The 72089-nt window shown below is 42.0% G+C and overlaps 3 protein-coding genes across 3 annotated transcripts in view; 1 reads left to right on the plus strand and 2 right to left on the minus strand.

The window, feature by feature from the left end:
- Positions 1-255: 255 nt before the first annotated feature.
- SLC7A9 (solute carrier family 7 member 9) lies at positions 256-32439 on the minus strand (the record flags this gene model as incomplete). The annotated part of the gene is made up of 12 exons (XM_079722991.1): positions 256-320; positions 2182-2356; positions 10445-10594; positions 11589-11685; positions 26935-27038; positions 27857-27980; positions 28467-28511; positions 29283-29382; positions 29618-29743; positions 30183-30425; positions 30705-30852; positions 32353-32439. 12 exons carry the CDS (start codon positions 32437-32439, stop codon positions 256-258), a joined length of 1464 nt encoding a protein of 487 aa, XP_079579117.1.
- Positions 20043-22642, plus strand: LOC307066201 (NF-kappa-B-repressing factor-like; the record flags this gene model as incomplete). Its single annotated transcript, XM_079723301.1, is given in 4 exon segments — positions 20043-21254; positions 21505-21726; positions 21728-21925; positions 21929-22642. Coding segments are annotated over 4 exon segments (2346 nt in total).
- A 15647-nt stretch (positions 32440-48086) lies between the features above and the next one.
- CEP89 (centrosomal protein 89) overlaps positions 48087-72089 on the minus strand; it is a gene marked incomplete at both ends in the record, with an annotated part of 74288 nt that continues 50285 nt past the window's right edge. Inside the window, 5 exons of the mRNA XM_079723519.1 lie at positions 48087-48189; positions 53084-53253; positions 58040-58129; positions 61595-61736; positions 62315-62482. Coding sequence (XP_079579645.1) covers positions 48087-48189; positions 53084-53253; positions 58040-58129; positions 61595-61736; positions 62315-62482 — 673 coding nt within the window. The remainder of the gene's footprint in view (positions 48190-53083; positions 53254-58039; positions 58130-61594; positions 61737-62314; positions 62483-72089) is intronic.

Genomic DNA, 72089 nt, shown 5'->3' on the forward strand with positions numbered 1-72089 from the left:
AAAAGTCACCGTGTGGTGGGGGCCGTTCTGACTCAGCCCTTCCCTGGCCACCAGCCTTCTGCTGGGTTACATCCTCACCTGCTAACTTCAGCAAACACCCACCCAGAGAACTAAGGATAGCTAAAAATAACAGTATTATACACATGTGAATACATTTTTTTCTTAAGAAAAACATCAGGAAGAAACAACCACAAATATTGCTTACAAAAATAAATTCTTCACAGCTTAGACTTGGCCACAGGAGGCTGAGCTTTGTTACTCTGGAGCCTCCTCTGGGGGGACGACTTCCATCAGCATCTGAAGGTGCATGGTGAGAGGCTCTGGAGGGAAAAAGTGCAGTCAGAAAACCGTCATTTAAAACCAGCTTCGCCTTGCTTACCAATGAGCAGTGGTACTATTACTACTCCTTGGTGATGTGTCATATCAGAGCCTGTGCTCAGGGGACACAGGTGGGTAGAGGCGGGCAGGCCCATCCTGGGAGCTACGGTGGTTCTTTGGAGATAAGTTATTTCCCATTAAAGCATTAGGAACCTACTAAATATTTTACTGCCACCAAAACATTTACAGGAAAAATATGAATGACTCAGTTATATGTGTATATTTAACTACCCCTGACCAAAGATTGAATGTTTGGTCTGAAGTCACACTAAGTCTGCATCTTGTTTAAAATACAGGTTGTTAATTCTTTTTACCTCCTTAATTTTAACTTCTTATTGGTTTCTGTAGGGAACAGCTTGGCTAAATATTCTAAAGCTGAGAAATAAGACATATTTTCAGGCCTTTAGGTTGTAAGTCATCCTAGCTAGATTCTCTGTCAGTATGATCAAATGCAAGTCCATTTTCAGAGGCATGGGAAAAAGTGGCTGTTTTTCAGGTAGTAATATACCTTTTCTTTCGTTTCTATAGTAGTGTCCCTGCAACCCCTCTCAGCTTCGGGCTTAGATCAGTGTAAAGAGGTTAGGGGTAGGGGGAGCTATTTCAAGAAAGGGGAAAAGTCCTTGGGAAATAATATAGCCATATTTTGGTTTTGCTATCCCTTTGTTAACGAACGTGAAACAGATTCTCTGTCTCTTAGAACACCCCTGTCAGGTGAGAGGTGGTACCAGTTTCACAGGTGGGGACACAGGCAGAGGGAGTGGAGGCAGGCATCCCCGTCACTGGCGGCTCAGTCTAAATGGAGTCTCAGGGCCAGCTTCCCCCACTTCCAGTTGGGTTTTGCTCTTTGCTACCTTGTACGTCTCCCTAAGTTGTATGCATCTAAATAAAAAACCACATAGGGGTGCCTGAGGAATGACTGTACTTCCCTGGTGAGAACGAGCTGAAGGAGAAAGAAGGCAGATTTTTCATCACGTTTACTCAAATACTAAGTGGCTGCTGTATAGATCCAGGATTAAATTGTACACAGCCCAATTCCTGCCTCCGGGGAACTCATGTTTAGGGTGAGGGAGACCAGGCAAGGCTGTGGATCACTGTTGGTCTGGTGAGGGGCTCGGGAGCCTAGCAGGCTTTTGTGAATGGAGTTCCTTGCAGCTGGCTGTGCCATGTAGAATATAACATACCCTTGGGTGTACTTCAGGGTCCTCTGATGTACTCTGCCATCACTGCTTTCTTTTTCAAAATGAAAATGGCTGATATAGCTAAACTTTTAAACAACTTTCCTAAAATACACAAGGAATCGGTACTGCTGAGTGAAAAGCAAGAGCCGTGGCCTTGGTGTTGGAAGGCTCTGGCCCTCGTCCCAGCTGTCGCATTTTGGACGTCTCTGGGATGCTGCTGAGACCCCCAGATGATGTCCGGGGATCAGGCACAAGGCGGCAGTGCTTTGGGTATAGGATGCACAACAATGTGAACATGTATTGTCACTACTGACCCGTACACTTAAAAATGGTCAAGATTTATGTTATGGGTATGTTACATTTGAGAAAAAGAAAAAACCGGTGCTTCCTTTTCCTGCTTGTTCCAGGAATTGATGGGAACAAAGGAAGAGGCCACAGGTGGACCCCAGAGGTGTCACACTGAGGAGAACAGGTCACGCCTCCTCCCACAGAGGAGATGAAATCTGTTAGCTGCGCAAGACCCTGTGATAAGAAGGTCCTGGTAGAATCGGGACAGATGAGGCTACAGGATGTCGGGCCTGTCTCACTTTACTAACAGCAAAGCAGTCCCTCAGGTGATACTTACTTGAGATTTTCTGAGCCCATCCAAACTTATAGTGGACAAAAAGGAAATAAAATATAAGGCCGCTCAGCATAAATAACACACAGTAGAGATACTCCCATGCAGGTTGGCTGATGATTGGGGCCAAAACCAAAAACACAGATAAGAGAGTCACCAAGATGGGGATGACAATGGGCACCTGTAGGCCAAACAGAGTGGTGTCATGATTTGGCCATGTGCATTCATTTCTTTTTTGAAAATTTTCATTCAAAACAAAACACTTGACAGAAAGAGGAATATAATGAACTCCGTGTACCCCTCCTCCAGTTTCAATCATTTGTAAGTAAAATTGCCAACCTTATTTCATCTTTTTCTTTTCCCTAGACTGTAAAGAAAATGCCATCATGTCATTTTACCTGTAAAATACGCATTATACGTCTCTAACTGATGATGACTTTATTTTTAACGTTTGTTCCCTCCTCTCTTTATCTTGTCATTAATTCGTAGGAATTGGATGGTTTATCCTATACAATGTCTTCATTTCTAGCTTTGCCTGATAACTTGCTCCTATGTCCCTCTTGTTTCCTGTAAACCAGTAGTTAGCTGTGGAGGCAAGAATACGTTGTAGCTGGAGCAGTGCACTTCCTCTTGTAACACATCACGAGGCACTTAAGGTCCGATGAATCCCTTGTGAATCCCTAAAGTCAATCAGTGGATTCAGGGGCTGGAGAGGAATCCAGTCCCAGCAGATCTGGATTCACCCATTTCTCCAGGGTGTTTGGTAGGAAATGGTATTTAGAAACCGTAATCTGGGTGGTTGGGAGTACTCAGTGTTCTTTTACAAGGACAGAGAAAAAAAATTTTTTTTCAAGAAGGGAAAAAAATTCATAAATTTCTACTGAGTTTCTGTTCAAATGTAAGATTGCACTTTTTTCCTTACTTTCTCTAGACTTACACCTTCTTTCCTTATGCTTCTGAAAATGTTCTCAATGGCTTTCACATAATTACTTATTTTATTTATCCTACAATGTGCCTATAATAAACTTCAAAATAACTGTACCAATACTACCACTGTAAGTAGTAGTATGAAGTTTAAGATTTTTTTGCAGTTCTTTTTAACTGCACAGTATAAACCACAAAGGAGATGCATTCAAAGTCCTGCACTTTAATATCAGTTCTAGTGATTACGTTTTCTGTGTGGTTATGTCATCTGCTTGTTACAGAGTAAGGCTTCTTTATCTCCATTTGTTTCTAGTTTTTAGGGATTTGCTTTTTCCCTTTTTTATTTGATTTTTTTAATATTATAAATTTTTTCTCGATTTTGCTTTATTCTTCCATTATTTCTCTTTCAGAATAAACACATGTGTATGCACAAATGTACATACGCATGTTCATCTTCCACTCCTCTTACATAAAAGGCAGCAAATGCATAACACACAGTTCTGCACCTTGCTTTTTTCCATTCATATATTCCAGAGAGTCACTACTGTGTACAATTACTCATCCATTGTTTTACTGCTGCACGCCACTCTACTTTGCGGATGTACCAAAACTTATTCAACCAGTCTCCCATTAATTGACATTTGGGTTGTGTTGAACCTTTTGCTATTACCAATTAATGCAACAAGTAAGCTTATGTATATTTCATATTTTTGTCGACTTCACTTAGGGATAGATTACCTCAAAACAGGATGGCTGGGTCTAAAGGTAAATGCATATGTAATATTGCTGGATATTGCCAGGTTTCCCTTTGTAGTGGCCATAACCATTTGTATTCCACCAGCAGTGTTTGAGAAGGCTGTTTCCCCATAGCCTCTCCAATGGAGTGTGGCCAAGCTTTGGGATTTTTGCCCATCTGATAGGCAAGAAATGGTATCTCGTTAGAATTTTGGTGTGCGTTCTCTTATAAGAAACAAAATTGAGTTTGCTTGGGTTCATTTGTTTCATGTTTAAGTGTCGTTGCATTTTTTTCATTGAACTGTCGTTTTATTTTCTTGTGTCCATTTATATCTTTTGTCCATTTCAATTGTTAGTAACCCCCATCTCAATTTTAGTAACTCTTTAACTTAGGGATATTTATCCTTTTTTGTGATATTATTGCAAATATTTCCCCCAATATTTTATGTATATGTGTTTTCAACTTCTCTTTTTTTGAATGCATTCATTTTTATTTTGGGGTGGTTATGGTTGCCCCTTTTTTAAAAATTACTCCTTGATTTTGAGTCATGGGAGAGGTTTTCTTCATTCTTGAATTACAAAGCAATTTATATTTTCTTCGTGCATCAGCACCATGATATTTAAATTTTAGAATCTATATTTTTTTTGAATTTTTGAATTTTATTTTTTATACAGCAGGTTCTCATTAGTTATCCATTTTATACATATTAGTGTACACATGTCAATCCCAATCTCCCAGTTCATCCCACCACCACCAGCCACCACCCTTCACCCGCCCCCCCCCCAACTCACTTTCCCCCCTTGGTTGGTTCTCTACATCTGTGTCTCAATTTTAGAGTCTATATTTTAATATTTTTCTTATTTTTAGATTTTCCCTGGCTATTTTTGCTAGTTTGTTCTTCAATATGAACTTCATAATCAACTTGTCTAACTCCAGGGAAAAAAATTAGATGGTGTTTTTTATTGCGATCTCATTAAACATCTAAATTAATGATGCTGAGTTTCCCTATCCAAGAATATGATGGATTTCCATTTGTTCAAGTTACCTTTTCGGTCTTTCAGGAGAATTTTACTTTTCTACTGTGATGTCTAACCTCTTGTTAAGTTTATGGCTAGGTGTTTTTTGGTTTGGGGATGAGTTGTTCTCTTTCATTATCTTTTAATTGGATATCATTTTTATAAATGAAGGCTATTGATTACAGTGTGTTAGTTTTATGTCATATTACTTCACTATATTTTCTTATAGTTTTTTCTTTGATCCTTTTGGGTTTTCCAGATGCAGAGTTTTATTTTCTTTGAAAGGAGAAAGTTAGACTTTTGAAAGTCTTTTCTAATTCTTATGCTCCACATTGCTTTCTCTTGTTTAATTGCCTTGCTGATATCTTCAGAACAGTGTTAGCTGATAGCAGAAATAGAAGGAAGGCATTTTTGTCTTCACCTTGGCAGAGATCTCTCTAGTGTTACCTTATCAATTAAAATTGCTTTTTTGCCATAGGGCGTGTTTGTGTGTGCGATCATGCCAAGGAAAAGGTTATAAATTCCTATTTGTGTTTTTATCACTAATGTATGTTGAATTTTATCTGGTTTTTGGCAACTGTGGGAGGTGATCATAGGGGGTTTTACCATAGGTATATTAATATGATGAATTATATCTCCATGAATTAAATCCAGTTCATTCTAATCTTCAGCCACCCTTGCACAAACTTGACTTAGTCATGATATGTTTTTAATATAATTGGATTATATTTGTTAAAATATTTTATTTAAGATTTTTATATCAATATTCAAAAGTGAGATTGGTCCGTGATTTTCTCTTCTCCCCTTTTTTGTGCTATCTTTGCAAGGTTTGGTATCAGTGTTATAGTCCATAAAAATAATTTGAAAAATCAATAAAACATCCTGTAGCTTACCTTAAAAAAGAGAGAGAAAGCATAAACACACAAATAAGAAACAAAAATGGAGAAATAATCTCCAGAACACAGGAAGTTTTTTTAAAAATCATAAACTATTTTGTACAACTCTATACAAATAAATTCAAACACCTAGATGAAATGGACAGTTTTCTAGGAAAATATAGTTTACTAAAACTAACCCCAGCAGAATCTGAATTCATGGTGAAATTCTAAAAATCAGATAATCCAGTTAAGTGCTTTCTTTATGTTTATTAATTCCTTCTATATCCTTTTGGTTTTCTTTGTTCTTTCTCGTGCCCGTTGAGTTGCCTATTTAATTTGTTTTCGTTTTTGTTGATGTAAGTAATGTAGTGGAACTTCCTTAAAGTGCCGATCATAGATTATATGTCTTGTTTTCATTATTGTTATTTTTAGGAATTTATGTACTTTCATTTCCTATTTCCTTTTGGACCAAAAGTTTTAATTTTTAAAATTAATTTCCTGTTTTATTGCATTATAGTCAGAGAATGTGATCTGTATCATTTCTGATTTTTTAAAAAACAAATGTACTTATTTTTTATTATTTATTGTTTTTGGCTGCATTGGGTCTTCGTGGCTGCGCGTGGGCTTTCTCTGGTTGTGGTGAGCAGGGCCTGCTCTTTGTTGCGGTGCGCGGGCTTCTCATTGCGGTGGCTTCTCTTGTTGCAGAGCACGGGCTCTAGGCGCGTAGGCCTTAGTAGCTGTGGCACGTGGGCTCAGTATTGTGGCTCATGGGCTCTAGAGCACAGGCTCAGTAGTTGGGGCGCATGGGCTTAGTTGCTCCGCGGCATGTGGGATCTTCCCGGACCAGGGCTTGAACCCGTGTCCCCTGCATTGGCAGGCAGATTCCCAACCACTGTGCCACCAGGGAAGCCCCATTTCTGATTTTTTAATCAGGGTTTTTCTTTGTGGTATTAAAGATTGTCAGTGGTCAGACCTGTTCCATATGCACTGTTTGCTATTTGGGGGATTCAGAATTTGAAATGAATCTGTAAGATACACCTTGTTACGTTTTTATAGATCTGCAGTCACTTTTACTAGTGCTGTGCCTGGATCTGTCTTGTTCTGAGAGAGATGTTTTAAAGTCTCCTATTAGTGTGTGTGTCTGTTTCTCCTTGTATTTCCTATAGTTTGTTTCATAAAAGTAATTACTGTGTGGCGTGGTGAACAGGTTTTCATAACTATTATCTCTTTATTGTGAATTTTAGCCTTTTGCATTACTAAATGGTCTTTGTCTTGTGTTTTGGGCCTGAGTGCTTGTCTGATAAGATCACAACCCCTGTTTTCTGTGTATTTTCATTTGCTTGATTTTTCTTTGCCTATCCTTTTACTTTGCATTTTTCACAGCTCTGTAAACCTGCCTGAAAAATTTTTTCTTTTAATGGCTGATTTAAACCCATTTAAACTGAATAAGCTGGTTTATTCATACAACTGATAAGTTTGGTCTCCATATTGCTTCATATTTCTATATAAAGTATCTTCGACTTACTGTCAGTTTTCTGCCCATAATGAGTGACATTCTATGGGAAAACTCTTACTGGGGCCTACTTCCTTTAAGTGGGAAAATTACCATGTATCATATGAAACCCCAGACTTCTAACCAGTGTTTTCAGATATAACAAAAAACAGTAAATGCATAAATATATCCAACATGTGTTATACCTGGAAGTAAACTGCTTTAAAAATGACTTCCTGGTGACCAATTAGTATGATTGTTAGTAAATGGTTACCTTTAACGCAATAACATGTTTCCCAACATCTGAGACACACATGCCTCACACTTTCCAATATGCCTCCATACGACTGTGACTTGTGTTGGATTTGGAATGCCATTTGAAACTTTCCTCACACATGTATTAAAAACATTGTATTGCATTTGGGGAATTTAAATATTCATTTTTTCCCATATAACTATCAACTAGAAATAAGAGTATTAAGAGATTCATAGGTTCTATAAAGTTTGGGGATGTTAAAAATCAATAAGCAAAAAACAGTAACAACAAAAAACCCTAATAAGCATTCTACTGAGAAAATGTCAACCAGGAAGATATTCTCATTTGTTTCCCTATTCGAGTCTTTATATATAGGTTCTTTTATGATATGGTTTCGTGGATGTGTTTGTGTGTGGGTATGTGTGTTGGATATATCTATCTATAAACACTGTTTTTGTTCTGAGAGTTACCATTATAAATAGTAGGTATTAATACCTTTATCTCTTCTTTTTTAGATATTATCTATAATAAGCAGTAATGAAATAAGCTAGGATTTCTTCTCTTTCCCCCCAGCATCTAATTTTAAATTGTATCCAAAGGCAGTTTTCCTGAGATACTTTCCTTAAGTGGCATACTTTCATATGCTTTCTCTCCCATTTTTGTTGTATTATGTTGTCAGTGCTTAATATTTATATACTGTTTTGCTATCTTTATCTCCCATCATTTAGTCTTAGTTCTTTAATTAAATATATTCACCTTATGCCAATGACTTTTTGGTTTCTAAAGCTCATTCTCTAGTGATTCCTTAGGTCTCATGTAACAATATATGCTTTGAGTTATTTCGTTGGTAACTTTATTCTTCAAGGTCAATTTGACTGGATATAAAATACTTGACTTACATTTTTTTCCTTGACTATCTTAAATAAGTTGCCCACAGTCTTACAGCATGGAGTGTAGCTGATGAGAAGTTTGATGCCTGTATTATTTCCTTTCCTTTATAAGCAAATTGGGGTGAAGGAGGACAGGAAAGGGGAAGTGGATATACCCAAAGCATTTTTTTTAAAGAAACTCCATAGTTTTATCAGAATATATTTCCTTGTTGCCCAGTCTAGTTCGGAAGTATGTTGGTTCATGTCCCCCCTCCTTCTGTGGTCTCCCCTCCCACCTTCCCTCCCACTTCAGGAAATGTTTCTTGAATCATAGCTTTTAAGCTGTTGGTGGGAATGTAAACTGATACAGCCACTATGGAGAACGGTATGGAGGTTCCTTAAAAAACTAAAAATAGAATTACCACGTGACCCAGCAATCCCACTACTGGGCATATACCCAGAGAAAACCACAATTCAAAAAGACACATGCACCCCAATGTTCATTGCAGCAGTATTTACAATAGCCAGGTCATGGAAGCAACCTAAATGCCCATCAACAGACGAATGGATAAGGAAGATGTGGTACATATGTACAATGGAATATTACTCTGCCATAAAAAGGAATGAAATTGGGTCATTTGTTGAGACGTGGATGGATCTAGAGACTGTCATACAGAGTGAAGTAAGTCAGAAAGAGAAAAACCAATATCGTATATTAACGCATATATGTGGAACCTAGAAAAATGGTACAGGTGAACCGGTTTGCAGGGCAGAAGTTGAGACACAGATGTAGAGAACAAATGCATGGACACCAAGGGGGGGAAGCGGCAGGGAGGTGGTGGTGGTGGTGTGATGAATTGGGCGATTGGGATTGACATGTATACACTGATGTGTATAAAATTGATGACTAATAAGAACCTGCTGTATAAAAAAATAAATATAGGGCTTCCCTGGTGGCGCAGTGGTTGAGAGTCCGCCTGCCGATGCAGGGGACACGGGTTTGTGCCCCGGTCCGGGAGGATCCCACATGCCACGGAGCGGCTGGGCCTGTGAGCCATGGCCGCTGAGCCTGCGCGTCCGGAGCCTGTGCTCCGCAAGGGGAGCGGCCACAACAGTGAGAGGCCCCGCGTACCGCAAAAAAAAAAAAAAAAGAAAAAGAAAAAAAAATATATAAAAATTTAAAAAAAAAGAATTCTGTTACTTGCATTTTCTTCTTCAAGGACTCCAGTTATACATATGTTAATCTCTTTCTTTTTTCCTGTCTCCTTACCTCATTATTTTCTCTCAAATCCTTTTTATTTCTGTTTGAGAGATTTTGCGCACATTAAAAATCTGTGCTACCATAATGATTTTGCCTGCTTGATGCCCTGATTGAGGTGGAACTGCCTGATTCCAGCAGGCTGCTCCATGCCTTCTCTGACTTCAGCAACTTGGTGACAGTCAAGCTACTGTGCCAGAAAGACTTTTAACCAGATTTGTGAAACAACATTCTGAAGCTAAAGACATTATCTTTATTCTTGCTCTAGTTACTGAAGCCCTCTTCTTGCCTACCTTTTTCTTACATCTTCACTTGTTATCATAAGAATAAATAGCACAGGTTTTTTTAAAAAACAAAAAACAAACCAAAAAAATCCTGTAACATAAGCAAAATAAAATACATTCTTCTTCCTCGTTGGTATATGGACCCAAACCAGCCATGGAGGGAGGTGGGAAGGAGCCCAGAACAGACTGCAAACACGGACCGTTCGTGGTTGCATGCATAGGAATAACGGGTCTGGGCCAGAATCAGAACTCCCCATCGGTTGACAGAAAGTGTATTCATGAGGGGTCCTGGAACTATCAGACCTGGACATCTCACTTTGGTTAGAGAGACAGGTCACAGGTATTGTTGATAACTTTAATAAATTATGAGATGCTGACTGGATCATAATCTATACTATGAAATGAATTGAAGAGCAAACTCCACTCTAAAGTTTGATGTTCAAGAGAAGAGTCAGGTTGAAAATAGAAAGCATGCTCCTAGAAGTTAAAATAGTTACTTCTACCTAGTTCATTTCAGGAAATCAAAGCCACTTGTGACATTTGGGGAACAACCTACCTTGATAGGCCTTTTCAGTTCTTTCCTCGTAAACCTCATCACAACTAGTCCAAAGACCGTCAAGCCATAAAACAGCCATGCAGCAAAACTGAAGTAATTGACTAATGAGTTTATGTCACCAGGGATGATATAAATGATCGCTATGATACCCTAGAAGAAAGAAGAAGGAAGTCTTAGGTCATTAGTACATGAAAACATGAACCTTATCACTTCACAAAAGATGGAAGAAGCCTTTTTCTGTGGATAAACACTTTAATGTGAAAGAAAACTCCTATGTATCCCATTATATTTGGGGTTAAACCAGACTGGTGCTGTGACAGCTCTTTGAGGTGTGATGAAAGGACTTGGAAAGTTTGTAGCTCTTTTAAGCAGGGGAGAAACAAAATGTGTATGTATGTTGCACCAGCTTCCTAATTATGAATTTTCCTTCCAGAGAGTTTTCATTGGGGGAAAGGGCCCTGCACCATAAAACCCAGGCTGTCTAGGTCTGGTCTTGACTGTGTTAGCTGCACGGTCCTGGACTTGTAATTCCAAGGGCCTTGTAATTCTGGGTCCTTTTTCTCATCTTCAAAGGGAGTAGATTGACAGAGAATAGGGGCTCCCTCTGGGGGTGGGAGGAAGAATCTGGCCCTGAGGCTGGGGTGTGGATGGTCCAGAGGTGCCCAAAACAGTTGCATACAGCCGAGGACTATCCCTCACTGAGAAATTCCAATCAGAAGATGTCAAACACCTATAATTCACAAGGGTCCCATGACTTCTGAATTATTGGACCGTAATGAGAAGCTGTTGTCATTAGCCACCTTGTAAAATGCCTTATTCTCCTTCCTCATAAGCTAGCGGGTTTTTGTCCAGTTTGTTACCAGGGACTCAGAACATACAAATGTACACGTAAGAAGTGTAGAGGGTACAAGCTCAGAAGATTCAAACAGTGTCCTTCATGGATAAATTCAGAACAAGGAGCAGAAGTTGGGTAAATTATTTGAATTGTTTTGAACTTTTTTATATAGCTATTTATATAACTGAGGGCTGGGGGAACCTGGGTCACTTGAAAATCACTGAGCTTAGTGATCAGGTTTACTTCATCATCCAAACTGAGGGACCCTCTGCCTTAAGGGGGTGTTTTTGTGGCAGAATTCATACTTACATAAAAGATGATGGCAGGGGCTGGAGTGAGACGCTTGACGCTAACGTAAGAGAGCACTTTAAGCATGTGGCCTTCCCGGCCTGCAACGTAAACAAGTCTGAAAGGGCAGTAATAAGGAAGTCAGTCGATGAGGGCAAAGGCTGCTGTATGATCACCGAGCAAGTGTGTCCTGAGCATCACTACCCAGGCCACAGAGAAGGGGACTGAGTTATGACCCTGGTGTCTTCAGGTAGGAGTCTAGCCTCTTGAGATGACTGCGTTTTGCAGAAGTAAGTGAGGTGATTAAATGCATCTTAGAGGAATGCATCCTGGTGCAGTGGGGTCACCTGTGGGGGGTGGGGTGGAGTGGGAGGTTGAGGAGCCCCTTTCAAGGAGGAGCTGCCTGATCTGAGTCCTGAAATCTATGCAAGAAACAAATGTAAAAACTAGTCCAGGGCCTATGGACCTCAGTGCTTGGTGCACCTGACAGAAACCAACACAGACATGCCTTGCACTTCCTAAATCCAAAGTCTGTATTTTAAAAAAATGAGAAAATCAAGGGTGAGTCAGCAGATGCAAACAAATGGCTGAGCCACCCCGTCCACCCCCAAGAACTTCTGATGATTCAGGAATCTGAAAAGCTATCTTTAAAATGGTAAAGGAAAAGGAAAGGAGAGCTAAACAGAATTCCTAAGGAAACAAAAAGTTACTCTAATTAAAAATTTAATCAACAACAGACAAATACAAGTGAAAAAAGTAAAAGCTAGACTGCATATGAAGCATAGAGAAGTGGAAAATGTAGACATGAAATTAAGAAGAAACCTAGGAAGAAGCTCAAGTATATTGAATGGAGTAAGAAATTCAAAGAAGAGCAGAGAGCCTTTACACAATCAAAAAAACACTGAGCCTTCAAACTGAATCCTGTTCTAGACAAAAACATACCCAGATATAAACATTAGAGTGGAAGGGAAAAAAATTTAAGCTACTGAATTTAAAAGATAGCAACAAAATTAGGACAATCAGAACAACAGCCATTGCCTGAGAAACACTTTCAAAGTGATGAGGGAAAATTGATTTGACTTTCAGATTAGAATACTACACAGCTAAACTATCATTCAAGACTACTGGCAAAATACATTTGTAGATAATAACTGTGAGACATTTACAGTTCTTCAGTCCTTGTTGGAAACTATTAAAAAATCTACGACCAAAGAGGACACTGAACTGAGAAGGAATTGATTGAAGAAGCAACATTAAGGAAATAGCAGTAAAGCACATTTGTACATGTAAGTATTGGATTTTTTATTTCTGTCATGATGGACTTTTTTTGGAGGGTTGGTTGGGATTATAAACAAGGTGTAGCTGATACACTAGATGATATGAAAGGGAGAGCCCTTGCAAGAGAGGGAAGAGAACTGAGATACTGATAGTCTCTACTAGGTATTCATATTCAATTTTAAAGGTAATTTCTAAAAGAATAGAAATATAACTTCCATCCACATCAGCAGAAGAAAAAAAGGAATAAAGGACATTTGATGGTTCATAAATCAGGGTAAGATTTTTTTAAGCCAAGAAAACACAAAGGAATACGTTAGAAATTAATCTAGCAGTAATCACATCCAGTGTGATCAGATTCCACTTGCCCAGCTGGAGACTCTCAGGCTGGATTTGTTGAAAGAGACACAAGCCACAGCCCATAACACTGAGAAGTAGACAATAAAAGGGATGGGACATGTTACCAAAAGTAGCAGCCTGAAAGACAGCTGATTCAGCAATATCAGTATCAGAATTTAAGGCAAAAGAGGGAGCATTCCTACTGAAAAAGACAACAGTCAGAAGATATAAAAAACAGAAGCCCTTGCAAATATACAGTAAAGGTAGAAAATCAACCATGTACAAAGCTAATAGGAAGGTTAAAAGACAAAAGTAGTAAAACCATCTATATCCACAATAAGCAGTTAAAGAATACACAAAACAATTAGATGTAAAACGTCAAAAACAGTAATAAGGGGAGGAATGTACAAATGCAGGTTGTTAAATGCATTTGAAATTAAGAGATCAGCAACTTAAAACAATCATATATATATATAGTTTGCTATATATAAACTTCACATAAATACAAACCGAAAATCAATACTAGATACACACATAAAAAAGAAAAAGGAATTAAAACATAACATTAAAGATAGTTATCTAATCACAAGAGATGAGAACAAAAGGAGGAACAAAAAAGACCTACAAAAGCAACCCCAAAATGAATACCAAAATAGCAATAAGAACATACATATCAATAATTGCTTTAAATGTATATGGACTAAATGCTCCAATGAAAAGACATAGAATGGCTGAATGGATACAAAAACAAGACCCATATATATGCTGCCTACAAGAGACTCACTTCAGATCTAAATATACAGATTGAAAGTGAGTGGATGGAAGAAGGTATTCCATGCAAATATAAATCAAAACAAAAGCTGTGTAGCAATACTTATATCAGACAAAATAGACTTTAAAATAAAGACTGTTACAAGAGACAAGGACATTACATAACAAGGGATCAATCCAAGAAGATATAACAATTGTAAATAATTGTGCACTCAACATAGGAGCACCTAGATATATAAAGCAAATATTAACATACATAAAAGGAGAAAATGACAGTAACACAATAATAGTAGGGGACTTAAACACCCCACTTACATCAATGGACGGATCATCCAGACAGAAAATCAATAAGGAAACGCTGGCCTTAAATGACACATTAGACCAGATGGACAATATATATAGAATATTCCATCCCGAAACAGCACAATACACATTATTTTCAGGTGCACATGCAGTGTTCTCCAGGAGCGATCACATGCTAGGCCACAAAACAAGCCTTGGTAAATTTAAGAAAATTGAAATCATAGTGAGCATCTTTTCTGACCACAATGCTATGAGACAAATCAACTACAAGAGAAAAACAAAAAAACACAAACACGTGGAGGCTAAACAATATGCTACTAAACAACCAATGGATCACTAAAGAAATCAAAGAGGAAATCGAAAAATACCTGGAGACAAATGAAAATGAAAACACAATGATCCAAAATCTATGGGATGCAGCAAAAGCAGTTCTAAGAGGGAAGTTTATACTGCCTACCTCAGGAAATGAAAAGACTCTCAGACAACTTAATTTTACACCTAAAAGGACTAGAGAAAGAACAAATCAAACCCAAAGTTAGTAGAAGGAAAGAAATCATAAATATCAGAGCAGAAATAAATGAAATAGAGATTAAAAAAGAAAAATAGAAAAGATCAATGAGGGACTTCCCTGGTGGCACAGTGGTTAAGAATCCGCCTGCCAATGCAGGGGCCATGGGTTCAAGCCTTGGTCTGGGAAGATCCCACATGCTGTGAAGCAACTAAGCCCGCGTGCCACAGCTACTGAAGCCCACATGCCTAGAGCCCATGCTTTGCAACAAGAGGAGCCACTGCAATGAGAAGCATGTGCACCTCAACGAAGAGTAGCAACTAGAGAAAGCCCATGCACAGCAATGAAGACCCAATGCAGCCAAAAATAAATAAATTTTAAAAAAGGAAAAGATCAGTGAAACTAAGAGACATTTCTTTAAAAAGATAAACTCAATAAACCTTTAGCCAGATTCATCAAGAAAAAAAGAGGGCCCAAATCAATATCATCATAATTGAAAAAGGAAAAGTTATCAGCGACACCACAGAAATACAAAGGATCATAAGAGATTACTATGAACAAGTATATGCCAATAAAATGGACAACCAAGTACAAATTGACAAATTCCTAGAACTGTACAATCTCCCAAGACTGAATCAGGAAGAAATAGAAAATATGAACAGACCAATTACCAATAATGAAATTGAATCAGTAATTTAGAAAAGTCCAGGACCAAGTGCCTTCACAAGTGAATTCTACCAAACATTTAGAGAAGAGCTAACACCTATCATTCTCAAACAATTCCAAAAAATACAGAGGAATGCTTCTGAATTCATTCTATGAGGCTAGCATCACCCTGATACCAAAGCCAGACAAAGATATCACAAAAAAAGAAAATTACAAGGCCAATATCACTGATGAACATAGACGCAAAAATCCTCAAAATATAAGCAAACTGAATTCAGCAACACTTTAGAAAGATCATATACCATGATCAAGTGGGATTTATCCCAGGGATGCAAGGATGGTTCAGCAACTGTAAATCAATCAGTGTGATACATCACATTAACAAATTGATGAATAAAAACTATATTATTATCTCAATAGATGTAGAAAAAGCTTTTGACAAAATTCAACAACCACTTATGACAAGAACTCCAGAAAGTGAGTAGAGAGAAAACACACCTCAACATAATAAAGGCCATATATGATAAGCCCACAGCTAACATCATACTCAATGGTGAAAAGCTGAAAACATTTCCTCTAAGATCAGGAACAAGACAAGGATGCCTACTCTTGCCACTTTTATTCAACATGTTATTGGAAGTCTGAGCGACAGCAGTCAGACAGAAAGAAAGAAAGAAAGAGAATGAAAGAAAGGGAATCCAAATTGGAAAGGAAGAAGTAAAACAGTGACTGTCTGCAGACAACATGATACTATACATAGAAAATCCTAAATACACTACAAAATAAAAATAAAAATAAATACTACTAGAGTTTATCAGTGAATTTGGTAAAGTTACAAGATACAAAGTCAATATACAGAAATCTGTTGCATTTCTATACACTAACAACAAACTATCAGAAAGAGAAATTAAGGAAACAACAGCATTTACAATTGCATTTAAAAAAAAAGAATAACACACCTAGAAATAAACTTACCTAAGGAGGTAAAAGACCTATACTCAGAAAACTATGAGACATAGATGAAAGAAATTGAATACAACACTAACAGATGGAAAGATACACCATGTTCATGGATTGGAATAATTAATATTGTTAAAATGACCATACTACCCAAGGCAATCTACAGATACAATGCAATCCCTATCAAAATACCAATGGCGTTTTTCACAGAACTAGAACAAATAATTTTAAATTTGTATGGAAACACAAAAGACCCCAAATAGCCAAAACGATCTTGAGAAAGAAGAACAGAGCTGGAGATACCACACTCCCTAGAAGAAAACATAGGCAGAACACTCTTTGACATAAATTGTAGCAATATCTTTTTGGATCTGTCCCCTAAGGAAAAGGAAACAAAAGCAAAAATAAACAAATGGGAACTAAATTTAAAAGCTTTTGCACAGCAATGAAACCACTGACAAAACAAAAAGACAACCCACTGAATGGGAGAATATATTTGCAAATGATATGATCAATAAGGGGTTAATATCCAAAATATATAAATAGCTCATACAACTCAACATCATAAAAACAATCTGATTAAAAAATGGGCAGAAGGGCTTCCCTGGTGGCGCAGTGGTTGAGAGTCCGCCTGCCGATGCAGGGGACACGGGTTCGTGCCCCAGTCCGGGAAGATCCCACATGCCACGGAGCGGCTGGGCCCATGAGCCATGGCCGCTGAGCCTGCGCGTCCGGAGCCTGTGCTCCGCAACGGGAGAGGCCACAACAGTGAGAGGCCCGCGTATCGCCAAAAAAAAAAAAAAAAAATTGGGCAGAAGAACTGAATAGATATTTTTATAAAGAAGACATACAGATGGCCAACAGACATGAAAAGATGTTCAACATCACTAATCATTAGAGAAATGCAAATCAAAACCACAATGAGATATCTATCACCTCGCACCTGTCAGAATGGCTATCATCAAAAAGACCACAACACATGTTGGCAAGGATGTGGAGAAAAGGGAGCCCTAGTACATTGTTGATGGGAATGTAAACTGGTGCAGCCACTGTGGAAAACAGTATGAAGGTTCCTCAAAAAACTAAAAATAGAGGGACTTCCCTGGTGGCGCAGTGGTTAAGACTCTGTGCTCCCAGTGCAGGGGGCCTGGGTTTGATCCCACATGCACGCTGCAACTAAGGGTTCACGTGCCACAACTAAGGAGCCAGAAAGTCGCAACTAAGGAGCCCATGAGCCGCAACTAAGGAGCCCGCTGGCTGCAACTAAGGAGCCCACTGGCCGCAACTAAGGAGCCCACATGCTGCAACTGAGACCTGGTGCAACCAAATAAACAAATAAATTAATTAAATATTTTTTAAAAACTAAAAATAGAATTATCATATGACCCAGCAATTCCACTCCTGGGTATATATCTGAAGAAAACAAAAACACTGAAGAAAACAAAAACACTTAATTCAAAAAGATACATGGATTTCAATGTTCATAGCAGCACTATTTACAATAGCCAAGCTATGGAAGCTACCTAAGTATCCATACACAGATAAAGAAAGTATGATATATATATACACACACACACACTTACACACATATATACACAATGGAATACTACTCAGCCATAATAAAGAATGAAATTTTTCTATTTGCAACAATGTGGCTATAGCTGGAGGGTAGGTATTATGCTTAGTGAAATAAGTCATACAGAGAAAGACAAATACTGCACGTTGTCACTTATATGTGGAATCTAAAAAATAAAACAAACTAGTGAATTTAACAAAAAAGAAACAGACTCACAAATATAGAGAACAAATTAGTGGTTACCAATGGGGAGAGGAAAGTGGGGAGAGGTTTAAGAGGTACAGACTACAATGTATAAAATAAGCTACAAGGATATACTTACTGTACAGCACAGGGAATATAGCCAATATTTTATAATAACTATAAATAGAGTATAATCTTTAAATATTGTGAATTACTATGTTGTACATCTGGGACTTTTACCCGTGGGACATATAATATTATAAATCAACTATACCTCAATAAATTAAAAAAAAAACAGGAGCCCATGAAACATAGGAGGCAAAGCTTGACAAAACCACTGTGAGTGCATAAGATTTGAACAGTCAAGGTACAAGCTTAATGATAACATAAAAACCTAGAAGTTAGTAGAATACACATTATTTTCAAGACCATGGGAACACTTATAAAAATGGCAGTAAGCCACAAGGGAAGTCTTAAAACTTCTGAAGAAGTAATATTGTAAAGATCACACTTTCTGAGTACAATACAATAACATCAGAAGTCAGGAATACACAGGCCAAAAAGACTCATTTTTAAAAACTACTTTTTGAACTTTGAAAAGATATAAACATAGTATTAATTCCCGGAACAAGTCAGTGAAACTGGGAGGAAAGGGATTGCTAGATGGAGGGGAGGCTTAGACTCAAGATGATGCTGTGAATTCACTCTTTAAATTCCGTCAGTTCTCCACAAATCAATATATAAATTCCATGCACTGAAGACGCAAGCACGACTTTTCGGAACTGGTCAAAATTACTGTAAGTGCATCTGGAATGCTAAACAGGCAAGGAGAAGTCTGATGTGGGAGCATCAGTCCTACCAGATTTTACATTACTGAAGCTGTGAAACATGTAATAAGTAAGATAATAACACAGGAAAATATTTAGCAGTGAAACAAAGTGAATCAAGTACATTGGAATGATAATGCTGGATTTCAAACCAGTAGGAGAAAGGGTGAACAGGTAAATGTTTGGGGAAAAAAGTGAGATTTATGCCTCACGTCAAGACGCTTTCTAGATTGATCAAAGAGCTAAAGTAAAATGCCAGAAGAAAACATAGGTGGGCATTCTTGAAAGGAGAGAGGACGGTCTGTTTATGTGAGATAGAAAACTCAAAAATCAGTAAGCAAAAATCTTAGATTTGACCTCATAAAAATGATATCCAACATAATTCAATATAGCACAAGTCCCTGGCCAACCCCCAAGCTGCATAGGTACATAACTATACAAAATTAACTCAAAATGGATCATATACCTAAATGTAAGAGCTAAACCTAATAAACATTTAAGATAAAACAGAAGAGAAAATCTTTGTGACCTTGCGTTGGGCAAAGGTTCTTAGATATGACAACAACGAAAGCATGACACATGAAAAAAAAAAAAACCTGATAAACTGCTCTTTGTCAAACTTAAAAGCTTTGGTGTTCAAAAATACCACTAAGAAAATGAGAATAGCTCACAACCTCGGGGCTGCACGCGGATAGGTAGACTAGAGGAAGGGGAGCAAAGCGTGCTGGTGTCTTTTTTTTTTTTTTTTCCTTCCCAGTGCAGTGCGTGAGTCTGCGGGTAGCCGCAGGTGCGGAGCGCGGGGCCTGGCTCGGCCTCCCCGGCGCGCGTGTGACTGCGGCGGGTGCCCTCCTCCTGCTCCTCCACGAGTTGGAGGAGTGCAACGGGCGTGCTCCCGGAGGGACGCGAGCTCGTGCTCGCCTTTTCAGCGGTCGCCCGTCACGCACACACTCCAGCCCCCTGGGAGTTGGTCTTCGCGCCTCGGCTTGCCCCTCCTCACCCGGCCCCTCCCACCGACCCCCGTAGCGAGTCGGCTTCAGCCCTGGGGTCCCTGCTTGGGGGCGGAGAAGATGGCTGGCGGACGTCTGCTGTTGGGGGGAGACTTCCTGTCGCCGCCGCCGCTGCCGCCCCTCCCGCCACCCCCGCCCGAGCCAGTGCTGGAGCAGTGGCGCTGTAGCTACGAAAGTGACCGGCAGTGGGCCCTGCGGCGCAGCTTCATCTGTCGGCACCTGCACAGCTATCCCGGGGCTGCCCTAGACCAGCTCCTCGCGCTCTCCGCTGCCTGGACCAACCACGTTTTCCTGGGCTGCAGGTACAGCCCACGCTTGATGGAAAAAATTCTCCAAATGGCTGAAGGTATTGATATTGGGGAGATGCCTTCATATGATCTGATGCTGTCCAAACCTTCCAAAGGTCAAAAACGTCACCTCTCAACATGGGATGGTCAAAATCCTCCTAAAAAGCAAGCCGGTTCCAAATTCCATGTGAGACCTCGTTTTGAGCCTGTACATGTTGTAGCTAGTAGTTCAAAAGATGAAAGACAGGAAGATCCTTATGGCCCTCAAACAAAAGAGGTAAATGAACAAACACATTTTGCCAGCATGCCAAGAGACATCTACCAAGATTATACTCAAGACTCTTTCAGTATACAAGATGGAAATTCTCAGTATTCTGATTCATCAGTATTTATTTTCACAAAAGAACAGCCTGTAACAGCCAACATGTATTTTGACAGTGGGAACCCTGCCCCCAGCAGCACATCACAGCAGGCAAACTGCCAGTCAGCTCCTGAGCCTTCACCATCACAGATATTTCCTGAGTCAGTGGTAGCTGAGAAGCAGTATTTTATTGAAAAATTAACAGCAACTACCTGGAAGAACCTTTCTAATCCAGAGATGACTTCTGGATCTGATAAAATTAATTACACATATATGTTAACTCATTGTATTCAGGCATGTAAGACAAATCCTGAATATATATACGCTCCTTTAAAAGAAACCCCTCCTGCTGACATCCCCAAAAATGAAAAACTTCTAACAGATGGTTATGCTTGTGAAGTTAGATGCCAAAATACCTACTTAACTACAGGTTATGCCGGCAGCAAGAATGGTTCCAGGGATCAAGCTACTGAGCTAGCTGTAAAACTCTTGCAGAAACGTATTGAAGTTAGGGTTGTCCGACGGAAATTCAAGCACACGATTGGAGAGGACCTTGTGGTGTGTCAGATTGGCATGCCTTCATGTGAATTTCCTCCAGCTCTGAAACGACCAGGAGAGCTGGTGGTGCTGGCTAAAGATGCTTCTGGGCAGCCGATTTTTTTTTTTTTTTTTTTTTTTTTTTTTTTGCGGTACGCGGGCCTCTCACTGTTGTGGCCTCTCCCGTTGCGGAGCACAGGCTCCGGACGCGCAGGCTCAGCGGCCATGGCTCACGGGCCCAGCCGCTCCGCGCGCGGCATGTGGGATCTTCCCGGACCGGGGCACGAACCCGTGTCCCCTGCATCAGCAGGCAGACTCTCAACCACTGCGCCACCAGGGAAGCCCTGGGCAGCCGATTTTTAATGCTTCTGCCAAACACTGGACCAATTTTATCCTTACAGAAAATGCAAATGATGCAATTGGTATCCTTAACAATTCTGCCTCATACAACAAAATGTCTGCTGAATACAAATATGAGATTACACCAAATTGTACATGGTGTTGTCGAGTGTTTTTGCAAGATCGCTGCTTAGCTGAAGGTTATGGAACCAAAAAAACCAAGTAAACACGCAGCTGCTGATGAGGCTTTGAAAATCCTTCAAAAAACACAACCCACTTACCCATCTGTCAGAAGTTCACAATGTCAAACAGACTCTTCACCCAGGGGATGTGGGAAGAAGAAAGATATAAAGGATCTCATAGTTTATGAGAATTCTTCAAATCCTGTGTGCACACTGAACGACACAGCTCAGTTTAATTGAATGACAGTTGAATATGTGTATGAAAGAATGACAGGACTCCGATGGAAATGCAAGGTGATTCTAGAGAGTGAAGTAATTGCAGAAGCAGTTGAAGTGAAGAAAACCGTCAAATATGAAGCTGCTGGGGAAGCTGTGAAAACCCTCAAAAAGACCCAGCCGACTGTCATTAACAACTTGAAGAAAGGAGTTATTGAAGATGTGATTTCAAGAAATGAAATTCAGGGTCGCTCAGCAGAGGAGGCTTACAAACAACAGATCAAAGAAGATAACATTGGAAATCAGCTGCTGAGAAAGATGGGTTGGACGGATGGTGGTTTAGGTAAATCTGGTGAGGGCATTCGGGAGCCAATCTCTGTCAAAGAGCAGCATAAGCGGGCAGGGCTTGGTCTTGATGTAGAGAGGGTAAATAAAATTGCCAAGAGAGATACTGAACAGATCATCAGAAACTACGCCCTCTCGGAGAGCCACACGGATTTAACTTTCTCTACAGAGCTGACTAATGATGAGCGGAAGCAAATACATCAGGCTGCCCAGAAGTATGGTCTTAAGAGTAAATCTCATGGGGTGGGCCACGATAGGTACCTGGTGGTAGGTAGAAAAAGACAGAAGGAGGATTTACTAGACCAGCTCAAACAGGAAGGCCAAGTGGGGCATTACGAGCGTGTGATGCTCAAGCAAATTGAGATCTTACTAATTTATTTTGTAAATGCCTAATGAGGCAGATTTGTGAACTAAAGAAATGCTACATGTTCTGGTTGCAGAGTATATTCATTCTTAAGATGTTTCACCTCGTTCATTTCATATAGTGCTTTATTAGCTATTGGAACTTGAAGAATTCTGTCCACTTGTATTAGCTTAATCCAGCAGATAATATTGGGCAGTTACTGTTTGTGTCTTTGATATTGCTGTGTCCCTCAGATTTTAGTAGTTTGTACAAAGCAAGAACACATATCCAAATGGAATTTCACCCCGAGGAAGAAATTCCCATTTTAAAGGGCATAGCACAGCAACTGGCAACAATATGTAAAGTTGATATTGACTACAGTAAAACTACAGTCTTAATTCCAGACTTAACTGAAAATGTCAGGTCATTTTGTATTATTTTCATCTTTATGTGAAGCCAGTTATAGAATGTTCAATAGTAAATTGTGTTGTACGTGTAAATGTCCTTACCAACTAAATGATGTAAAACTTTCTTAAAGTAATTTTAGTGTTCATTTATTTATAACTTCTATCATGTGGTTTCCAGAATATTGGAAGTGATATACTGTATCTTGTGATATATGAGTGTTAACAAATTCTAGTCCTCATGCTGAGAGAGCACTACTTGAGAGAGCAATTGAAAAGTTCCTAAACTTTGACTCAGTCTGAAGAAAGGAAGCTGGAACTGTCCTTGGTGCCTTGCAGAGAGACTCGCAGCAACTCTCCGTTATAGCTTTCACATGATTGGGGTATATAGCACATGCAAGGTGGCCACACCTGTGGTGGAGCTTGGCAAAAGACTGAAGATACATTGGTGCTTTGATGAAAAGGTTAGTTGGCTGATCCCTCTCTCAAAAAGCTTATTTAGCCCCCAAAGCCAACTTTGTCACATATTTTAAACTGCTATTTTCGCTTATTTCTGGAATGTAAAAAAAACTGTATAAAAAGGATTAGTGTACGCTTCCTGAATAAAAAGAAGCCAAAGCTGATCAAAAAAAAAAAAAAAATGAGAATATAAGGCACAGACTGGGAGAAAACACGTGCAAATCAGATACCTGGTAAAGGATGTATCTAGAATATATGATGAACATGTACAACTCAATAAGAAGATAAAAGGAAGCCCAATTTTTAAAATGGACAAAAGATTTGCATAGATATTTCACCAGAAGGTATACGAATAGCTAATAAGCACACAAAACGATGCTCAGTATCATTTGTCATTAGGGAAATGCAAACTAAAACCACAATGACGGGGTTCCCTGGTGGCGCAGTGGTTAAGAATCTGCCTGCCAATGCAGGGGACATGGGTTTGAGCCCTGGTCCAGGAAGATCCCACATGCCACGGAGCAACTAAGCTCGTGAGCCACGACTACTGAGCCTGCGCTCTAGAGCTCATGCTCCACAACAAGAGAAGCCACCGGGGTGAGAAGCCCGCGCACTGCAACGATGAGTAGCCCCCACTCACTGCGACTAGAGAAAAGCCCGCACGCAGCAACAAAGACCCAACGCAGCCAAAAATTAATTAATTAAAACAAAGAAACACAGTGACATACTAATACCCAGTGGAATAACTTTAAGCAAAAGACAAATACAAGTGTTGGTGAGCATGTGGAGAAACTGGAACTCTCATGCATTGTTTACAGAAATTAAAATGGAGCAACCACTTAGAAAACAGTTAAGCAGTTTCTTTAAAAGTTAATCACAAAGTTACTATATGACCCAGCAATTCTATTCCTAGGAACCTACCCCAGAGAAATGAAAACATTTATGCCCACACAAAGACATATATGGACAGGCTCTTTGGTGGGGCTAATGGCAGACTCTGGGAGGGCTCGTGCCAAGGAGCAATTCCCAGAACCTCTGCTGCCAGTGCCCTTGTCCCTGTGGTGAGCCACAGCCACTCCCCGCCTCTGCAGGAGACCCTCCATCACTAGCAGCAGAGCCAAATGAGATACAAGTAGGAATGCCATCCCTCAGAGTTCCCAGAGACACCCTGGAGCTTCATCCAGACTAATTTCCTTCCGCAGATAGGCCATAGAACTCGCAAAGAAAGAGCGTCCTCCAGGTCTGCACTCAAGGCAACTCTGTTTCTGTAGCATTAAAAGTGTTCTGTTACTGAGAAAATACCCCCAAGCAGAAGATACTTACACGTGGCCATGCATGGCACTTGGGGTAGGTCCACTGTGAAGGTACCCGGGTTTTCGGGCATGGATTTGTACTAGAAAAGCCTTTTCAGAGATCTCTAACATAAGTTATGGGCCCTTCTGCAATGAGCAGACAAATGAGAGGGAACCAGGGACTCACCGGAATTCAACTCTTTCACGAGAGAGGACATGGTGTTAGTGACAGAATCCGCTGCTACTAGAGAAAATGCCCTGTAACGGATCTTCCTTTTTCCCTCAGAACAGAGAGTACATCATTCTCTCCCTTCAAAATGTAAGCTTTTATCCCCTATAAACAGCAGATGAGAGCATCTTTTTCCTCAGTCTCCCTGGATATTACTGATGTTAAACAACTTTTTTTGAATCTGCTAGGCAAAAGATCTACATGTGAGGACCTGGAAGGATGTTCATGATATATCGCTAATTCGAGGAAGACGCAAATCGCAGACCAAAATGCAATGCATGATAGAATTTGTGTGAAAAGAGTATATGTCCATAAAAGCACACTTAAACATTAAAAAAAAGAGAGAGAGACATATATGTACATGAATGCTCACAGCAGCATTACTCACAATAGCCCAAACTGGAAACAATCCAAATGTCCATCAGCTGGTGAATGGGTAAATGAAATATACATCTATAAAATGGAGTACTATTCAGCAATTAAAATGCATGAACTGATACCTGCTAGGACATAGAGGAACCTCAAAAATAATATGCTGAGTGAAAGAAGCCAGATGCAAATGTCATACTGTATCATTCCATTTACATGAAATGTCTAGAAAAAGCAGTCATAGAAACAGAAGCAGATCAGTAGTTGCCTAGACCTGGAGGTGGGAAGGGGATTAACTATACCAGGCATGAGGGAACTTTCTGGAACGATGAAAATGTTCTAGAATTGGACGGTGATGATGTTTGCACAGCTTTGTAAATTTACTAAAATCACTGAATTGTCGAATTACAAAGTGAGTTTTATGGTATTTATTCCTCAGTAGAGCTGTTTAAAATGTGTTTCTATATACCTACAACAAACTATCAGAAACTGAAAATGTTTACATTTTTGAAAATACCATTTACAATAGCATGAAGAAATATGAAATATTTCAGAGTAAATCTGACAAAATATGCGCAAGAGTTTGTATACTGTATACTGAAAGCTGCTAATCAAAACAATTTTTTTTGAAAAAAAGAAAACCTAAATAAATTTTAAAAAAAAGAAGACCTAAATAAATGGGGAGATAGTCCATGCCCGTAGATTGGAAGAATCAATACTTTGAAATGGCAGTCCTCTCCGAATTGATCTATACATTAGGTGAAGTTCTATTCAAAATCCCTGAAGGTTCTTTTGTAGAAATCGATAAGCTGATTCTAAAATTCAGATAGAAGTGCAAAGAATCTAGAATAGCCAAAACACTTTTGAAGGACTGAAAGGACTAGCACTAAGGAATGATTTTGTGGCATGTATTTCTCTCTTTTTTTAAGCGTATACGTGCTTAACGTTTGGCAATTTCACTCTCAGAACTCTATCCACTCAGAACGCTGGACAGCTGGGCAAAGACGTGTTCACGAATGTCCCCTGTCGCAGTGTTTATAAAAACCATCCCCAACTAGCTCGTGAGTGGAGGTGATGTGAAACTATGCTTCATCGTAAAGGGGATTCCAAAGCAACCGTCTCTACACCGGATAGGGTCCAGAGGCTCGGCAGGGGCTGGAAAACTGCCTGTTTATGTAAATAAAGTTTTAGTGGACGGTAACCACAGCTGTTGGCCTTTCTACTGCAAAGACAGAACATGACAGGTTTACACGGGCTGCAAGCCTAAAACCTGCACTATCTGCCCTTTAAGTTTACCAATCCCTGATCTAGACTGTGTATCTATTAACCTGAGAAGACGTTCAAGAAAGCTCATTCGGTGAAAAGTCCCACGGGTCAACCTCGCTCACCCGGGTCGCGAAGCCCCGCCTTGCGGTGGGGCGAGCGGCACTGTCCCCGCTCGTTCGCTCGCTCGCTCGCTCGCTCCCTCGCTCGGGGACCGCGGGCCCGCGCCACGCGCCGGTCCGCGCACGCTTTCGGCTCCATCACCGCAACTCAGGCCTGGCGCTGCCCTGTGCGCGCTGCGCCCCGGGGTGGGGGCCCGGCCCTACCTGCCCGCCGTAAAGCACGTCCCGTTAGCGGCGCCGATGGTTGAAAACGCCACGAAGAGTGGAACGACCCACGAGGCGGGGTAGAGGACGCGGTCGCCAAACGTCTGCGAGAGAAGTGGGTGCGTCCTGAGACCGTGCGCGCCCCCAGGAGCCACCGGCCCCGCAAGCTGCTGTGCCCTCCCAGCGGCCCCGCTGAGCTGGGCTCCCGGACACCTCCGGAGCGCCCGTCGGGAGGAAATGACCTCCTCTGCGGATGGTGATGGAAATCTCTTCCCCACCTCTTTCTGGCATAATTCGCAGTGTTTCAGCAACCTCTGCCGCCCCTGCCTCTCCCTCCCTCGGAATGACCTGGTCTCCCTCCCACCTGAGCCGCCTATTCTCCGGTCAGTGGCCCGTCACCAGGCTGCATCTCTCCACGCCCCCCATCCTTGTCACCTCATTGCCTGTTTTTATTTCCTGTCCCGCTCCAGCTCCGCCGGCCTCCTCCGGCACGTGGACCCCACCCACCTTTCCACCTGTCCCTCACACCCATCCCGCTGTCCTCTTCCCTCCTCCCCCAGCTTGAATTCCACAATCCATGATTATAACTCCCTCTTTTAATGACTCCTTTGCTCTTTCTCTCCCCTACACTTGCTTGTCAAAGCCCCAACCCTGGTGAAGTCCAGCCCTGCTGCAGCTACACTCTGTGCCTTCCCCGGGCGGGTGGGGTGTGCTGGGAAAGCAGGACCTGCCACCTGCTGGCAGCCTGGAACCTCAGCTGGGTCGCTGGTACTGCCCTAACCTGCTCACCCTCTCCGTGTCTGGTCTCCTAGACAATTATTTCCCTCCCCCGCGGTGAGGGCCTTTCAACGTGAGCACGTATCCCTTGCCTGTCCCCTTCCCACAGACCAGGCACCCTTCCGCAGAGACCCTGGGCACTCACCACGGCCACAGCCTGGGACTGCAGGAGCTCGGTGGCTGTCATCACAGTGAAGTAGGACACGTTCATGAGGATGTAGCACCCTGTCACCAGCGGGATCCCGATGATGATGGCCAGGGGCAGGTTTCTGGGAGGGGCAGGGACCCAGGGACCCAGTCAGACCAGAGCATCCTGTTAGACTCACAAGACTGTTGTCCTGGTCTAGTCCTTTCTTCCACCCACCCCGGCCAGCCCTCCACCTGCTCCCTGGGGTGGGCTGGGGTCACAGCTGCCCTTCCTGAGGCCCACCCAGAAGCAGGGGGCTTGTGGGACAGCAGAGTCCCAGTGGGGACATGTGACATTTTCAAATGAGAAAGAACTCTCCCTCTCTCAGACTCCAGGGCAGTAAAATTGAATTGGTTATAAAGCAAAATAAGCTAGAGTTCTTCCTTCCCCTTAGCAACCATTCTACTACCCCAAACAAAACCAAGCTCTAACGAGTGTAAACGAGGAAACCATCCACTGCGTGGAAGGGGGTGGTGGGTGATGATGGGGGAGCAGCTCCACTTTATGGTTGGGGGAGAGAAATACCCTCACCTGTCCACTGTCTCCTGCCCTGACTCAGCTTTCTTACCTGAAAGGGTTTCGAAGTTCTTCTGTAATATAGTTGAGTTGATTCCTAGAGGGGAAAAAAAGTAACGTGAGTAACATAACTTTGACTTTCTTGGCTAAGATTATGAAACACAAAATAATAAATGTAGGTCTCATTTAAGCTACTCCAGCACAGAGAAAATGCCCCTTGTAGGAATTTCGGGGCAATGTCTTTCGGAGAGAGACCTGGTGGTGGTGGGACTACTGAGATCTGCACATCTTTCAGTTGGTAGGTCTTTGCCCTCCATGGGAATCGTGTGAATTTTCAACAAGTATCGGGAGTAATGAGTCCCCAGTGTGCTTGAAAAAAATGGAAGATTCTTTGTCTGAAAAGGGAATGAAGCCTGCGGATGCTTTGCATGAGGGAAAGACCAGTGTCCCGGATGGCCACTGGACATAAACAGAATCTCATCGACTAAACCTAGTGTTTGCAAGGTGGAAATAGAAGTGCTACTGAATATGTGCCTTGTCCAGTGCCTGGCAGCCCTCACTGCCTCCAAGCCAGCTGAGCCTGTGTGTGTCTGGTGAAGCTTCTGGCACAGGGTCCCACCACTGCGGGCCCACGGGACACTGTGTCAAGGGCTGCTGGCACATGAGCAAATGGGAAAGGGGCAGGTGCCTCAGTGTCTCTGGGGTCCGAGGAGAACAGAAGCGTGAAGGGCGGGGTGCTTAACAAAAGGGAGATGCGAAGGTAAATGTCAGGCTCCCACCAAACCCCCAAAAGGAGAAGTCATTGCTTTCCACACGGTTTCAGTAAAATAGCCTAAAGAAACCCACAGCCAGACGTGTGCCATCTTACCATCCATCATACGCCCAGAGTCCATTATAAAACGCCAGACCGATGGCTCCCAAAGACAGTTTTGTGCCCTCGAAAGAATTTTCAAAATTCCTTGTACTTCCTGTAATTAAGCCAGACCGTGAAAAGTGGGTGTCAGCTGACCAGACTGGGACTTGGCATCATCTGCCTGTGAAGGCAGGGTTATCAAATGACCTCAGGTTATCAAACACACTCTGAAAAACTGGGAAACTAAAGATTGTTTCTGTTAAATTCCTGCCTTAAAGATACGCTTAGGAGCAAGACTTCCAAATGGTCTGTTCTGTGTGGCACCACACTCCCCTCCAGCCAAAGGTCACCTTGGGCCAGGAGGACAAGTCCGCTGATGATGATGACGACCACGATCACCATCTTGGCCGCTGTGAACACGTTCTGGACGTAGCTCCCCAGCCGCACGCTCAGCGCGTTCACCGTGGTTATGAGCACTGGGGAAGTCGGAGGTGGGCGACATGCTGTGTCTGTGGGCTCGACATCTCCCTCCTTTCTTAAGGCCCTGGAAAGAGTCTCCTTTCCACTCCCAGGCCCACCCCTCCAGCCTCCCCTCTCCACCGCCACATCCATCCAAATGCACCTTTGAAAGCCAGCCTGGCTGCCTCCCCCCCCCCAAGAGCAGTGGAGAAGCAGCCGGGCCCCTGTGGGACAGCCTACTGCCAGCCATCCCTGACAGCTCCGATGGCCCCGCAGAGCAGGGACTGGACGGCCAAGGGCATCAGGCTTGGGCCCAAGACTAGACCTGGCCTGGCTCCTCACCAGCGCCTCCAGGCCCACTCGGCCTCTTGCTGGCTGTGCAGGAGCCGAGTCTCCCCACACCGTCTGTGCCAGGTCTCTTCTGACCCCTGCCCAGTGTTTCACACACGTACTCACAGATGGCCGCGGCAGCCAGGAGTTTAATGACCACTTGAGGAGGGCTGCAGCCTGAGTAGAAGGGCGCAGAAACGTACTCAGAGAAGCTGAGACAGATGATGGCAAAGGACGAGGGCTTTATGACGAACAGGCTGGTCCAGGAAAAGAGATAGGCAGGGATGGGGCCAAAGGCTTCCATCAGGTAAGGGTACTCGCCCCCCGACTTGGTGATCATCGTGCCAAGCTCCGCAAAGCACAGAGCGCCTGGAATACAGAGAGGAAGGGGGCCCCGGGCCCCTCGTGAGGCATTGCCCTGGTCGAGGGAACCCCCCTCCCCCGTGGGGGACATGCTCCCGGAGCCCATCACGGTGACTCTCATCCTGAACTCTGGCCATTGGACGTTCTGTGAAGCCCGATTTACACCTATCTGTGCACAAGCATTGAAGGGGATGCAGGCAGCAGCAAGACCAGGCACAGACAGAGCTCCAATAGCAGCCCCACACTCAACAGAAGGTGTTCGCCAGGGTGGGGCATCTTTGTTACCCAGTGTCGCAAGAATCCCACAAGCCGCCCATATGATGAGACAGGGTCCCACGGCTTCCATGTTGCTGAGCACAGACTTGGGGGAAATGAAAATCCCGGAGCCGATGATGGTGCCCACGATGATGCAGATGCCGCTGAACAGGCCCAGCTCGGGTGTGGAGAAGGGGAGAGGAGAGTTAGTGCTGCCACCCGGTGGGGCTTAAGAGGCCCAGACGCAGCCCTCTTCCTCCCTCCCTCCCTCCCACTCTGGGTGAGGCCAGGGCGGCCCCAAGTGTCCCAGGCACCTTCACCCTGTGCTGTTGCAGGGAGAGCACCAGGGAGCTGCTCCTGGGGCTTCGCTTGTATAGATTAAGTCAATTAATCCTCACAACAGCCTCATGAGTCAGGTACGCCATTATCATACCCATTTTACAGAGGAAAAAATAGAGGCACAGAAAGATCCCGTTACTGCCCAGGGTTCACATCCAGTATGGTTCCTAGGCCCGGCTGAGGTTCCATGCACCAACCCTTACCACCCTTGACAAAGGTGCCCAGATGGTAAATAAAGGCTGATTTGACAATCAATCACCAACAGGAAAGGCCCCTGGGACTCGCCTCTTAGGTGGGCAGAGCAGAACGGAGCTTCTCCCCCCAGACAAAGAGTGAAGTCAGGGTTTGGGGCTTCTGGCCAGGGGAGTGGGGGTGAGCAAGGCCTCCAGGGACAGAAACACTCGGGGGCTGTGAGCGTTCTCTCGTGCCATTCTGTAGAATATGAGCTTCCTACCAACGAGACCCTGCTCAGACACACCCTGTATGATTCCGTCCTGTGAAATTCCACAACAGGGAAAATGACTCTGCAGAGATAGAACTCGGGGGGTGGGGCCCTCCTGGAAAGGGGCAAGAGGGAACTTTCCGGGGCGACCAGTTTGTCAAACACTTCAAACTGAACACTGAAGAGATGTGCATTTCACTCTATGTAAATCATACGTGAATCAAGAAAAAAATTTTTAAAGGAATAAAATAGTCTGATTCAGTGTATAGAAGTCCATGCCACTCTCTCACTTTGTCCCAACTTACCCTTCCCCCTCCCCGTGTCCTTATATAAATGACCAAATGTAAAACAGATAGCTAGTGGGAAGCAGCCGCATAGCACAGGGAGATCAGCTCGGTGCTTTGTGCCCACCTAGAGGGGTGGGATAGGGAGGGTGGGAGGGAGACGCAAGAGGGAGGAGATATGGGGATATATGTATATGTATAGCTGATTCACTTTGTTATACAGCAGAAACTAACACACCACTGTAAAGCAATTATACTCCAATAAAGATGTTTAAAAAAAAAAGAAGGAATAGGATTTCCCTATCACTGGAGGTATTCAAACATAAGAGGGACCAACATCTGGTGAAGGTGCTGTAGAGGGGACTCCACATCAGAAGTCCTCTCTGACCACCCCAGAAAAGGCCACCGGTCTGAGCAAACAGCCACCCCTCCAGGTGCTTACCCAGCACACAGAAGCAAACATGTATTAACCTCACAAGAATATGCTGAGTTCACTGGCGAGAGAGAAAGAGGTGAGTACAAGGAATTGTTCGATCAGAGACAGGGTGGGGGGACTTGGCTGTGCACCCCGTGGCTGGACCTGGGAAGGGCCTGCCTCTAAGGACGGCCTTACCTCCTTTTGGAGATTTGTGGTCTTGTGTTCGATGCTCTGGATCGACTTCTCATCCTCTCTCCTTTTTCTCAGGCTTGTCTCTTCCATTTTCCACCGGCTGCCAATTCTAGGAGGCTGCAAGGAGGACATGGGTGTTCACTCAGCAAATGCTCTATCGGACAAGATGCAAATGGGGGCTCAGCTGTCGCGCCTGGGTTGTGGGAACTGATTCTATGAGCAGATGATTAGCTACAGTTTGGGGGAAATGCAGCTGTCGACTCCTTAGGGATAATTTGCTCAGTCCCAGCAAAAATTTGACTGCCGTTCAGACCCTGGGCAACTGGGGCTCCAAGCTCTTTTCCAAACTACTCCGGTACCCCCGTGCCCCCTCACCTATCCTATGTGCCCTAACCCTCAGCAGTGACACGCCTGAAAGTCATTCTACAGCCCAACCTCATTTTTTCAAAGGCTTTTAAAAAGAAATATTTACAAACATACTGGACTATCCTTAGTGGAGTCAAGTCTGAGGAAGGAAGGCTTTTCTCATAATTACTTCCCAAGTAATTCAGGCACCTCACACAATAGATCCACGGTATAGATATTTTTTCATTGAGTGATGCCAGGAACGTTGCTGAGGAAAATCAGTTCAAGGCTGAACTAGTTAGTGCTCATTCCCTGTTCCCTTTCTCCAGATGAAGTCCCTCTCGGGTCCCTGGCCAGGGGATCAGCCAGCCTTCCCATCAGCTGGTGGCCTTACCTTCTCCTTGACCTCGAGGAGCCCAGGGACCTGCCCGGGGCAGCTGACCACCTTCCTCTGCACAGCAGTGCCCTAGGAATGGCCATGTCTCGTGCCCAGGAGAGGAAGAAGCCATAAGGTACAGAGGTCAACAAAGGTAATTATTAAACACCTTTTTTTTTTAAGCAGTGAAGCTTGGATAAACCACACAAAAAAGGGAGGGTCGAGCAGCCAGTTTCTCTCCAAACTGTTTTTATTTTGCTCATTTGTGTCCAGACCAGTTTGTTTTAAAATTAACCAGATTCCCCCCAGATCAGCTACATCCTATAAGGAGAAATCTCTTTCCCTCCCCACTGAGGAATTTCCTCCAAGGTCCTTGGTCTGCCTCCCACTGGTTCTGACCAAGCTTGTCTGGCCCCTGCTGAGACAGTATCTGGGACGGAAGAGCCCAGCCTGAAGCGTTGCTTATCACCCATCTCCTCCGGCAGTTTTGCACTGGGGTAGATTTAACAGCATCCCAGATATCCAAATGAGACCAAAGGTCACAGGACAGAGTTGGTGAGTCACTGAGGTTTACTGTGGGAGCACTTTGGGACAGGCAGACCTGAGAGGAGGGCAGATTTCTCGGGGTCATCTCTTAAAGCGTACTGAGAATGTGGGGGACCTTTCCTTTCCCAGAGTCAGGGTCCTGATGTAGAAGTTTGTTACCTGCCCCCCTTGATGGGGCCATGCCTGCTCATCAGGGCACCTGACCCTCTTGTCGGCCATGGCCAGGGCCCGAGCAGAGTGCTCATTCACGGGCTGTCTCTCCAGAGCACGGAGGCAGGACCTGCCCACAGGCTTGCTTGAGGCACCCCTTAAGCATTTGCCAACAGTGCAGCACTCAGAGGTAGGTCTGGCCCATCTGTACTTGCAGAGCCCTACAGAAGGCTCCCTGGGTCAAGTTTGCCCCAGAGGGCTGATATTCTAACAGAAACCACTGAGGAAAGCAGGGTGGGGTGGTGGTGGTGGGGGGGAGTGGGAGGGTCCTGTGAGCCCACACCAGTCACATGGTCTCAGAGTTACTTAGCCTCTCTCCAAGAATTGAGTTCTGAATCTGTAAAATGGGTTAGTACTGGCACTCCCCTTCACAGAACTGTGAGAACTGCAGAAGGTTATGCATTAAGCGTCAGCATTCTGTTAATGCAGAGGATCCCGTGGGCTTCTTGGGTCTCTGTCAAATGCTGAGTTTGGAACATCTGGGCATGAGGATCCTTGCTGAGGGTCAGAAATCTACTTCAGTTCATTTTTGGCCCTTGGTGCGCATTTCTTTTCTTGAAGCTGTGGTTTCTTCTTGTTTTGCTTTTCCCCAGCAGAGTGAGTGTTCAACCAATTATCATAAGGTTTTTTTCCCCCCTCAGGGAAAATAATGTGGATTTGTTTCACAATTTTTTCCCCAATTCTTTAAGACCTTTGGTTCATTGTACATCCAGCTTTTCTACCACATGGCTGAAGTTTTACCTCGTTGCAGTCAATTCCCTCTCACAGTTAATTTCCTAGGAAGTTTCATGTTATTATTTTTTTCATACAACTCCATTGTTTCTTAAGTTTCTGCTAAAGCTCTTTACCTTCACTTTCTTTTTTATTCTTTTGGCTGAGCCACGTGGCATGTGGGACCTTAGTTCCCCGACCAGGGATCGAACCCAAGCCCCCTGCAGTGGAAGCGTGGAGTCTTAACCACTGGACTGCCAGGGAAGTCCCGACCTTCACTTTCAAACTGTGCTTTTTCCAACTGCACAGATGCTTGCAGTTTGAAGACGGTAACACCACCTGCATTTTATCGTCTTATATTCGGTACCTGTTTGGTTCCCTGGTCCTGTAATGGTTTATAAAGACACGTTTAGCCCGGCAGTGTAAATCCATAGCCCCACAGCCTCTTGGCATCTTATCCTCTGAGTCACCTTCCTCTGAGTCAGGGTCAGAGTCAAACCTTGAGGACAGATGCCAGCTCTTCCTTTACCACTTAAAACTTGTCCCAGACCTGGCTTCAAGTTTTCAAACTTTCTTCTGTTCCTAAGTTTACTCATCTTATATTCCTCCCCTCTGCTGCTGACAGTAGTTCAGAGCTTTGCGGGGGACCCAAAAGGCCATATAACAGGCGTTCACTTACCTACCAAAATCCCAACCAAAAGAACTCATAAAGAGTCAGTGGAATGTGCAAAGTCTTTAAATGTCAAGGATTTACAGTCCGACTGTAAAACAATTAGCAAGGAAAGCCCAATTTAAAAACCCTTATCTGGGAAACAGTCTCTATCTATATATATCCAAGAGCTATTGGAACAGTGCAATTCTACCTTAGAATTGTCCATCATTTTTGTCCATCATTTTTTTAGATATAATTGACATATTATATTAGTTTCAGGTGTACAATGATTCGATATTTGTATATATTGTGAAATGATCACCACAATAAATCTAGTTAATATCTGTCACCACACATAGTTACAAATTTTTTTTCTTGTGATGAGAACTTTAAAGATCTACTCCCCTAGCAAGTGTCAAACAATACAGTATTATTAACTATAGTCACCATGATGTACATCACATCTCTTGAGACATTTATTTTAGAACTGGAGGTTGTACCTTTTGACCACCTTCCCCCATTTTGCCCACCCCTCACCTCTGGCAACCACCAATCTGTTCTCTACATCCATGAGTTGGGTTTGTTTGGGTTTTGGGTTTTTTGTTTGTTTTTCTGTTTATTTGGTTTTGGGGTTTTTTGGGGGGAGGGATCCTGTTGATCCATTCAAGTGAGAGCATTCATGTTTGTTTTTCTCTGACTTATTTCACATAGCATTAAAGTCCATCCATGTTGTCATAAATGGAAAGATTTCCTTCTTTTTATGGCTGAATAATATTGCATTATATATATGTATATACGTGTATATATATCACATCTTCATCTATTCATCCATTAATGGACACTTAGGTTGGACACATCTTGGCTGTCATAAATAATACAGCAATGAACATGGTGGTGCAGATATCTTTTCAAGTTTGTGTTTTTACCCAGAAGTGGAATTTCTGGATCATATGATAGTTCTATTTTTAATCTCCATACCATTTTCCATAGTGGCTGCACCAATTTACATCCCACCAACAATGTACAGGGTTCCCTTTTTTCCACATCCTTGCGAACACTTGTTATTTCTAGTCTTTTTGATAATAGCCATTCTGATAGGTGTTAGGTGATATTGTGATTTTGATTTGCATTTCCCTGATGATTAGTGATGTTGAGCATCTTTCCATGCACCTGTTAGTAATCTGTATATCATCTTCTTTGGAAAAATGTCTATTCAGATACCTCTGCCCATTTTTTAATTAGATGATTTTTTTTTGCTCTTGAGTTGTATGTGTTCTTTATATGTATTGGATATTATAGTTCCTATTGAAGCATATTTTTTTTTCTCTAAAGTCACTCTCATTTCTACCAAAGATGGCCAAATTCACACTCATTTGTTTTAAAATAAGTTTAGTTTCATTGAACTTGACCTGATTATTTACATAAGTTCAGCAAGAACAGCAATTGACCATATAGGCTGTTTTAAATCTGCTTTGCTGGAACTTTTCATAAGGGACCTCCAGATTGAACTTTTAATAGCCTCTTTAGGCTAAGAAGCCATGTGAAGGATTTATCATCAGACTCACCTGTAATACCTACAGATTCGGGTGAATTCCTCTCTTCTTGAAGTTCCCCCAAATATCCTGAAGTTCCCCCAAATATCCTGAAGGAAGGCCAGAAAGTGACCTTCCTTACTCACCGGGCAAGGCTGTTGGGAACTGTGTAAGCAAGGAAGCAGGCTGTTTTTCCAAGGGCCTTCATGGCTCCACAGTCAATCTTAGCTCCTTAAAGCTGTCTGTCAAGTCTGATTCTATGCAAATTCTCAAATATGACATTCCAGTCAAAGCCATGGCAATACAACTAATGTGTCCTGTTACAAAGAGAACAGATTCTTAGCGAACTTATATAAATAACTCTATTGTCATGAAAATAAGAATGCTTACTAAGAGTTTCCAGATTCTGGAGGGATCAGGGAGAAAGATACATGTTTCAATTCTGCTTGCAAAGGTATAATTTACCAAACTGCTCTGATTCATAGTTAGCGTTAAGATGAAAGGCTTTCTTATATCTGGAAAACAAACATTAAAAAGCCATATAACATTTCAGATAAAAAGTCATAAAAATTATAATCATATTCATCAGTTCATTCAGTCCTATGTAACTAATCCTTGTTGATCTTGATCATTTGTCAGCAGTTTTATGAAGCCATCAGGCTTGCCATTAGAGTTCTGTAATCTTACCCAGTTCAATGGTATGAACTAAAAGTTATCGGAAACCTATATTTGTCAAAAAGTCCTTTCTATGAATCTTCTTGAAGATGAAGCATTTTTGCAGAAGCGTCAGAGTAAAATAATAACTGTCTATAAATGAGAAAGACAAAATGGCATGGTTAAAGATCTAATTACAATGCAATTGACAAGGAAATTTGGTTATTTCAATGACACAATATTTTAAGATAATAGCTAGAATTATGACTGATAGCATTTTATCAGGGCATAATCAGATTTTTAGGAATTTCACATAATTTTTAGAACATATATATTCATCAATGCAATATAACCTAAGATGGTTTATCACCACTTATTTGACAGTGCTTCCCATGTAATTTAACATGCCAATTAGTTTAATATCTCTCTTTGAGATGTTTAAGGGACCCTCTGAAAAATCCCAAAGTTTGCTAGAAGTCACAAGGACTTCATTTATAATTTGATTTGAGGAAGTTTATCAAAGATATTAGAAGGTTTTAAAACATTTGTTCAAATAGGATCATAGGTCACTGTGAAATAATACTTAGTTATTCTCTTAACCAAAGTGACAAAGACTTCACAGGCAAATACAGAAAGTTTAATAATTGTTAAAAAAAAAAACCTTAGCTCTTGTAATATTAAAAAGACTCAGTGGACTCAGTGTAAGTAATCAAAGACCTGATAAAACAACACAGGAAATTATTTTGATGAAACATAAACATCTCTGCTTTTTAGACAGACTACTCAGAGGTAAAGAAAAACCGTTCACAATTTCCCTATAATAGAAGATTTTTGTCTCTTTAACACAGAGAGAAAACCAAATTCTAATTTTGCACCAGTTTACTTTTAATATTTATTCACTCAGTTAAACTCATTTGAATCTTAGCCAGTCCTGACCATGCACAAAACTTTTTCCTAAGGGTTCCTTTCTCCCAAACCTTCTGTAACTTCCTTTTTTACATTCAGATTTTATCATATGCTTTCCCTCTTTTTTCTTATTTTAGTTAATTTTTATTGGAGTATAGTTGCTTTACAATGTTGTGCTAGTTTCTACTGTATAGCAAAATGAATCAGCTACACATATACATATACCCCCTCTTTTTTGGATTTCCTTCGTATTTGATTCACCACGGTGCATTGAGTAGAGTTCCCTGTGCTATACAGTATGTTCTCATTAGTTATCAATTTTATACATAGTATCAATAGTGTATGTGTCAATCCCAATCTCCCAATTCCTCCCACTCCCCCCCTTTCCCCCTTGGTGTTCATACGTTTGTTCTCTACGTCTGTGTCTCTATTTCTGCTTTGCAAATAAGATTATCTATACCATTTTTCTAGATTCCGCATATTTGCATTATTATACGATATTTGTTTTTCTCTTTCTGACTTACTTCACCCTGTATGACACTTTCTAGGTCCATCCCCGTCTCTGCAAATGACCCAATTTCGTCCCTTTTAACGGCTGAGTAATATTCCATTGTATACATGTACCACATCTTCTTCATCCATTCATCTGTTGATGGACATTTAGGTTGCTTCCATGTCCTTGCTATTTCCCTCTCTTTTTTAAAACCTCTCTTTAGGACAAAACTACTTGCTTTTCCCTTAACAACATGCATTTCTTTTTTTTTTTTTTTTTTTTTTTTTGCGGTACGCGGGCCTCTCACTGTTGTGGCCTCTCCCGTTGCGTAGCACAGGCTCCGGACGCACAGGCTCAGCAGCCATGGCTCACGGGCCCAGCCGCTCCGTAGCATGTGGGATCTTCCCGGACCGGGGCACGAACCCGTGTCCCCTGCATCGGCAGGCGGACTCTCAACCACTGCGCCACCAGGGAAGCCCAACAACATGCATTTCTATTCCTTATATCTTTAAAAAAATACTTCCTTGCAGATGAATATATTTTTCTTATTTATTTTAGTAGTTTTAATTACATGTAACAATTAGAATTATTAACCCTTAGAAACCTAAATTTCTAGTGAAAACTAAAAAGTAAGCAAGTGTGAACTGTTTGCTATACCAGTATTTTTTGATTGGCAAACTTATGAATACATTTCGTAGTTTCTAGAAACATATATTTCCTCATAGCATATATTTTTTCAGTGTGGTATAAGACATGTTTCTAATGGACCCAAACATCTTTACTTTTTCTGTAATAAGACAAAAGTAGGTAAATTTAAGACTTATTTATCAACTAATGTTTCAGTCTCTTCTCTTATTTGGAAATTATCTAGACATTCAATGAATTCCCATCATTTAACTTAACTTAGCAAAGCTCTAAACTTTTAAGTTACCAAAAGACTTTGGAAGCTAATTTTAAGTCTTATCTCACTTATGTCTATCTAAATCATTTGTTCCCAATAATTACGTGTAGATTACCCATGAAAACTTCATGAGATATTAGACAAAGTCAACCATCTTCCCAGGCTATTTTTCTTGCTGACAAATTTTGTAGCAGAGATAACATGAACTTATTTTACTTTTGGTAAACCTAGGTAGAATAAAAGTTTTACATTTAATGTTGATAACTCTAAAGACATGCCTATTTTAATTAAACCAATAACTTTAAATTTGCTTTTACTTACTAAAGGTTAATCTTAGACCATGTGAACTTGAAAAACATTTGGGTTACTTTCTATTACACTTCTGAGATTTAGAAATATTTAATTCACAAGTGCTTACTTTTAAGCCTAAATTAAATAGAGCTCCTTTACAAATTAATTTTGGCAATACCATCTGGAGGTAGAAAAACACCATATCTAAAACGGACACATGTAAGGACTTCCCTGGTGGCACAGTGGTTAAGAATCCGTCTGCCAATGCAGGGGACACGGGTTTGATCCCTGGTCCGGGAGGATCCCACATGCCGTGGAGCAACTAAGCCCGTGAGCCACAACTACTGAGCCTGTGCTCTAGAGCCCACGAGCCACAACTACTGAGCCTGAGTGCCACAACTACTGAAGCCCGCGCGCCTAGAGCCCGTGCTCCACAACAAGAGAAGCCACTGCAATGAGAAGCCCGCGCACCGCAATGAAGAGGAGCCCCCACTCGCCACAACTAGAGAAAGCCTGCGAGCAGCCAAAAATAAAATTAATTAATTAATTAAAAAAACCAAAACGGACACACGTAGACACACAGACACAATCTGAGATCTCATAGCTTTCATTTTAAAACTTCAGTCATGAATCTGGGATAACAGTATAAAATTCACTATTTTATAAATAACAGTTGGAATAAGTTAACTGTATCTGCTCAGACAGTTAAGGCTTTTTACTATTTGTGAAAAAGACTTTTTAAGATTTGTATTTGTCCTTGACAAATCCTTGAGGCTGTGAATTAGATTTTGAGTGAAGGAGCCTTTCCAGCAGTTGGTACTTTTAAAAAAGGTCTCTTTCCCTTTGGTTTCAGGTTCTACTGAATTAACCAGTTTCAGTCTCAGGGGACTGTGGGCTGTGTTTACACTTCTGACTTTGTAGAAATTTGCAAGATGAAGACAGTTGTTTTCAATTCCCTAAATATCTGGGCTGCCACCTAAATGATATCAAAAGGCTGATCTGCTCATCCAACTACATTTTCTTTAATTTGCTTCTTTATATCGGAGAGAAGGTTTCCAACTAAAATGGAAATAAAAAGATTTCTATGTTCTAGAATTTCAGGGTTCAGTGTACCATGCCTTCAAAAAGTCTGCATAAGGCATTCAGTAAAGGCCCTCTTTCCTAGTGCACAAGTCAACCCCAGACCAAGTCACCCTACAGGCAAAAAGCCTCCACTATTGCTCCTATCTGTCCCGAATATCAGTCCCTAGTTTCCACCTCACACCATGTGGGTTCAGGCAACCCTATTCGTTCCCTTTAGTACGTTCAATTCATTTTGCCTGAAGGGTGGATTTACATGCCCTATCTTACAATATTAGGCAGGGCAAACATTCTCCAGTGAGACAGTGTCCATCCCCATAATACAATCAGGCAAAAGAGATGGAACTGAAACAGGAGGGAAATGGGCAGGGCACAACCTTTGAAAGAATGACAGAGCCCGAGGACATGACATAAACTGATTAGAACCAAATGGGCCCAAGATGGCAGACAAGTAGACTTCCACTAGACCTTGAGCCTCAGTATATGCTCACTGTAACACATCAGCAAGCTAAATGACACACCCACAGGCACCATGACAGTTCCAAGACAGACCATAAGGATCAAAAAGTGGGCAGTGGCCCAATTCTGGGAAATCCCTGCCCCTTCTCAAAATAGCTGGCATACTCCTCCCATTCATTAGCCTACGAAATTACCCACCCCTATAAAAACTGACAAAAAGACAACCCTCAGAATGGGAGAAAATATTTGCAAATGAAGCAACTGACAAAGGATCAATCTCCAAAATTTACAAGCAGCTCATGCGGCTCAATAACAAAAAACAAACAACCCAATCCAAAACTGGGCAGAAGACCTAAATAGACATTTCTCCAAAGAAGATATACAGACTGCCAACAAACACATGAAAGAATGCTCAACTTCATTAATCATTAGAGAAATGCAAATCAAAACTACAATGAGGTATCATCTCACACCAGTCAGAATGGCCATCAACAAAAAATCTAGAAACAATAAATGCTGGAGAGGGTGTGGAGAAAAGGGAACACTCTTGCACTGCTGGTGGGAAGGTGAATTGGTACAGCCACTATGGAGAACAGTATGGAGGTTCCTTAAAAAACTCCAAATAGAACTACCCTATGACCCAGCAATCCCACTACTGGGCATATACCTGGAGAAAACCATAATTCAAAAAGAGTCATGTACCAAAATGTTCATTGCAGCTCTATTTACAATAGCCTGGAGATGGAAACAACCTAAGTGTCCATCATCGGATGAATGGATAAAGAAGATGTGGCACATATATACAATGGAATATTACTCAGCCATAAAAAGAAACGAAATTGAGCTATTTGTAATGAGGTGGATAGACCTAGAGTCTGTCCTACAGAGTGAAGTAAGTCAGAAAGAGAAAGACAAATACCGTATGCTAACACATATATATGGAATTTAAGAAGAAAAAATGTCATGAAGAACCTAGGGGTAAGACAGGAATAAAGACACAGACCTACTTGAGAATGGACTTGAGGATATGGGGAGGGGGAAGGGTAAGCTGTAACAAAGCGAGAGAGAGGCATGGACATATATACACTACCAAACGTAAGGTAGATAGCTAGTGGGAAGCAGCTGCATAGGACAGGGAGATCAGCTCGGTGCTTTGTGACCACCTGGAGGGGTGGGATAGGCAGGGTGGGAAGGAGGGAGATGCAACAGGGAAGGGATATGGGAACAGATGTATATGTATAACTGATTCATTTTGTTATGAAGCAGAAACTAACACACCATTGTGAAGCAATTATACTCCAATAAAGTTGTAAAAAAAAACCAAAACTGACAAACCCCCATACCCTGGTGCCTTTCTCACCTTCTGAGATGGCCCACACTCTGTCTGTGGAGCATGTTTCTCTCTAAATAAATCCACTTCTTACCTATCACTTTGTCTCTCACTGAATTCTTTCTGCAATGAGACATCAAGGACCTGAGCTTCATTAAGTCCTGAAACCAGGTGTGATCTCACGGTTGGAAGACCATGGGTTTTGGCCAGGTTCGAGTCCTGGCTGCATGGGTTCAAGTCCCAATCTGAGGTGCACGGTTTCACAACCACCTTACACAAAGCCCATTCAAATACACCAATGCTCTTATAAACTTTCACCTCAATTCTATCCACTCATACCTCTACCCGCAGCCTCCACTAGGACCCCATCAATAAGTCTTGGTCTTATAATACGGGGTAGAGGGAGTGTTCCCACCCAGATAGAGCTTCCATTCCCATAAAACACTTAGGCCATGTTGCTATAACCTCTTCACATAATGTCCATTCAAACATTTCAACCTTTATAATCCTCTCAACCCTCGTATGTTTACATTTTCTCAATCTAAGTGTAGGCCAAGTCAGGCTTCCATCAGTGGGTTTTGGTACCACAGCTCATGGGACTCCCGCATCGAGGAGTCCTGGAAACTTCTATCACCTAGCAGTCTTACCCACTCCAGTGTAAAAGGCTTTGGTTCCCAGTGAGGGATGGAGGCAAGGAACCCAGTTCCTTTGTTAGTCTTTAACTGGATTAATTGGCCTAACTGTTGCCCCAAGCAATTGCTGGTCAGGTTTCTCATTGTAATTTTTTCCTTCTGGCTTTTTAAAATTTCACCAAACTGGGGTAAATAGAGCAAATTTGTTTTGCTGAAAAGAAAGACCTCCTGAGTCTCTGTTTCTTAAAAATAACCAGCCTAAATTAATCCTCATGCCAATGAGAAATTTTGGAGTGGCAAATTTTGCTTCCCTACAATAGTAAATAATAATAATAAATATGACAGAGTTGAGGATTAGGAAGACACAGAGTCTCAAAGTATCTATTTCTGTGCAGGTTTAAAAGGGAGCCTCCTCTGAGGGGACATAGTGCCGTGGACTCATGGCTTGGGGAGGGACAGGTATGAAGAACAAGGTGCGTCTTCCTCCAGGACACATGCTTGGTGAGAGGAGTCTGGGCTAGATCCCAGCCCCACTGACCCCTTGGTTGTGTGCCTTTTTGCAGTGCACAAATCACGCAACCTCATGGGGCGACCCTGCAAAGATCTGTCCTTTCTTTCGTGAATGATCCATTCTATCATGAGATGCTTATACACTTATTATCCTTTCTCCGTGTTTATATAACAGCCTCTTTCTTTGACTAAATTACTTATCTAGTCAGGGCCAGTGGTCCCAGGACTGACAGGGCTGTGAAGGGAACTATGGGTGCGTGAATCTCTGGCAGATCCAGCCAAGGGGAGCATATGGGGTGAGAAGAAACAGGGTCTGAGGACGTAGCATTTAAGGACTGGGCAGAGCCCAGAGAGCATAGCATCCCTGAGTCTACAAGGACAATGGCTGTGCCAGGCTGGGAGCTGCCACAGGGTGTAGTGCCAGATGGGGAGCTACAGCAGCTGGGGCAGCAGCCAGGCTGGGCTCTCCACGGAAAGGGGAGAAGGTGGGGGACCAGGAGAAATTTCTTGCTTGGATGGGGGACAACTGAGGGATCCTTACTGCTGATGGGAACGTCTTGTAGAGACAGAAAGGTTGCCCAGAGTGACCTAGACTTCAGGTCTAGAGTATCTGGGAGCATTCCAAGTCTTCCCACATGGAGGTGACCCCCATCCACTGAGCCCAGATGCTTGAGGAGTCAAGGAGGTGACAGTCGCCCAATCAGAGGGGGACAAGCGGGCCTGTCCTGGATAGTTCACAAGCCCTGCTGGGTGGGAGCAGCGCTGGGAGCCTGCAAGGCCTGAGGAGCTAGCCTGAGGCTCACTTCCCTTTTTTCTCTCTCCCTCTCTCTTTTTCTCCCTCTCCCTCTCTCCCCGACCCAAAGTCATGAATTATCTTCTGGAAGGTTAGTGTTGCTTTTCACATTAAGGTCTAGATAGCACTGTCCAAGGGAAATATAATGGGAGCCACATATGGGATTTAAAGTTTTCTAGTGGCCATATTTTTAAAAAAGTAAACCAAACCAAAAAACAAAACAACAACAAAAACAAAACAAAACAAAACCCACAACCAGGTGAAATCAATTTTAATAACATGTTACTTACCCCAATATATACAAAATGTTATCTCAACATAAAGCCAATATAAAAATTATTAGATATTTTACATTATTTTTTTCATAGTAAGGCTTAAAATCTGGTGTATATTTTATATGCCAGATGTGCACATCTCAATTTGGGTGCTGGATTTTCATCAAAAATACTTGACCAGGGCTTCCCTGTGGCGCAGTGGTTGAGAATCTGCCTGCTAATGCAGGAGACACGGGTTCGAGCCCTGGTCTGGGAGGATCCCATATGCTGCGGAGCAACTAGGCCCGTGAGCCACAACTACTGAGCCTGCGCGTCTGGAGCCTGTGCTCCGCAACAAGAGAGGCCGCGATAGTGAGAGACCCGCGCACCGCGATGAAGAGTGGCCCCCGCTTGCCACAACTAGAGAAAGCCCTTGCACAGAAACGAAGACCCAACACAGCAAAAATAAATTAATTAATTAATAAACTCCCACCCCCAACATCTTCTAAAAAAAAAAAAAAGAAAAGAAATACTTGACCTATATCTAGATTTCATAAAATTTATAGTTGAGAAGGCAGGTTCACCTACCCATCTGCTCCAACACACACGTCAAGTTTTCCCGTGATGCACTGAGACCCTGCTTGCTCTGGAAGCTCGTGGCTCTGGGCCTCTGTCCTGGCGCTTTTCTTCTGAGCACCTAGCACGCTCTATAATGATGTCTGCCTTCGTCACTACTGCTGTTCTCAACAAACGGTGCACATAGGTAAGCATCCACAGCGTATTTGCTGAATAAATATATTTACATCAAAATTAATAAAATCCAGAATTCCCCCCTCTCCTAAGAGTCAGATGACCCACTGGTCTACAAAGATGTAAGCTGTTGGAAGAGGGTGGGGTCTCTCCCATCTTCTCAGAGGTTGAGGGGCAAAGGCGTCACTTCTGATCCTTCCACCCCTCTGCACAGGACAATGGCAAGACAGGACAGCCCCCCAGCTGCTGTTACACCAAATTCACACCCACACTTGCGCCTGGCCCCTCTCCACTCAGTCCTGACTTCCCCAGGGCTGCTTTTAAATAGTGCCAAAGGCAGCAGGGCTCAGTTGGGTCCCTGGGTCATGTTTTCTAACTGTTTGACCTGGGTTACTTTCAACCTGATCAGGACCTTTCTGAGCCACATGAAGACTCACCAGGACCAAGAGAGAATGGGACTGGTTGCTGCTCAGACAGGAAACCGGCAGGATGACAGGAGCTCCCGCCCCACCAGCAGTCAGGCCTTACCGCCCAACCAACCTCTAGCCCCAGAGCCCTACCTGCTGCTCACACAGCCCATCTGCCCTTCTCCAGCTCCTGAGACCCTGTCCATTCTGCAAGGCTGGGTGTTCCAGCTCAAGTCTGGGCTCTGTGCCTCTCAGCTGCATTATCTTTCGCCATCTTGCCAGCTTTGCCCTCCTTTGCATCCCAGACTCTGAGCTCACCTGCCCATTTGCTACAGCACCCAGTAGGAGGCTGGCAGAGGCTGACTGCTGCGTGAACACCACCCCTGGGGGGCCATGATGAGGTCCAGGGGTCACTGAACTTGCAAAGTATATTTGTAACATGTGATAAAGCAGAAATGTAAAAACATTCACTTCTCAAGGGAATAAAATGTTCTCTTTGAAGGCAGAAAGAAGGCAGGGATAACATGTGATTCTCTAGGTGATGTGACAACAGCAACGTCCCATGGACAAGCCATCCCCTGAGCATTGGTCTGGAGACAAGAGGCTCATGGGCTGCTGCCACCTTGCAGCCTGTCTACAGATTATTAGATGGTTGGCACAAATTCCCTTGAAATAACATCAAAGTTGTGTGCTAGGTCATCTCCTAGGAGCTGATACATAGTTTTAAATCCTGTCTTTCTATCCACGGTAAAATGAAAATAAATTAGAATTCTTTAACTGTTGAATAAAATGTAAAAGTTTAATAAAATGTAAAAGAACAATGATTTTCTATCTCAACTTCCCACTTAGCAACCAAAGAGCACATGTATAACCTTTATATGTGACCAGGGACCAACGCTGGGTCTATCTGCACACCTGAAACCACACAGGCCTTAGCTATGAGGGGTTTGGTAAAAGGATGTGACAGGATTCTACCCTCCATACACTGTTTAGGATCCTTTGTAGCCTTCTTCCAGAATGCCGGGGACAAGCAGCCCTAGACAGCTGGCATTACCGCCAGGAGTCCCAGGAATGGTCCTGGAGGCAGGGATGAGCTACCTGAGGAGGTGGCACAGGGTGGAGTTGGACTACGGCCCTGGCATCCTTCTCGGTGGTGGCAGTGGGGCAGGGACCCCACCTTGGTGCTCAAAGTCAAGGATCTCAGAAGGGGAGGGAGGTTACATGACCCCAGAAAAATTACCTTTCCAGGACGACAGGGAAGGGCTCCGGGAGAGGGCAGGACAGATTTTGTACAACCTACTGGGGCATGAAGACCAGCACCTATTTTTTGCCAAACAATAAAATATCACCCAGAGTGAATGCACAGGTCTCATCGCTGGGGCTTCCATCGAAGGCTCAGCCAATGAAACTAACTCATCAAACACACAGGCTGAGAGCTCAGGCCTGCCCGCCCTTCCCTCTGGGGCTTTCCCAGCGCAGATCTAGGAGCCCAGAGACAGGCCAGCTTGCCAGGTCACCTGTTAGCCTGAGCAATGGATCTCACAGAGCCCGGCTCAGTGGCAATGGGGTCAGAGGACGTGCACTGGCTAAATATAGTTCAGCAGCACATTTTAAAAATAAAGCAAAATGTAAAAAAGCAGGTTAAATTTCTGAGACAGTATTTCTTCCTTGCCCTGAGGAGAAGAAACGCTGCAGCGGTGGGCGGGAGTCTGCCTTCTCCTCGGCGCTCCCTGTCCTGCGTAGGGCAGACCTCTCCACCGAGGGGCCCTAGCCCAGGGGCTCCCGCAGACCCTGGTGGGAGGTGGGAGGCGGCTTCAGGTCACAGAAGCTGAAGTGGCAGCCATCCTGCATGTCTCCCTGAGAGATGCTGTCCAGGCAGTGGTCCGCGAAAGCTCTGGTGTTGTCTCACGGGCCTGTCCTCTCCAGTGGGGCCTGGAGAAGTTCTCGGATCCTTCGGTTTTCCTTGGAGGTGAACTCCCAAACAACCTCAAGCTCACCTTCTATTTCTCTGAGAGAATAAACAATATAAAGAAAAAGTTTAAAATAACACAATTTAAAGACTATTTATAGAGCCCTTATGAATCCTAAAGTAGTGAGAAGCCAAGTGGAAGAATGTTTAAAGTCAGAGAACAGAGCCCATTGTGCGTGGGTTCTGAAGCAAAGACTCCCAGTGTCGAATGAAGCCCGATGTCCCCTGGAAATAGAAAAAAATACAAAGGCACAGGCTGAAAATGACGCCTTAGATTTCCTCTCTACGTTTTGCCTTTTCTTCTATTTTGGCACCAGTGCACACACCCTTTGTTCTCCATGGCATTCATGTTACAAAAATAAAACACAATAACTGCAGTGGCTGACCTACAGCACAAAGGCCGGGCTGTGGGCGCCCACACAGCATGGGCCCTGTAGGCCTCTCCAGTGTGCCCTCTGCCCCTCCCCACTGCGACCTGGCCAACACTCAGACACCTTTCACAGCCTCCATCCGCAGAGCCACTGATGGGCCCAGACACAGAGAGTGAGTTAGAGGGTGAGGAGGGGACTAACTGTGGGGAGTGAGGATCACAACCCAGGTCACACAGAAGACTGGCCCAGACCATGTGCCAGGAGGGCGAGTGCCCAGAGGGAACCAAGGCTGAGCCAGGACTGTGTGACGGGCCCCATGTGGGGAGCTGAGGAAACAGGGCAGGCAAGGTACACATGTCCTCACAGGGCTGTGGTCCACTGGGGGAGCAGACCAGATACCTGCCACCACCTCACATGAGCCCCACGGGGAGGGAAAAGCAAGCCTCAGCCTGAGAGGAGGAATGGGCCTCGTGCAGGATGGCAGGGCTGGGAAGGCCATCTCCTTCACAGACACTGCCTGGTGGTTACGCAAAATGTTGGTAACTGGATCACCAGGTGGACTCAGCACTGTTGTTTAAAGAGGGGGACACAGACGGTCAGGGAGGCCAGTGACACACCCACTCGTCCAGTGTCACTTTCCTTGTGAACTGCTGTTTCCTTCCAAAGCCCATGATGCCCACTGATTACTCTGTCTGAAAAATCTCCATGCTTCCATTTTCTGATGCAAAACACCCAGATGTTTGATACATTACATCATGATAATGCACAGCTAAACTCAAAACAAAGAGAGAAGGAAATCTCTAAGGGCAGGAAAAAAAAAAAAAAGAGGATTAGACTGAAACTACAGAGGTTGGCAAACAAAATGTTTGTATTGCTTTGAGGACAAAAGCCCATGCTAGAAACCCAGATTTCTGTAGAATGGAGACTAGTCTTAGGCGCATGCAAACTGGGTGCAATAGAAAACCGCAGGGCTCACTCACATCCATGTTTCCCCTCTTCCGCCTAGCAACACTGTGAACTATGTGTCCCAGAATTAGGCAGGTAAGTGGAGATATGTGAAGAACCCTCAAAGGAGGGATGGTTGGGTGGAAAAATCTGCCAATCTTCATAAGAAATCTGCTCTGAGAGGCTCCTTGGGGACTGTAGCCACTGACTTGTTCTCAAATGAATCTGGGGTTTGAATCTACACTGTTCCCCATTGTAGAGCATCCCCAGCCCCTGACTGGAGTGAACCAAGAGTAAAAAGACATTTTTGAGACAATCAGGGAAAAAACTCAATGGATGAGTTAAAAGTACATTGGACACAACCAAAGAGAGAATTAATGAAGTGGAATATTGAGCAGAGGAAACCACCCAGAATGCAGCTCAGAAAAATATATTATTAAGAAGTTATACATTCATTGTAAATGGAATAATGGCATTGTGAAATTTTTTTTGGTTTTGGCCATGCAGCTTGCAGGATCTTAGTTCCCCGACCGGGGATCGAACCCAGGCCCTCAGCAGTGAAAGTGCAGGGTCCTAACCACCAGACCGCCAGGGAATTCCCCGTGAATATTTTTAAAGTCCTTTTGTATTTAAAAAAAGGCATTACTGTAGATTCTTTTTTAAGTTAATAATAAAATTAAAGTGACTCCAGGTTTGAAAATACTCTCTGGCACCAAAGAGAAGCAAATGCAAACCTTCTCTGGAGAGAACATCCTCAGTCCAGGCCCCTAGGACTCCACAGACTAAATTCAACCCATACATGAGTTCATGGTAAAAAAATTACTGTACATAGAACAGTACACAGGGCAAGAGTCAACAAGACCAGATTTCAGACCCCCAAATTGCAGATAATGAAGCTGTCACACACAGAATATAAAATAACTATGAATAAAATGTTAAAAGAAATAAAAGATGTATTAAAGATAAGCAAAGACCAAAAAATTTATTTTAAAAACAACTAGGTAGATTTTCAAAAGAACCAAACAGTACTTCTGAAATTGAAATATACAGTTGTTGAAATAAAAAACCTCCATGGCTAGGTTAAACAGTACATTGAACAAAACTGAACAGAGAACTAGTAAACAGAAATATTGAGAATTACCCAGAATGTAGACCAGAAAAACAAGGAGATAGGAAATGTAAAAGATAAGACACATGAAAGATTCAATAAGAAGGTCTAACATACATTTAATATGAGTTCCAGAAGGAAATCTAGAAACAATGAGGAGAAAAGACTTATTTTAAGAGATAGATAATGACTGGTAATTCCCTGGTGGTCCAGTGGTTAGGACTCTGCATTTCCATTGCAGGAGGCACAGGTTTGATCCCTGGTCAGGGAATTAAGATCCCACAAGCCACACGGTACAGCCAAAAAAAAAAGAGAGATAACGACTGAGAATTTTCTGGAAGTAATGAAAGACACAAAATCACAGATATAGAGAATAACTTATACCAAGCAGATAAGTGAAAAGAAATTCATAGTTAAATACAATGAAACTGCAGACTACAAGAGACAGAGGAGATCCTAAAATAGGCAAGAGAAATGATGGATCATCTAGTTTTAAAAATGACAAAAGACTTCTCAACAGCAATAATGAAACAGAGAAGACAGTGGAATGTGCTAAGAGAATAGACTGTCAAGGTAGAACCCAGCAAAAATCAACTCACAAGGATGAGGGCAAAATGCAGACATTTTCAGATAAACTAAAACTAAGAAAGCTTACTCTCACTAAGGAAACTTCTAAAGCCTGTACTTTTGGAAGGAGGAAAATAATCTGAGAAATAAGGTCTAAGATGCAAAAGGGAATAGTAAGCAAAGAAACTGGTAAACTCTAGGTAAATCAAAATAAAATAACTATATTGAAACTAGTAATATGTAATTTCTGGGGCTAAAAACAATGATAGATCTTTGCTTTTCATCTTCACATATCTGTATCTACATGTAATGACACTAGACAACAAGAGCATATAAACTGAGTGGGAAATAATTAGGTTAGAGCATTAGGTCTTGCATTTGTGGGTAGAAATGTAGAGGTGCTGATTAACTTTAGATTTTTGTTAATGTTAGGTATCCATATGAAATTCCAAGGGCAACTACTAAAAGAACATAAATAGAATGTTTAACTTTCAAACCATTAAAGGGCAAAACATGGAATGAGGGAGAAAGTGAAAAACAAAGTTCCATTTTATTAACGCAATTCTAAACCTCCTGTCTGGCAAGAAAGTTGGTACCGGCCCAACTTTTACAAAGTGACCACTTATGGTGGTAAGAACTTCTGTGACTACAGAAAACCTGTTAGATAAGACTTCATTTTGCCTGGCATTAAGAAACAACCGGCTGATAGAAAACATAAACAGCTGTCTGCATTCTGTCTGGTAACAAATACACTATAACTACTATAACTTGAAGAAAATCACATTCGAGTGTCATTATGATTCTCCCACATGCATCAGTTTATGTTCCAGTCTGTCAAAGACAACACAGCCATTCTGAAAAGGCCGACTTAAATGTGAACCCAAACTACGTGAGGGGACCACCAGGTTCACCTCCACAAAACATGCGCTAGTCCCCAGGGTTTTCAATACACTGGCAATACCTCCTCTGTCACACGTTTAAAGGACAAAGGTGTAACTGACAGAGTACCTTACAGCCACAGAGAACATGATATACCCATAATCTTATGACTGTGATCTTACAAAAAGGGAAAAATCTGAAATTTAAAGTTCTCAGAAATGAGAACATAATGGCAGAAATAAAACATTTAATCAAAGATTAATAAACTCTCCCAAGAAAATGCAATAGAATAAAAATATCAAAGAGATGGAAAAGAGGGGGAAAAAGGGAAGGACAATGAGAGGACTGGATTGATTTAGGAAGTCCAACATTCAAACAACAGGAATTTTTAAAGGAGGGATTAAAGACCTGGGACCTACTGTACAGCACTGGGACTATAATTACCAGTACTGTACACTGGAAAGTTGCTAAGACAGTAGATCTTAAATGTTCTCACCATAACAACAACAACAACAAAATGGTAATTACATGAGGTGAAGGATATGTTAACCTTATTGGGGTAATCATTTCACAATATATACGTATATCAAATCACACTGTACACCTTAAACTTATACAACGTTATATGTCAATTGCTAGGGAAAATCTTTTCAAAGAAAAAAAATGAGGAGAAAATAAAAAAACGAATATTAAAATATATTTAATATTAAAATCAGATAAAACTAAAATGTAGGGCCTCCCTGGTGGCACAGTGGTTGAGAGTCCGCCTGCCGATGCAGGGGATACGGGTTCGTGCCCCGGTCTGGGAGGATCCCATATGCCGCGGAGCGGCTGGGCCCGTGAGCCATGGCTACTGAGCCTGCGTGTCCGGAGCCTGTGCTCCGCAACGGGAGAGGCCACAACAGTGAGAGGCCCGCGTACCACAAAAAAAAAAAAAAAAACTAAAATGTAAAAACAAAAATAAGCAATCAAATGAACAAAACAGGTCCAGAGGGTTTTACTGGAGAATTCTACCAAACATTCAAAAAACAAACACATTGCAACAGGGCTGGGGTGGCCAGACCTTTTCTGCTGCAGCGCCTCGTCCAGGACATCCTGCTTGTCCTGCAGTATCCGATGGAGGTACCTCATCTCCTGCTGGTACTGAGCTGTCTTGCTAGCAAAGTCTTCCTGCTGCTCTGTCAGACGGTGACTAATGTCACCCAGCTTCAGGGCCGTCTGCTTCTTGTACCCCTGGGGGAGGAGGATGATCTCTGAGTGAGGGGGTGCTGCCCGTGGCCCAGGTGAATAGCTTTGTGGATGCATCCCCTCCCCACTCCTTGGCCTGCCAGAGGCCCTGAACTGAGTAAGCCCTGGGCAAGTCTGATCTGGGAGGGCAAGTCTGGATCACAAAAGTCACATAAAGTAATAAAAAAATTTCAAGTATAATAAAACCAAATTTCTGACATGTATCATGCCTAGTTTTTTATATGCCACAAATAAAAATTAAAACAGAAGGACCTGGCAAGGTCTGTCATACTCTATTGGTAAACAGGTGACTGAGATAAAAGCCTGATTCACTTATTTTCCTTCTTAAATTTTTATTGTATAGTACTTAAGGTTAACAGATTTCCCTCTGAGCATTTCCAAAACTGTTGTCACATAGCTTCTGACTTGTAGTTCCCATAGGTTCAGTTCTCATTAGAAATTATGACATTCAATTTATACATCTCCTCTGACCCAAGAGTTAGCTTACTATACAGTTTTTACATTTCCAGGTGAAAGAACATTTTCTGCTCTCTGATTTTGTTTATTAATTTCTGGTATTTACCTTTTTGACCAACAAATGTCTGCCTTATTTCTACTTTAGGGGTTTATTGAGGCTTTTTTTTTTTTTTGGGTAGCCAGTCTATGATCAATTTTTGTGATTGTTCTGTGTGTGTGTGTGTGTATACACACACACACACACATATACACACATAAATAAACCTTATAGATTATGTTGTAAAATCTTCTATATTCTTACTTTTGTATAACTTCTTGATCTTAGACCAAGAGAAGTGGATTAAAGCTCCTATTATCACTAAGTTTCCATTTCCCCTTGTATCTCCTGTAGTTTATAAAATTTGCTGCTGTGTTATTTAGTACGTAGGCATTCATAACTACTATATATTATTAATTGTAGTTTTTAGCATTATCAAGGTCTCTCCTTTTTTTTTTTTAATTTGGTCTCATTTAGTGCTTTTGGCCTGAATTCTCTCTTGGCAGATGTAAAGATCGCAACTATGCTTTCCTTTTGTTTGCATAAATCTGTATTATCTCCACTCATTCTTCTATTTTTCATCTTTCTGAAACACTGTTCCTGACTGTCTCTTGGTTCCGGTATGTAATAGTGTTTTCCTTTATAATATAATCTAAAATTGTTTCTTGTTAATGGGTGAATTAAGCTCATTTATATTTTCTATAGGGCAGATTTGTTTGCCTCAATTTTATCTTATGTTTTATTGTTTTATCTACACACATTTTTAAAGACTTTAATGTAGTCTGTTTTCTTTGCTCTTTTTATTTTTATTTATTTTTATTTTTTTATTTTTTTGCAGTATGTGGGCCTCTCACTGTTGTGGCCTCTCCCGTTGCGGAGCACAGGCTCCGGACGCGCAGGCTTAGTGGCCACGGCTCACGGGCCCAGCCGCTCCGCGGCATGTGGGATCCTCCCGGACCGGGGACAAACCCGTGTCCCCTGCATCGGCAGGCGGACTCTCAACCACTGCGCCACCAGGGAAGCCCCCCTTTGCTCTTTTTTGCTGTTGTAATTTTGCTATTAAGGAATGAATCTCTTTTGATTCTTGTGGTTACTTTTATTTTTATGCCTTTATATTACATGTCCTTAGTCCCCTCATTTATTAAAGTAACATAATGTTAGCTCCTGACAATCTTTTCTTCACTCTTCCCCTACTTAAATATGCTTAAGCTCCTCCTACTGAAGTTTTCATCTTTAAATGATATCCTTTGACCTCAGTTATTACAGGTAACGCAATCAGCAAGTTCATTCTACTTTCTAACTTCCTTCCCCCTTTACCTATCATTTTTTCCTTGGTTGTATTACTTCTACATTGTCAGGTTGTATTATGTTTACATTTTATTGCATCAGCCTTATCCCTGCTTTTTTAAAGTCTTAGTTCACAGTTAAATATATTCTTTGCTCATGAGCAGTACTTTTCTGAAATTTGCCCAATCATTTCTTGGCTGAACTCAAGTGGATTGATCCTTAGGAAAGGTTTATGGAAAAAATGTTCCAGAGTTCTTATATGGTCACAGCTGTCTGAAGAGCAGCCTGGTTGGATGAAAACATCCTTGAATATTCATAGATGGAATTCCACTGTTCTCTGGCATTCAGTGTTGTTGTTGAGAAGTGTGATGCCAACATGATTTTCTTTTTCTTATGTCTTGGTATTTTGCTGGGGTGTCCAAGGTATTCTTTCTTTATCTTGAAGTCACAGGTCTTGGTGTCAATTTTCTAGGGCCATCCTGGGTCAGTTTTTCATAGGTACATAATGTGCCCTTTCAATAAGTAGATTCAACTCTTCATTTATTTCAGAAAATTTTATGAATAAAAACTTCTAAGAATTACTCTTTGGAGAAGAATAAGTGCCATTGTTTTGATTTCTGCTTTAGGTAAATTGGATCTCTATCACTTTCTACTTGTGTGTGTGTTTTTTTTTTTTGGCTGCACTTTGCGGCTTGCAGGATCTTAGCTCCCTGACCAGGGATCGAACTCGGGCCCCCAGCAGTGGAAGCACAGAGTACTAACTACTGGATGGCCAGGAAATTCCCTCTACTAGTTCTTTTTATTTCTGCCTTCTTGTCTTTGCCTTTCTCATTTATCCTTTATGTCCCTTATCCTGCCTTTATGATATATTTCTCCCTGGGCTCCTTATAATTTAGTCTACATTTCTCCTTTCCTTCTATTTCTTCCCTGAGTTGTGTCAGTTCCATTTCACATCCTCCTTTGTCTGGTCATCTGTGTCTCTGCTTTTTGGCATTTTTTCCCAGCTTTTACTGTTTTATTGAGTTTTAGCTACCTGGCTACCTGCCTACCTCCTTACTTGTCTATCTACCTACCAACATATCAGTTCACCTTAGAGTACCTTAGGTTTCAATTTTGATCTCCTTTGTGGCAACATTATTTCTGATGTGCTTACATCATGTGTAAGAAAATTATACTTCTATTTTTCTTAAAGAATTTTTGTATGGAGGCCACTGAATTCTTTTGGGATGAGATGAGGTTCCTGCGACGGTGACAGCAATGGGTCAACTTCCAAGCTTCACACACCACTTCTCTTGCAGTCCCTTCTCTGGCTCTCTGAATCCAGCCTGGTTCTGAAATACTTCTGCCTGCAGCTCTGATTTCCCAGATTTCATCATTGCCCTGACTTCCAAGTTGATGTCCTCACTTTTAGGAGGGTTCTGCTAAGGTTTCCTGAGATGTCACCTCTGAATTTTTTTTTTTAAGATTTTTTTTTATGTGGACCAGTTTTAAAGTCTTTATTGAATTTGTTACAATACTGCTTCTGTTTTTTTATGTTTTAGTTTTTTGGCCATGAGGCATGAGGGATCTTAGCTCCCCGACCAGGGATTGAACCCGCACCCCCTACATTGGAAGCGCAGAGTTCTCAACCACTGGACGGCCAGGGAAGTCCCTGTCACCTCTGAATTTTGACAAGCCTTTTCCAGGTCTCTTCTCCTCACTTTCCCAGAGATCCTGCCCTATCTGACCTGGATCTGGCTCACAGATTTCTTCTCTGGGTGACTGGGTGGAACTTTTTTATTTTTACTGTTCTTATTCAGATGAACAGTCATGAGACAAATTCCCAAGACAAGGCCAACCGCTCTGAAGATCAGACCGTCTCTTTGGGAAATAAAAGCCAACAGGAAAACCAGGAAAAAAAGAACAAACTACAACTGCTCTTTTTTACCCATAATACTTCTATGCAGATTCCCATCATTAATAGTGTGGTATAGTCCTTCTAGCCTTTCTGATGCAGAGTTGAGATACTGTTTTGTATACTGCTTTTGATCTTGTTACATTTTTAAAATTGTAAAATATATTATTTAATTCCCCCAATAGTTATTGAATTAATTGAATACCATGCACCAGGTGCTATTCTAGGTGCTTGGGATATTCCAGTGAACAAAAACAGAAAAAGAGAAAAAATCCCTGCACTTGTTATTCTGGTCAGAATAGACAAACAGTAACCAACAAACATAATAAATAAATTACATAGTCTGTTAAAAGGTGATGTTGTCTCTGGAAGAAATAACAAAGCAAGGATAGAGCCTAGAGATATTTCTGTATCTTTTTTTGTTTTTAAATAGCTGCATGGTATCTTATTGTGCAGATGAACCAAAGTTTACTTAATGAACGGAGGGGTGCTATTTCTTTTTTTTTTTTTTTTTGGCCGCACCACACAGCATGCAGGATCCTTAGTGCCCTGACCAGGGATCGAACCCATGCCCCCTGCAGGGGAAGCACGGAGTCTTAACCACTGGACTGCCAGGGAAGTCCCTAGAGGTGCTTTTGTTAAAACATTTTATTTAATTAATTAATTTATTTTTGGCTGTGTTGGGTCTTCATTGCTGCACGCGGGCTTCTCATTGCAGCGGCTTCTCTTGTTGAAGAGCACGGGCTCTAGGTGCGTGGGCTTCAGGAGTTGTGGCACACAGGCTCAGTAGTTGTGGCTTGCAGGCTGTAGAGCACAGGCTCCGTAGTTGTGGTGCACAGGCTTGGTTGCTCCACGGCATGTGGGATCTTCCTGGACCAGGGCTCGAACCCATGTCCCCTGCATTGGTAGGCGGATTCTTAACCACTGCACCACCAGAGAAGTCTGAGAGGTGCTATTTGGGTGCCAGAGAAACCCAATACTGCTTTACTCTGTGGATGATCAGTGATACATACATGCAAAATGGGTCATTTTCTTAAACATGGAAATCTGACCCCAGGAAGCCCATTCCCATTAGAAATGGCTAAATGTCCACTTACCTTGAATTTTTCCTCCAACCTTCCCAAGCGAATATCGCCTTTGGTGATTCTGTTGAGAACTCCATGCTTCTCACTTTCTAAACATTTAGCCTACAGAGTAAGGTGAAAAGAAAAACAATGGGCTCTTAGTTTAACAGGAAAATTAAACTAATAAAAAATCTTCTGCTAAGAGAATTACTACAAAGAGTATTACCATTCTGCCACTCGTCCTGGCCTGACACCTCTCCAGCCCCCCACCTCCAGATTCCTACCCCCTGTGTGAGGGCCATGGGCAGAACTTGCACCAACAGCTGAGGAGGGCAAGAGCTGGGAGCGGCAGTCTGGGCACCCCTCCTGGGTACAACTGGAAAATCTGAGCCCCTCAAACAAGGGGGATGTGAGCTTCCAGGACACTTCTCTATTCTTGGGGAATATACCATTCCTTCCATCATATCCAAGGAACAAGCGCCAACATGCAAATAAACTTCTCACTGGACTATTTGAATAATTAACAAAATTAAGGATAACTTGAGATGAACACACAATGCCATTCTCCAAACCAAACGTGAAGGGCAGGAGATTGAAGAGGGATGTCACTGAAGTGGAATGATTGAGATTAATATCCAGATGGGACATGAACTACTACACACTATACATTAACCATTTCAAATGGTAAAATGTTTTTAAAAAGTAAAGGTGAGCTTTCCTTCTAAGGTAGTACAGTAGTGACAAGTGATTTTCTAGAAAGGAAAACTAAGACCCAGGGAATTAAACTTGCCGCAAGTCACATGGAAACCCATCCTAAAGGGATTTGAAATGAAGATGCCAGTATCAATAAATTACTATATAGGGGGCTTTCACAAGGCCCAGGAGACCAGGACAGGGTAAGGTGAGGGTGCACGGCCAACAGTCCCATGACAGGGCAGAGGCAGCCAGTACCACCCCCGAACCCCAGCTACAGAGACTGGTCTTGGGGCTGCCAGGGGCAAGGAGCCTGCAGGGCCAAGGGGACAGCAGTCCATGTGCACACAGAGGTCCCTCATGGTGGGTGGAGCCAGGGCAGGCTGAGAGCAGCTCCCCCCGCATCTGGAGGGTCTGAAGATTCTAAATCTGAGCCTGGCTTTCAGGCCATAATAACAAAGGTCAAGGCGGGAGGAGAGAACACAATTTATTAATAGTCTGCTGGCTTAATATGTAACTTTTAAGTACTTGGACAAGCAGTATATGGCCTCCATTTGTATTTCCATCCTGGGTCCACAAATATGAGGAGTGAGCCTAAGGGGACCGTCTGATGGTCGAGGAGGCTCTTGACTTCATCATGGAAGCCTGGAATGCTCTCTGGCCCAAACAGGAGGTACAGGGCCTGCCTCCTGGGGGAACCAGCATGTCCCACCCTGTAAACAAGATGGCCCTGACACGAGGCAGCCAGGTTCCCATGAGTGTTTGCTAGATGAATGCGTTTGCTGGGCACTTTCCATTTTTCAACAAGCTTTTGTGTTGCCCTCGATATCCCAGTGGGTAAGCTCAGGAGACACAGCAGAAGAGGAAATGGGCACTCAGCACTGGTACAGAACATGGCAGAGACTTCAGCACTTGGGCTGGGATAGTGACCTCTCAGGAGGGGACTATTGGTTCAGGAGGTCTGAATGCTTTTAAGGCTCCTACCATGGCATGTCAAAGTCAAATTGCCTCTAAAAGACTCGGGGAAGGGCTCAGAAATCACCAGTAATGTATAACCACACTTATCACGCTCGTACCAGCAACTACTATAATTAAAAAAAAATTTGTAACATTAATATAAGTGCAAAATGGAGTCTCAAGACTGGCTTAATTAGTATTTCTTTTATTACAAGTAAAGATCAACATTTTGCCCCAAGAGCTGTATACTATTTATATGTCCTCTTATGTAAACAATGGCTAAAAGCCTGTGTCCATTTTCCTATGGAGGAACTTAACCTCTTTCTAACAGATGGGAATAAGCCTGTGACACATCCTGACAGACTCTCTGCCCCTCAATCACCCTGAGGAAGGGTGGAGTTACCTCCAAGTTGGCTGATTTCTGACTCTTACAGAAAGTCTGCTGGGCTCTTGGAATGACATGCATTAAATTATGACTTCTAATCCTATGCCACCAGAGATTTGCAACATTGCTTAAATAAACATGTTTAAATGTACATAAGCAATATGTATTCAAAGTAGAAACATCATAAAATGCAGATAGGTAAAAAAGATTTTTTTAAAAAATCACCTGTCATTTCACCATTTGGAGATACAGTTATCTGACTCACTGTTACATTTTGTGGTAAATTCTATCAGACTTTTTTCAACACATAGCTTGGCACAGCATCTGTCTTCTTTCACTGCACAACCTGCTGTAGACATCTTTTAAAATCAGCGTGGAGATGTGAGATCACGCCCACAGCATCACTCTTGCTGGCTGAGCAGTGCTCCATCATCAAGGGCAGGGGTCCCCAACCCCCAGGCCACAGACTGGTACCGGTCTGTGTTAGGAGCTGGGCTGCACAGCAGGAGGTGAGCGATAGGCGAGCGAGTGAAGCTTCATCTGTATTTACAGCCGCTCCCCATCACTCATATTACCGCCTGAGCTCTGCCTCCTGTCAGATCAGTGGTGGCATTAGTTTCTCATAGGAGCGTGAACCCTACTGTGAACTGTGCATACGAGTGATCTAGGTTGTGTGCTCCTTATGAGAATCTATTGCCTGATGAGCTGAGGTGGGGCTGAGGCAGTGACGCTAGCGCTGGGGAGTGGCTGTAGATACAGATTATCGTTAGCAGAGAGGTTTGACTGCACAGAGACCATAATAAATCAATTGCTCGCAGGCTCATCAAAACCCTATCAGTGAGTAGCAAGTGAAAACAAGCTCAGGGCTCCCACTGATTCTGCATTATGGTGGGTTGTATAATTATTTCATTATATATTACAAGGTAATAATAATAGAAATAAAGTGCACAATAAATGTAATGCGCTTGCATCATCCTGAAACCATCCCCTGCCCACCCCGGTCCATGGAAAAATTGTCTTCCACGAAACTGGTCCCTGGTGCCAAAAAGGTTGGGGGACCGCTGATCTGGGGACCACCAATAACGGACTCAATTCCTTTCCTCAGGACTGGTGCTTCTAGAAACAATGTGGGATGAGTTACCTCTTTGTGCCCTTTAAACTGTGTCACTGGGATGAACTCTATTTAACCTGTCTAGGATTCTTACGTTTCATTTTCAGTCAGGGACTACATTAAGACAACTTTACAGAGAGAATATAAAGATGCACCTGTGTGTGTAATAGAGGCCTTATGACTACTGCTCCCAGTTGAATGGACTGATTCCGTTAGTTTACCTTCTAAAATATCATTTGCCAGTATTTAAAAGTTTGGGTTATTTGCCTTTCAAAAATGTTTTTCACTGATGGTTGAAAAATAAAATTTTAGAGAACCTGAAAATTTATGGTTGAAATATAAAAAGATGCAGCTTTTTATGGATCATTAAAAAAAAACCTTTAAAATTATGTTTGCATATTAACTTGCAGCATACTTGAAGTAACTGAGGAAACTTACTTACCAAATACATAAGATTGTCACGTTCCTGGGTTATATTCTCTGCCAGGACAACAAGATTTGCCAGGTACTGGTGAGCAGACATTTCGTTCTCCATGGCTTTTTCCACCTGCTTTTTGAAGACATCAATTTTCTTTTGAGATCTCCTAGAGAGGTCCCCCAAATGGTGGAATAAAAAATTCATTAGCCTGCATGGCCAGGGCATAGTGAATATCTGTATTATAAAAATAGCAAGCATGTTATCATTTAAGTGTATTTTGCAGCAACCTAAATCTTCTATTTAGTTTCAAGGTGAGAAGAAGTAACTGAATTTAAAGGAAGCATAACTACTGACTCCAAGCCAAGTCAAAAGGAATCACAAAATGCTTAACACACTTAACAGACTAATACATATTATTCTATTAATTTTTTGGCTTGTGTTCTTTAAAAGATATTTTTGAAAAAGGAATCCAGTAATCCCTGGATTCGACTTTTGGGAAACAGTAAAGAACTTCTAGAACTTGCAGAGTCCTAGGGTCAGCATTATGACTATCAACCATAATTGAACAATCATGTTGGTTAATGTTGGTCATATTTTATATTTTGGTATTTAATAATCTCATTTATCCCTTTCCATTCCATTGCCAATATTAGAAAAAGAAAAGATAAAGAATATGAAATAGAATATTCAATTGTCTTTTTAAACTATTTTTAAAAAAAAAAACTTAAGAAAACAAAAACCCACCTATTTATTTTCTGTACTTTTTCGAGTTCAACTTCCAGCGCCTTGTTTTTAGCCGTCAGATTTTTCTTCTCTAATAGCAGGCTCTTTTTCTGCACTTGCAGGGCTGCCAACTTTTCCATCAACTCTTCCATCTCAGCATTTTCTTTCTCTTCCTCCTTCTGCGACTGGCTGATGGACAAAAATATCACAAGCCTGTATCCAGTACACCGAGGTTAAACGAAGCAGCCACTGCCAGGCAGTGATAGCACAGCCCCCCGGCCTGGGTGGGCCCTTTGGAGGCCTCTGTGGGAGCATCGTCATCCAGTCCCTGGCAGAGCTGGTGGGGAGCTCCTGGAGGGCAGCAGAGAGGGCGTAGCTGGTACACACTGCTTTGACGGTAATGATCTAATCCCCTTTTCTGCCCACCATTTTTGCTTATGTCTGTGTGTGTATGTGTATTGTGTGTGTATATATATACACACGTATTTATACTCCCTCCAGAAAGAATTTAAGACAGCTTAATTTTTTACATAGTTATAATTGCCCCTCCTTCAAATCCTAATGCTAAAACAAATTTTATTTCATACTAAAATAATTATGTTTTTCTGATAAAAGAAACAAAAACAAGGAGGGCATACAATCAATATATAATTCTGGCAAAATGATGCCTGAGAGAAGAGTTATTCCTTCACTGGTTCTCTTGGTCAATTTTCACGAAATAACTGAGACCGAATAGGTAGGGCCACACACACAGAGGCTGCCCAACATTCTGAGCGATGGGGTCTCCCAGGGTACCACGTGGGGTTTACTACTTCCTGGCTGTCTGGCTGGCTGGCTGGCTAGTGAACAAGCCTCACGCTGCATGTGTTTGGGGTCTGCCTCACTTGCCACACAATTTCAATGACTTCAGCCTAGGTTAGCTCCCTGAACACCCAGTCAGGAATTTTCCAGTCTCCACTGCTCTCTAGTTTACTACTTTTAGTTAGTCAAAGAGCAGAGGACACACCTGGACAAAACCCACAGAGTTGGGGTTTGAACTAAACTCATCTTTTATCTTTTTTCTTTGCTGTATTTTGTTTTGAGTTTAGAATTTTATTTAAAAGTATTTTTGCCACTTACCTGACACCAAAATCAATCAGTTCACCAAATCAGTCAAGAAGTTCACAATGAAAAGAAACCAAAGACAATAGGAAATGCTGGGAAAGTGCTGGTGGGCGTGCACAGTCGCCTCAGAGAACAATATGTCAAAATCTAGAAAATGCATTTACACTATGGCCAAACAATGCCACCTCTAGGTATGTATTTAGGGAAACCGATAAACTGTACAAGAAAGTTTACTGGGGCATTGCTTAAAGGAACAAACTTAGAAACAATTAAACTTCCATCAATAGGCTAAGTAAAATGCAGTATTTCATATGATGGAATACCACCATGCAGTTAAAAAGAATAAACTCTCGGACTTCCCTGGTGGCGCAGTGGTTAAGAATCCACCTGCCATTGCAGGAGACATGGGTTCGAGCCCTGGTCCAGGAAGATCCCACATGCAGTGGAGCAACTGAGCCGGCGAGCCACAACTACAGAGCCTGTGTGCCACAACTACTGAAGTCCATGCACCTAGAGCTAGTGCTCCGCAACAAGAGAAGCCACTGCAATGAGAAGCCCGCGCACCGCAGCTAAGAGTAGCCCCTGCTCCCTGCAACTAGAGAAAGCCCGCGTACAGCAATGAGGAACCAACGCGGCCAAAGAAAAAAAAAAAAGAATAAACTCTATGTATCTATCTCAACATAAAAAGATGTTTGAAAATTGAGTGTAAAAAGTGAAGATACTAAAAGTATGAATTCACTTATGAACACATAAAACACACCAAAAAAATACTATGTCATTCATGGATACATGTAGAAATAAAAAATAGACCGGAAATATAATTCCAAGTTTATGACACTGATTGCTTTTGGAAAGCCAGGGAAAACAATGGGGCTAAGGATGGTGGTTAAAAGGGGCTTCAGCTGTATTTCTAACAATATAGTTCTTAAAACAAACAAAAAAAGGGGGAAACAATTTGCACACACATACACAAAGTTAACACTTAATATTTGGTGGGAGAAATAGTTGATTAAAAAAATTTTTTTTAAATAAAATGTTTCCTATTCTATCCCTAGAGTCTCACTCCCCAGAAGAAACTTCTACTGACCATTTCTGATTTTAGTTCTTCTGGTGAAAAACCATGACTTAAATTTTTAAATTGTGAAATGTAATATAGAAAACTATACAAATGGTAAATACATATTTTAACAAACAATTATAGGGAACACCCACATAATTACCACACAGGTCAAGAAACAGAACACTTATGGTACCCCAGACACTCCCATGTGTTCCCTCCCACCCCCCCAGTCATAGAGTCCCTCCTTAATCATTTCTATAGTGTCATCGCCTATCTATGCATCACTACAGCTTAGTTCAGTTTGCCAGTATTGGAACCAGATATAAAGGGAACCAAGACCCATAATAGGTGCACAAAGGGACTATATGTGCTTTAGTGTCATTATGCCTATAAGACTCACCCGTCTTTTTTTTTTTTTTTTTTTTTTTTTTTTTGCGGTACACGGGCCTCTCACTGTTGTGGCCTCTCCCGTTTCAGAGCACAGGCTCCGGATGCGCAGGCTCAGCAGCCATGGCTCACGGGCCCAGGCGCTCCGCGGCATGTGGGATCTTCCCAGACAGGGGCACGAACCCGTGTCCCCTGCATCGGCAGGTGGACTCTCAACCACTGCACCACCAGGGAAGCCCTCACCTGTCTTTTTGTGTGGCTATAGAATATTTCATTGTATCAGTACACCAAACGCTATACATTCGTTTTCCTGTTGACAGTCACTTGGGCTATATTCTGCACACACACTTGCAGGATTCTCTAGGGTAGTGCGACTCAAAGTGTGGTCCTCAGATGGATCAGATCGGCAGTCTCCAGCTGTCTGTTACTCATCCATAAGATAAGCACAGAAATTGAGAAAATGGCTCCAAAACTTTTATAGCATTTTAACATTGCTGTGACATCTGGGCAGTCTGAGGTGAGTGAACGCATTCTGCTGAACAGCAGCTTGGGTGTTGTCAAGTTTGCAGAGAGAGAAGCATGTGGTAGGAGCTGCATACTTGTCATGCGCAGCAGGAATACATAACAATTTATGATTTTAAGATTAATGTATCAACTGTAACTCAAGAATATATAAAAACCAGAATTCACTTATTTCACTGAAAAATAATTTAACTATTATTTTACTGGACACACTGACCTGGATTTATGATAAAGGGTTAAAGAAGAAGACTGAAAATCCAAAGATTTCTTTCTGCTTCCAGCCAAGACAGAGTTACAGAGACCAGATTTATTCAGCTAGAAAACCAGGCAAAACATAAGAAACAACAGTTTTCAGACTTTGGACAATAAGCAGTACAGGACTGTGATCCCTGAGAGGGAAATAACAAGGTGAGTACTACGACTGCTCCAGCTTACTGCCTGGCTGCAGTACAGGAAGGGAAAACCCAAACCAAACCCAGTGGACTTGCTGAGTTGAGGAGTCAGAGATCAGAGATCAGAGAGGCCAAGGCAGCTAGAAATTGTGGGCAGAGAGGAGGGAGTTCCAGGGAGAGAGGAAGCGCTCTGGAGATCTTTAGGCGGGGTCACCACCAGTCTTTGGCTGACTACTGCTCTGCACATGTATGAGAGGAAACTACCTGAGGCCGAGGAAAGAACCATGAGAAACAAGGAGGCAGAATAATTCCTGACATTCACCAAGAACTGGGAATAGTGCATGAGCCCACCAGCCAGAGTAGAAAGACCTTATAATATAAGGGAGATTGGCGATAAACCTCAGAAGGGTATTACTGCCTTTGTAGTAGGGTTAAACTAGCCCTGACTAAAGGCTGCTTTGGGCCTACCCTAACAAAAGCAAGCTTTGAAAGAATCCAACTACTGTCTAGTAACGTAAGTGTGCACTAGAACAAAATGTAACACTATTCAAAGCAGTGCACTAAATCTAGCATCCAGCAACACAAAATCTACAATAGTCAATATCCAATCAAGCATGGGAATAAGCAATAAAATAGGGTCCATGATCAAGAGGGAAAAAAAAAATCAACAGAACGGATCCAGAAGTCAGAGAGATGATGGCATAGAGAATAACAGCATGGTGAGGAGAGAAATGAAAAATACAAAAAAGACTCAAATGGATCTTCTAGTGATGGAAAAAAACAAATGGAAGAGGTAAACAATACGTTGGATGAGAATAAAAAGATTAGACACTACAGAAGAAAAGATTAGTGAACTTGAAGACAAGCAATATAAACTACCCATTTGAAGCACAGAGCGAAACAAGAGCAGAAAAAAGAAATGGACGGAGCATCAGAGGCCCATGGGACAGTATCAAGTGGTCCCAGGAGGAGAGATGAGAGAGGGGAAAATAGAAAAGAATATTGAAGAAATAACAGCTAAATTATTTCCAAATCTGATGAAAAATATATATCCACAGCCCAAGAAGCTCAATCAACCTAAAGCTGAATAAACATAAAGAAACCACACCAAGGTACATCCTAAGTAAATGCTAAAAACCAGCAACAAAGGAAAATTATTAGAAGAAGCCGAAGAGAAAAGACATATCACTGTTCAGAGGAACAAAGATAATACAACTGCAGATTTTCATTAGACACAATGCAAGACAGAAGGCTACAGAGAACACCTTTGAACTGAATGGGAAAAAACTCCAAAACCAAAAACCCATCAACTTGGAATCTTTACCCAGTGAAATTATCAATAAAGTTTAATGATTTTCCAATAAAAGTACTGTGAATCTTTCTATTCCTTTCTATTTGTGACGCTTTGTAGATAGTTCTTTCCTTCCTCCTTTCTTTCCTTTTTTTTGGGGGGGGGGTCTTTTTCAAAATCTCATTTTCTACATATTTATTCCTACAAAGAAATACAATCGATTTTTATAAATTGACTTTGTTTCTACCAACATTGCAACAATTCATTATTATTTCTTTTTTTATTGAAGCATAGTTGATTTACAATGTTGTGTTAATTACTGCTGTACAGCAAAGTGACTCAGTTATACGTATATACATTCTTTTTCATATTCTTTTCCATTATGGTTTATCACAGGATTGAATATAGTTCCCTGCGTTATGCAGTAGGACCTTGTTGTTTATCCATTCTATATAAACCAGTTTGCATCTGCTAACCCCAAACTTCCAATCCATCCCTCTCCCACCCCCCTCCCCCTTGGCAACCACCAGTCTATTCTCTATGTCCGTGATTCTGTTTGTGTTTCACAGATAAGATAGGTTCATTTGTGCCATATTTTAGATTCTACATATAAGTGATATCATATAGTACTTGTCTTTCTGACTTACTTAGTATGATAATTTCTAGTTGCATCCATGTTGCTGCAAATGGCATTATTTTGTTATTATTTTTATGGCTGAGTAGTATGCCACTGTATATATGTACTACATCTTCCTTATCCATTCATCTGTTGATGGACATTTAGGTTGTTTCCATGTCTTGGCTATTGTGAATAGTGCTGCTATAAACTTAGGGGTGCATATATCTTTTTGAATTCTAGTTTTGTCTGGATATATGCCCAGGAGTGTGACTGCTAGATCATATGGTAATTCTATTTCTAATTTTCTGAGGAACCTCCATACTGTTTTCCACAGTGGCTGCACTAACTTACATTCCCACCTACACTGTAGGAAGGTTCTCTTTTCTCGACACCCTCTCCAGCATTTGTTATTTGTAGAGTTTTTAATGATGGCCATTCTGACCAGCATGAGGTGGTACCTCACTGTAGTTCTGATTTGCATTTCTTTAATAATTAGAGATGTTGAGCATCTTTTCATGTGGATATTAGCCATTTGTATGTCTTCTTTGGAGAAATGTCTCTTTAGGTCTTCTGCCCATTTTTCAATTGGCTTTTTTTTGTTGTTGTTGTTACTGAGTTGTATGAGCTGTTTGTATATTTGGGAAATTAAGCCCTTGATGGTTGCATCGTTCGCAAATATTTTCTCCCATTCTGTAGGTTGTCTTTTCATTTTGTTTATGGTTTCCTTTGCTGAGCTAAAGCTTGTAAGTTTGATTAGGTCCCATTTGTTTACTTTCGTTTTTAGTTCTATTGCCTTGGGAGACTGACCATAGAAAACCTTGGTATGATTTACGTCAGAGAATGTTTTGCCTATGTTCTCTTCTAGGAGTTTTATGGTGTCACGTCTTATGTTTAAGTCCTCAAGCCATTTTGAGTTTATTTTTGTGTATGGTGAGAGGGTGTGTTCTAACTTGACTGATTTACATGTGGCTGTCTAACTTTCCCAACACCACTTGCTGAAGAGACTGTCTTTTTCCCATTGTATATTCTTGCCTCCTTTGTCAAAGATTAATTGACCATAGGTGTGTGGGTTTATTTCTGGGCTCTCTATTCTGTTCCATCGATCCACATTTCTATTTTTGTGCCAAAAACATGCTGTTCTGATTACTGTAGTGCAAAAGTTTATTATTAGTTCTAATGATTAATTTGTAGATCTGTTTTCTACATATGGAATTCTATCATCTATAAATAATGACACTATTATTTCTTTCTTCGCAAACTTTATAACTTTTCTTTTTCTTGCCATGTGCACTAGTTACCATTTAGTAACCAATGTTGTTTATGCTGTTTAGAAATGGTATCAGAGGGCATCTCTGTACTGTTTCCAGTCTCAATAGGAAAGCTTGCAACATTCCACCACTGAGAGTGACATTTACTGTAGTTTTATTTTTCAGCAGAACCATTAAAGAAGTTCACATCTATTACTAATACTGTTTTTAGAGTTTTTACATCTAGATTCATGAGTGAAAATGAAATGTAATTTTCCTTTCTTATACCATCATTGTTGGGTTTTGGTATCAAGGTTATATTTACCTCATAAAATGAATTAGAGAGCATTAACTCTTTTTCTGTTCTTTAAAAAGTGTTCAGGTGAGACTAGAATTATTTCCTCCTTGAATTTTTTTTTTTTTTTTTTTTTTTGTGGTACGCGGGCCTCTCACTGTTGTGGCCTCTCCCATTGCGGAGCACAGGCTCCGGACGTGCAGGCTCGGCGGCCATGGCTCACGGGCCTAGCCACTCCGCGGCATGTGGGATCCTCCCGGACCGGGGCACGAACCCGTATCCCCTGCATCGGCAGGCAGACTCTCAACCACTGCGCCACCAGGGAAGCCCCTGCTTGAATACTTTTAGAGCTCTTTTGTGAAGGTATCTAGGCCGGTAGTTTTCTTCAAGGGAAGATCTTTGGATTCAATTTCTTTAATGACTAAAGGAATATTCAGGTATTCTTTTTCTTTATAAGTCAGTTTTGACAAGTTATATTTTTCAACCAATGTGACTATTTCATCTAAATTTCCAAATGTATTGGCATGAACTTATTTTTAGGTGCATCTATTTGATGGATTGAGCCTTTTATCTCTATGAATTGATCCTCTTTGTTATGTGGAGTCTTTACCTTAACATTTATCTTGTCAGATGTTAATATAATTTACCACCTTTCTTTTGGTTCGTGTTTGAGTAGTATAACTCTTTCTGTCCTTTTACTTTTGAAATTTCTGTGTCCTTACGTTTGAGATGTATATCTTAACGACAACACAGAGTTGCTGTGGAGAGTTTTGGTGAACTACTCCGTGATACTGCTGCCTTGGCATCCATTTTGTGTGGCCAAGGGGCCTGCAGGGGTCTTGAACTGACACTAGCCCCACTCTGCAGCGCAGGCCCTATAACAGCCAGCAGAGTCACAAGTCAGTGTAAGTTCCTGATATGACTCCCCCAACGACCCTCCTTCCTCACCTCGCAGGGCCCTCCCCTCATGCGCCCTTTAGGTAAGAACCCCTCTCCCCCTTGAACCTTACCAAAACCCTGCTCTTTTCTGGTTTGAACTGACCAATTGGCCTTAGCCCAGGAAGCCCAAAGCACTCCACCCACGGACCCTAATAAAGGCATGTGCCCCAGGTCCTGCGGCTTCTCTCTGCCTGCACCTGCCTTGACCTCCCAATGTGGCCCCGTGAGGAGTGCTGTGCACCTCCTCCAGGACCTGGGAGCGATGAGCTTCTCTATTTCACTTTCCCTACTACCGATATATTTGCTTTTAAACCTAACATTTTATTTTGTGTTTTCTGTTTTCCCACTTGTTCTACCTTTTCTTGACATCATTTGGATTACTTTTTAAAAAAATCATTCTTTCTTTCCCTATACTAGTTTAGAAGTTAAACACATTCTGTTCCCAGAAATTTCATCATGCATATTTTCAAACTATAATCAACACCTTTATCCTCTTCTGAATGATACAGACTTTAGAACACAAATTCCATTTACCACCCTCACTAATTATATGCTATTTTTGTTGTACATTTTAATTCTATGTATTTTTAAGTCCCCAAAGATATTATCATTATTGGTTTATAGAATCAATGTTCATTTATATTTATCCACAAATTTACCACTGTCTTTTAGTTCCATTTTGTGTCTCAGATGTCCCACCTTGAGTTACTTTCCTCCTCCAGACTTAGGTCTTCTATACCCTCCTTTAGAATTGCCTTTAATGCAGGTCTGCTGGTGGTGACACTCAGTTTGGGTTGGAAAATACCCTTATTTGACTTCACTTCTGAAAGGGATTTTTTCTGGTAATAAAATTCTAGGTCATCCAGGGTTTGCTTGTATCCAGCACTCTGAAGCTAACATTTAAGGGAGGACCACAGCACCCCTGTGAAGAGCCTGCTGCCGCTGAACTCCTCTGAAGGAAACTGTCCCGGTTGGGCTAGCACAAACCATGTATTGTCATCTTCGGTTGGGGAAGATTCTCAGCTATCCTATCTCTAACCACTCCTTTTGATTTAAATATATCCCTATGCTGATTCTTGTCTCCAATCTAGTGGTACCTCAACCTTTGAACACTCTATGTCATCCCGAACTAGTTTTGCTTCTGACCTATTTCAGTTCACTATTTCACAATTCAGCTGTGTCTAATCTGTAGTTAAGCCCATCCACTGAGTTTGTATTTTTCAGTTCTAAAAATTCTATTTCTTCCTTTTCAAACCCACTATTGTCACGTTTTATAGTTCCCTGAAGACAATTTGGAGCTTTTCTTTCTTTAAGCACACAGCCACCAGTGGTTGTATAGTCTTTGTCTGATAATTCTGGGTTCTGTGGGTCCTTTTAATCAATGGCTTCAGAGATCTGGAAATGCCCTTCAACTATTAACGCCTCCCTTTCCATTTTCTTTAATCTCTCTGTGATTCCTGATGATCTGAGGCTGGACCTCTTGGATGGGTCTTCCATCTGTTATCTTTTCTCTCCATTCCAACTGTTTGTTTCCTGATGTTCTAGGTGAATCCACAAATTTATCTTTCAGCCCTTCAACTGATGTTTTTTGAAAATTCTGGTAATCGTTTTTAATTTTTCTTATTTAGTGATTACACTTTTTTTGCCATGGCATTTTATTCTTTTAAACTCTCCTTGGGTCCCGGATGGCCTAGTGGGTTAGGATTCCGGGCTTTCACTGCCAAGGGCCTGGGTTCAATCCCTGGTTGGGGAGCTGAGATCTTGCAAGCCGCCTGGCGCGGCCAAAAAACTCTCCTCAGTTCTCTGTGTAATCTCAGTTTCCTTTGAACTGAGTTTCTCTGCTCATCTAGGTCTCCCACCATTGCAATTTGCCCCCTACACCCAATGCTCCTTGCTGTCGGTCACATCTAGCCGTCTGTTCTTACTTTAGGATGAAGACT

This window comes from Hyperoodon ampullatus, assembly GCF_949752795.1.
Source record: "Hyperoodon ampullatus genome assembly, chromosome: 18".
Taxonomy (NCBI): Eukaryota; Metazoa; Chordata; class Mammalia; order Artiodactyla; family Ziphiidae; genus Hyperoodon; species Hyperoodon ampullatus.